The 72,089-nt window shown below is 35.0% G+C and overlaps 2 protein-coding genes across 2 annotated transcripts; both read left to right on the top strand.

Annotated features, from left to right (window-relative positions):
• The first annotated feature begins 24,415 nt into the window (after positions 1-24,415).
• On the top strand, positions 24,416-27,583 carry LOC146912516 (inositol-3-phosphate synthase-like). Its single transcript, XM_085721690.1, has 10 exons — positions 24,416-24,769; positions 24,850-24,918; positions 25,020-25,155; positions 25,623-25,870; positions 25,977-26,203; positions 26,291-26,406; positions 26,576-26,752; positions 26,841-27,029; positions 27,122-27,184; positions 27,289-27,583. Exons 1-10 carry the CDS (start codon positions 24,582-24,584, stop codon positions 27,406-27,408), a joined length of 1,533 nt encoding a protein of 510 aa, XP_085577816.1. The 5' UTR covers positions 24,416-24,581; the 3' UTR covers positions 27,409-27,583.
• A 36,604-nt stretch (positions 27,584-64,187) lies between these two features.
• Positions 64,188-67,234, top strand: LOC146912517 (inositol-3-phosphate synthase-like). The gene is made up of 10 exons (XM_085722088.1): positions 64,188-64,541; positions 64,622-64,690; positions 64,789-64,924; positions 65,336-65,583; positions 65,690-65,916; positions 66,004-66,119; positions 66,289-66,465; positions 66,554-66,742; positions 66,835-66,897; positions 67,002-67,234. The coding sequence occupies exons 1-10, from the start codon at positions 64,354-64,356 to the stop codon at positions 67,119-67,121; spliced, it is 1,533 nt and encodes a 510-aa protein (XP_085578214.1). The 5' UTR covers positions 64,188-64,353; the 3' UTR covers positions 67,122-67,234.
• Positions 67,235-72,089: the final 4,855 nt, after the last annotated feature.

The following is a 72,089-nucleotide window of genomic DNA, read 5'->3' on the forward strand; positions in this document are numbered from 1 at the left end:
TCATGCAAGACATCAGTACCTTGCATGATTTTCTTGATAGAACAATTTTTCGAAAACTTTCCTGCCTCGTATTAAAAAGAAAAGAAAAATATTTTTGTGTTTTTGTTTTTGAAAGCAATAAAATCATACCTGAAAATAAATAGTGGGTTGCCTCCCACCCAGCGCTTTCTTTTACGTCATTGAGCTTGACGCTTCAACCACTGTTAGGGTGGCAAATATGTCAGAAAGAATATATCATCCTTCTTCTTCCTCTTGTTTGGTAGGAATTCCATGAATTTGTAGCAAAGAAGTAGATGCTCCCATGCTCTCACTGTTAAACCTTTAGAGTTTAAGCTCTCCCACCGTAGAGAAGGATGTGCATCCATCTGCACACGAGTGATTTCCTCAACCTCCGTTGGTTCAGACTTCGGGAAAATGTCAACACTCCTTACTTTGGGATTTTCTTCCACAACAACCTTGTGACATTCAGTCTCCATCTGAACTAGCTTCCTCTGAGACTCATGTGCTTTCTCAACAAGATCACCACACTGAACATCAAACTTTTCAAATAAAACTTGATTTGACACCAAGAAATCATCTAAAATATTCTGAAGTTGAGTATTGTAATCGATGTTGATCACCTCTTTCTTCCCTTCACCATCACTACCTGGTTGATTCGCCTCATAATGACCACAACTCGAGATTTTGTTGTCCAAAATTTTGATCTTAAAAGATAGCATATATTTTTCATACTGCAACTTAGCAATCTCTTATGTGTCATAGAGGAGTACCCTGTCTATCATAGCTGCAAAACTTGGATAAACTTTTCAGTAGCACAGTACAATGAGAAGAAAACAAAGAGCATAATATTTTTTTTTTAAATATATATATACAAAAATATAAAAGACAGAAATCCTAAATAATAACGTAATTTCCTTGTTGAAATAATTCAACAGTCCCCGGCAACGGCGCCAAAAACTTGATAGACGTTTGGCAAGTGCACCAAATACTATCGAAGTAGTAAAATTATCGATCCCACGAGGACTGTTTTTAACTTCAATAATTCAATTTCGTTATATAATTAGGATGTGTAAAGTTTATTTTTAGTTTGCCACTAGGCAGTAGATTTGGTTTGATTTTACGAAATCAAATAAAAGAAATAAAGTTGATTAAGAAAATATGGAGAGAGAGATGAGATCAGGTCTGTCGAATCCTCTATGTTTCCCCTAATTGGTTACTGCACCTATTATTACTAATGATTCTCTAGTTTCACGATAGTTAACAAATTAGCCCTAATCAATCCCTTGAGTTAGGACCCTCTTTTTAAACTACAGCCCCTAATTCCTTAGGTGGTCTAATAATCATCAAAGGTTTAAGCACGTTAACCTAATATCACTAACAAACGATTATCCATTCCTAGACTAACCATGTTTATTAGAACAATTCAATTAGGTCTAAGTCAAAAGCTATGGTCAGTAGTCATTCGTTCTCACAAAATCATGTTTATATTTGATCAGGATATAAAAAGCATTAAGAACAATTGAATTGAATGAAAACTAGAATATCATTAATAAGTAATAGAGTTTCACAGCAACATGTATCAATTAGGGTTACATAGATTCATCTCTGACCTAATCTCTGAGAGATTTAGCTACTCATAATCGAGTTTACAAATAGCATAATCAATGAAATAATTAAAACATACATGAATTGGTAAAAGGTTGAAGAAATCGCCCTTCTAGCCGTCTCTGATGTCTCAAAATCGCACTTTGCTCTCCAAAATCGTAACCCTTGTTCTTCAGATTGAGTGCAGTATTTATAGAAGTCATGGGCCTGACCCATCAAAATCGCGCCGCGCCTTGTATAATGGCGTGCCGCGATTTCCCTCAAACAGGGAGGATGTAATTTTGCTTCAAAAATCGCAGCACGACTTGAAATTGGCGTGGCGCGATTTCCTTCGAACAGACTTCAATATTTAAGCTTTTTGCACTCCAGAACAGTATAAATTGCATGAGAACTCTATCAAAATGTCACAATAAGTCCCTAATATTACGTAATGACAGGATGTCATCACAGAGTTATTATTATTATTATTAGTGAAATTTAGCCACATTGTACTAACGACAAATAATTAGTTTACTTTTTTGTGTGACGAGTACAATAATTAGTTAGGAGACCATACAACGGGTCTTTCATTGTATCACATCATTAGTTATTTCCCAGGTTGAAATATTTTGAAAGTTGTTCAATATGCTTCTCAATTTCGCTTCTGAATAAACCATTACCTCTATTTGTTGTTTTTGTGTGTCAACTATCATCGGGTCGTAATTTGTTATTGGTTTTTTTTCTCGGTTAAATGAACAATTTTGATGTGTTTATTGAACAACCATCAAATATTTTTGAACCATAATTTATCGGTGGCCTTTGTTGGGAAATTTTGCCTTACACCCTTACATTTATACCTTCACCCTCACAAATTTTATAAAATTCTATTATTATCCTTTTGTCGGCACATAATAATGAAGTCATTATAAAAATATACGTATTAAAAGTCGTGCATTCAACTTAAAAGTTAAAATATTATGTTTTTCAATGCAAAATTGCTTTTTTTAAGTTCTTTAACTTGTGCCCTCCTTAGGGCACAAGTTAACATGACCTTAATTAATTCACCGAAAATAAACAGCTCAAAATTTCTTCAACTGATTATCAATTGATGAATTAGTTTTCCCAATATTAGGGGAGAGAATAAACAGCTCAAAATGTGAACTTGAAGTTCAAATGAAATATTTGAAAGGAAATATTAGTCTTTTCTTGATCCTCAAGATATAGCTCATTTGCAAAATTAAGAAATTAAAATAGCAGCTGCTAATGCTCCAAATAAAATAGATGTCCCTATCAGACAATATAATATTGCAAATGAGCCTCAACCATGCATGAAGCGTGTTAGACGAATCGGTTCCAAATATAAAAATCCTTGAACAAGAAAAGGAGCTAAAACGAAAGATAACCCAAATGAGGATTTGGAAACTCTAAAAGGGTCGTTTAATAAAATTGAATTTTAAGTTCCAGAAGAACTAACCAGATACCTGAAATTTATGAAATATTGATAAATTACTAGTTTGGACACCCGTGCCAAGCACGGGCTCGAATTTCGTCATATTTAATGGAAAAAATATTGTGATGTATCAAGTATTAGTTAAAGTTCCTGTAAACTTAGCTCAGCTAGTATGGACAATGCATAATATATGCAAGGTCTGGGGTTCAAACTTCGGACACCACAAAAAAAAAGTGTCATTTAAAATCTCATCATTGGATAAAATATTGGAGGTCGAAGAACAAATAAGTGAAAAAAAAAACTCATATACTAAAGACTTAAAATTTTGGATGAAGATGCGACATCATTCTCACTTGTGTGGTTGTTTTTTCTGCAATGTGTCGAATCACACAAGTGTTGTCTCCCCCGTAAGTCCCAATGGTGATATCATATACGCTTCAACATTTTTGGGGAGCGGAAGTGCTTCGTGGTGGTGGATCACAGACACGAAGAGTCTCATATTTAATTGAGAGATGTTAATGTGTCAAGTGTGGATTAAAATAACACATTGAATGCCATATAATAGATATTGAACAATATATAAGTGAGATGACTTATAATGTCATAAGATTTTGGATGTAACTGTGATGTCAATCTCACTTGTGTAATATCCCGCCTGACAGTGTCGGTATATTACCCGTTGACCGTGCCAGAGGAATTAAATTATGGAAAAGTAAATTAATGGAAACATTTTATGACATGTCAGCTATTTACGGGAAAAGTATAGTGCCAGATTTAACACGTTTAAAGGCAAGGGCATAATGGTAATTTCACGTGGAAAGGATATTTAATTGGTTTTAACCCAAAAATATCTCATTTCCTATTCTCTTTCTCTCTCTTCAAATGTTGGCAAACTTTTTCTCTTCCTTCTCTCTACTCCATCGATCTCTCCTTCTTCTCTCCCTACCTCACCAATTGATCAAGTCTTCTTCATCAAGAATCATGTTCAAGTTTGGTCCTTCTATCATCCTACAAGAGATTGGTACTTTGGGGCAAGCTTCTTTCCACTTCTTCTCCTCTTTATAAGAAATTTAAGGTTAGGGTTTTGTTGTTTGGGAAAGAGGAAGCTAGAGCTTGCTTATGTTATGGTTCTCCCTTGTTCAAGGAAGTGATATGAAGTTGTAGTGAGATGATTTCACTATTTTTCCTTCTCAAGGGAATTTTAAGAAAACTTAGGGTTTGGTTTGATCAAGAAGCTAAGGCTTTTGTTTTGTTGATTTAGGGCTTATAAGGATCCTATTTCATGGAGTTGGAGAGTGAAGCACGAAAACAACCTTGAAGTTGATTTTGTCTTGAAGTCAAGAGTTATGGTTTGGCTCATGGTATGATGAAAGAGGTTTCAAGCTAGGTTTTCTTCAAGATCAAGAAATCATGGTGCTTTGAATTGCAAGAAAAAATATCAAGATTCAATGGTTTGATCAAAGGAAATGGGTTGACCTAAAACTAGGGTTTTGGCTTACTTGAGCTTGAGGCTTGGAGCTATCACAAGAAACTTGTTTAGGTGAGTTCCATAGCTAGTTTTCCTACCCTTTTGGGATCATGTTTATGCCATATTAGTTTATTATGAAAACTATGAAAAGTCTAGGATTATGTATTGTGATAGTTGCCCCTTTTCTTGCCATGCATGCAAAACATGTTTATACTTGCCAAATGAATGTTTTATAAGTTTCCAATGATCAAATATGTTCCAACATACATAGAGACACTTGGTTTGAGGTTTTTGGGTCAAAAATACCATTTTTAAGTGTTCTGGACTATCCTAACTCGCCACGGCGAGCTATTACTCGCCACGACAAGCTAGAACTCCGAAGGGGGGGTCTTACTCGCCCCCAACTCGCCACGGCGAGTTACCACTCGCCTCCCCAGCAAATCTACTCGCCTAGGCGAGTAAGACAGTGAGTAATCTCATTGTTTTGCTCGCTTCAGGCAAGCATGGGGATTCGCGATGCGGTTTTCTCCGTGGTGTCTTTTTACGAATGTAAACCCCTCAAATCAAGGTCCTAAATAATGATCATTGTATGCGAGAATTCTTATGATAAATGAGCAAGTAATAAGCATGTTAGTAAGGCATGGCATACTAGAGAAATCAAGTCATGAATCGGGTAGCAAGTTATCCATAAGCAAGGGAAAATTAGAGCCTCGACATAGCTGTCGAGAACTAGCTAGTTAGCAAGATTCCTAGAATGATAAGACGCGAAGTTTATTATCTTTGCACATGAACAAGAATAAGATAGCATATATGTTAAGTCAAGGATTGATTAGATAATCTCTCCACCATGATCAAGTACTAGTATGAACAAGTATGTATTTACCGATAATCGGATCGACTCAAGGGTCCGAGGTAATAAGCAAGCAAGTATGAATATGTTTATGTATACGTACGACAAGACTATGACTAATAAGTAGGTGGCATGTCTCTTGCTATCCACATCAGGGGGATACAAGAGGTTCTCGATCTAAGGGGAACGATTCAAGCCGTAAGGGACCCGCATGTCACTGAAATAAGCAAGACGTAGGTGCTCGTGTCTCTTGTTATCCACGCTAGGGGGATACGGGAGGTTCTCGACCTAAGGGGAACGGTTTAAGCCGCAAGGGACCCGCACGACACCGAGGGAGTCCGATGTACGTACATCGGTCATGTATGGGATTGTTCTTGGGGTTACTCCACCCGGGACTATCCGTAAAATGAATCAAGATAATAACTGTTTGTTCAACGCTAACCTAATGAATGAACTTAGATACGTTTATGCACGATATGAATATGTTATGTTTATGCAAGAATGATTACATGTATGATCAAGTTAAGAGCATTAGATGCTATGACAAGTGCAAGTTATGCATAGAACAAGTAAAGAACATGATACCGATGACGATCTTAGGTTTCCCCTAATCTTCCGGTTTAGCATCGTGCCATGATTATGATATGTTTAGGCCTCGATACATAGAGTGTATTCTTGGCAATGCGGTTTTAGTTTCCCCCTGACCGCCATGACACGTATAGGAAGTGAAGCCTATAACAAGTTAAGATAAGATTATGACGGCTCTAGTATGCACTACCGTCTAAGTATGCAAGTCCCCACACACGTATAATCAACCGTTAGGTTGTATGGTAGACACGTGGTGACCGTAGGTTTTCCCCTTGAGGTTGCCTATAGCCTAGGAATTAGGGGAACTCACTGAGACATTATGTCTCATCCCAATCCTTATTTGTTTCAGATATCAAGGTGGACGTCAAGGTAATAGCCGGATGGATTTTCAGCAAGAGCTCGTTCGTACCCGGAGCATGGTGAACATGGATTTCAAGGATGTACTTAAGTTATATAGATAAGATATGTTGTATTTGTCATTGTACGAACGCGTTTTGTTGTATATAAATTCATTCGAAATTTTCATGTTGTATATTTTAATGTATCCAGTACTAAATTAAACGCACGTGCTAGACTTTCTAGATACGTCTAGTATGGGTGTTACATTTGGTATCAGAGCAGGTCGATTTAGACCGTGCCTTGGGTCATTAAATTACAACTAAGGTAGTGGGACCATTGGGTTCTGGGTAAATGTTCTATTTGTTGATGTTAGTTGAACCTGATCAACTCAATTTAGCATTCAACGATTAGAATGGATGCCTGAGAGCTGAATAGGACCCAGGAGGAGCGAAGTATGTGATGAAGAGGTTGATCGTGCCAAAAGGTGGCCGGTGAACAAAGCAAGTAGGAGTTTGAATCCTCCGGGAATATCAGGTCATGTTAAGAATGAACGTTCCGACAATGTCGGGTAAGAGTTGTTGTTGGAACGGGTTTATGGTATTCTGGAATGTCAGTATAAGGTTACAAGATAGTGAGAAGTCGACATATGTTGACGGAGTCAGCGGGTTCTCAGGAATAGCAATAAGTGAATTTAGTTAAGGACATGTATGCTCGGAAGGTTGCGTAAGTGGCAACGTGACGAGGTAAGTTATTCGTAGTAGAGAAGGATTTATGTTATCAGGATTAAGGCATAGATTTCCGACGTGCCAAGAATTGTGTCGAAAAAAAAGGGTTGATGTTGTCATGCATATGTTATAGAATATTTCATGATGCTAGGAATGAATGATGAGCATTGGTTACTTGAAAAAAAAAAATATTTTCATGTAAAGAATGTTCTGAAAGATAGAGTTGGAGAATCTCACCAGTAGCAAGCCTGGGACGAAACTTTCCGTTTTTATGAAATTTACCAATTCGTTCCTATGGTTTGCAATGACTATTGGTGAGATGTTCTTACAATAATCTTATGTGTGAAGAAAATCTTTTATGACATCAAGTAACGAATGCATATCATATCCTAAGATTTTCAAGGAAAAAGACATGGGCAACCATCAACGAAATCGATACGGTTTAAGGTAGCCTTGGAAGATAATGTGTTAAGAGTCAAGAACAAGCCAAGATCAAGAATATAGAAGTTCCGACATTTAGAAGGAAAGTTACATATGTTTATGCATAAGGTATGAAGTAGGAAGTTAAAGCGGTGCAAAGTTATGAGGAATCACAAGGTTCGCGGATTATGTGGAACTATGACGTATCTCTCGAATCTATGTTTTGCTTAATAGACTTGCTAAGGCTCGATATGATGTTGAATCATAAAGTTTAAATAGTTTTAGAAAGATTTGTGCGTATGGGTGATTGAAGTTGACATTTTGAAAATTCATAGGAGATTTTCTAGGAACCAGGTTGCTACGACACTCGTAGAGCGGGCTAGACTCATTAGAGTTTAGGTTTGGTGACACGTATGTGTTATCAACTCGTTCTATGATTCCCGAAGCAATGGCCGGGGCCTAAACTCAATATATTTATAAAGTAGAAAATCATCAACGTCAATGACCCGTGCGTTAGTTTACGAAGTTTTCCTTAAAGAAAAATCAACAAGCAAGGATTGGTATGATTAAGCAAAATATGGTATGCGAGAATGCGAAGGTACAAGGCTATATCTTCAAGAAAGATATGTTCAAATGTTAGATGAGTTTGTCAAAGGAGTTCGAGTTGCTTGGAAACAAGTTCAAGTATGATGTGAATGGTAAATGCAACCAGTAAAAACGTAAGGTTTACCCCCAAGTCAAGTATTATGAGTATAAGATAAGTTATCATGAGATTTGAATTTACAAGACAAGTGTAAGGTTGTGACGTTGGTCGCAACATGGAAGATCTCAAGAAGTTAGTAATCAAGTGGTAAGCAGAAATGTGAAGTCTCAATCGCTTTAACGGATTAGAGTATTAGTTTAAGACAACCGGTGGAGATCAGAGTAGCGCCATGGAAGCAAATCTTTAATCATGAAACATGGATTTTTAGTATGAAAGAATACACGGTTGGTAACACAAGTTGAACAAGAATGCATCATAAGACAAGCGAGGAGTTCTCGAAGAGATAAGTAAGTAGGGATGTTTATATAGTCGACATTGGCTAAGGTGAAAGTTTAAAGTATGTATCTTTACCTAGGTAAGATGAGGAAGACAAGTATTTCCATATATGAATGGGACAAGGATCTTTTTGGTTTATGTCATGTATTGACATGTGTATGAGGTATGTATATCAGTTAAGAAGGTAAGAATCCACCTTCGAAGTATACGCATGTTATCATGTAGGGAGATGTGACTCTCGAGTTTTGTGCAATGAGAATCATACTTTCGTAGCTGATACTTGTTGAGTGAAAACGATGCTTGTTAAGACATGACAAGTCATGATTTTAATAACTTTTAAAGCTAAGATTGGTATTAAGGAACTTGGGAACGATGTTTATTTTAAACTCACGGAATTATACATTTTCGAAACTAATGAGATACGTTTTAAGTAACCTCACTTAAGACGTACAGGCTTCAAGACCAAATTGTCGTGTGCAAGTTTGGGGCGAGTTGTTAAAACTTTTCAAAATATAAAGACTCGTCATGTGGTCCTGTAGTAACATTATGGACTCAATTTTGAAATGATAATTCTTTTTAGCCATATGTTTATTCGTTCCAAGAACCCGTATACCAAAGTTTAGAAAATTTCTTAAAGCAAGAATATGGAACACGTATCGTTATCATTTAACAAGAAACGACACTTAAAAGTATGCACATGTTATGGAAACGAGAATGTTCGTATGAAGCCCATATCCTACAGGATACACGGAAATGTGTTAATAATGTTTGATGTATGTGAAAGTAGATTGCTAGAAAGTTTTAAGAGCATGTGAACCACGATGTTGGTGATTAATTGTCAGATGAGTGATATTGTTGATTTCACATCTTCATGTCAAGTTATATGAGTTACCCCATAGTTCGGGTGTAATAAGATGCAATTAGATTGCAATGAAATCGAAAGATTTCCTAAGGCACTGAAAAGAGATAATAGATTTATGGAATGATTTATATGAGTAATGCAAGTAAGAGGCGTGTGTCCCAAGACTCAGTGAGAAAACCGAGGTATGAATTATATGTTTACCCGATAAAATTATGTATGCATGAAAAGATGTTTTAAGTTACAAGTAAGCACTGCAAGGCAAACCTGGTATCCGATAGGATTCCAGTTAAAAGATGAATCCTGAGTGTTCATGTTTATGACAAGATACCTTTAGGGATGGTTTATGTTAAGCGGGTAAGATCCGATTCTGAGATAATAAGTTTTTGTCATGAGAATTGGTAGTTGATCTCTAAATTTCGAGGACGAAATTTTTTTTAAGGGGGGTAGAATGTAATATCCCGCCTGACAGTGTCGGTATATTACCCGTTGACCGTGTCAGAGGAATTAAATTATGGAAAAGTAAATTAATGGAAACATTTTATGACATGTCAGCTATTTACGGGAAAAGTATAGTGTCAGATTTAACACGTTTAAAGGCAAGGGCATAATGGTAATTTCACGTGGAAAGGATATTTAATTGGTTTTAACCCAAAAATATCTCATTTCCTATTCTCTTTCTCTCTCTTCAAATGTTGGCAAACTTTTTCTCTTCCTTCTCTCTACTCCATCGATCTCTCCTTCTTCTTTCCCTACCTCACCAATTCATCAAGTCTTCTTCATCAAGAATCATGTTCTAGTTTGGTCCTTCTATCATCCTACAAGAGATTGGTACTTTGGGGTAAGCTTCTTTCCACTTCTTCTCCTCTTTATAAGAAATTTAAGGTTAGGGTTTTGTTGTTTGGGAAAGAGGAAGCTAGAGCTTGCTTATGTTATGGTTCTCCCTTGTTCAAGGAAGTGATATGAAGTTGTAGTGAGATGATTTCACTATTTTTCCTTCTCAAGGGAAGTTTAAGAAAACTTAGGGTTTGGTTTGATCAAGAAGCTAAGGCTTTTGTTTTGTTGATTTAGGGCTTATAAGGATCCTATTTCATGGAGTTGGAGAGTGAAGCACGAAAACAACCTTGAAGTTAATTTTGTCTTGAAGTCAAGAGTTATGGTTTGGCTCATGGGATGAAAGAGGTTTCAAGCTAGGTTTTCTTCAAGATCAAGAAATCATGGTGCTTTGAATTGCAAGAAAAAATATCAAGATTCAATGGTTTGATCAAAGGAAGTGGGTTGACCTAAAACTAGGGTTTTGGCTTACTTGAGCTTGAGGCTTGGAGCTATCACAAGAAACTTGTTTAGGTGAGTTCAATAGCTAGTTTTCCTACCCTTTTGGGATCATGTTTATGCCATATTAGTTTATTATGAAAACTATGAAAAGTCTAGGATTATGTATTGTGATAGTTGCCCCTTTTCTTGCCATGCATGCAAAACATGTTTATACTTGCCAAATGAATGTTTTATAAGTTTCCAATGATCAAATATGTTCCAACATACATAGAGACACTTGGTTTGTGGTTTTTGGGTCAAAAATACCATTTTTAAGTGTTCTGGACTATCCTAACTCGCCACGGCGAGCTATTACTCGCCACGGCAAGCTAGAACTCCGAAGGGGGGGTCTTACTCGCCCCCAACTCGCCACGGCGAGTTACCACTCGCCTCCCCAGCAAATATACTCGCCTAGGCGAGTAAGACAGTGAGTAATCTCATTGTTTTGCTCGCTTCAGGCAGGCATGGGGATTCGCGATGCGGTTTTCTCCGTGGTGTCTTTTTACGAATGTAAACCCCTCAAATCAAGGTCCTAAATAATGATCATTGTATGCGAGAATTCTTATGATAAATGAGCAAGTAATAAGCATGTTAGTAAGGCATGGCATACTAGAGAAATCAAGTCATGAATCGGGTAGCAAGTTATCCATAAGCAAGGGAAAACTAGAGCCTCGACATAGCTGTCGAGAACTAGCTAGTTAGCAAGATTCCTAGAATGATAAGACGCGAAGTTTATTATCTTTGCACATGAACAAGAATAAGATAGCATATATGTTAAGTTAAGGATTGATTAGATAATCTCTCCACCATGATCAAGTACTAGTATGAACAAGTATGTATTTACCGATAATCGGATCGACTCAAGGGTCCGAGGTAATAAGCAAGCAAGTATGAATATGTTTATGTATACGTACGACAAGACTATGACTAATAAGTAGGTGGCATGTCTCTTGCTATCCACATCAGGGGGATACCAGAGGTTCTCGATCTAAGGGGAACGATTCAAGCCGTAAGGGACCTGCATGTCACTGAAATAAGCAAGACGTAGGTGCTCGTGTCTCTTGTTATCCACGCTAGGGGGATACGGGAGGTTCTCGACCTAAGGGGAACGGTTTAAGCCGCAAGGGACCCGCACGACACCGAGGGAGTCCGATGTACGTACATCGGTCATGTATGGGATTGTTCTTGGGGTTACTCCACCCGGGACTATCCGTGAAATGAATCAAGATAATAACTGTTTGTTCAATGCTAACCTAATGAATGAACTTAGATACGTTTATGCACGATATGAATATGTTATGTTTATGCAATAATGATTACATGTATGATCAAGTTAAGAGCATTAGATGCTATGACAAGTGCAAGTTATGCATAGAACAAGTAAAGAACATGATACCGATGACGATCTTAGGTTTCCCCTAATCGTCCGGTTTAGAATCGTGCCATGATTATGATATGTTTAGGCCTCGATACATAGAGTGTATTCTTGGCAATGCGGTTTTAGTTTCCCCCTGACCGCCATGACACGTATAGGAAGTGAAGCCTATAACAAGTTAAGATAAGATTATGACGGCTCTAGTATGCACTACCGTCTAAGTATGCAAGTCCCCACACACGTATAATCAACCGTTAGGTTGTATGGTAGACACGTGGTGACCGTAGGTTTTCCCCTTGAGGTTGCCTATAGCCTAGGAATTAGGGGAACGCACTGAGACATTATGTCTCATCCCAATCCTTATTTGTTTCAGATATCAAGATGGACGTCAAGGTAATAGCTGGATGGATTTTCAGCAAGAGCTCGTTCGTACCCGGAGCATGGAGAACATGGATTTCAAGGATGTACTTAAGTTATATAGATAAGATATGTTGTATTTGTCATTGTACGAACGCGTTTTGTTGTATATAAGTTCATTCGAAATTTTCATGTTGTATATTTTAATGTATCCAGTACTAAATTAAACGCACGTGCTAGACTTTCTAGATACGTCTAGTATGGGTGTTACAACTTGTGTGCTTGCTCTTAGTCTAATGTTATGATACAATCCAATACAGGTTCCCACGAAAGGTTCAACATTATTATGATTTGTTTTCTTAGTTTTTGGGTGTCATTTGTTAAATTTTGTATCTTAAATTTTAGTTTTGGGATGTCATTCGCTTCCATGCAATTTTTTCATTCAATCTATATTATTTTAAATTTCTTCAGTTTTAGTCTTTTGTATGATTTAAACTTCTACATTATATGTAAGAGTAGATAATAAGCAAACATATAAGTGATATGACTAATATATCCAATGTCTTAAGGATTAAGGTTTAAATGTGATGTGAATTTCACGTGTGGGGTTTCTCTTAGTCAAATGTGATGATCAAACTCATTGTAGGCACTGTAAGAACTCCAAACATCATGATGAACTGTTTTGATAGTTTTTGAATTTCATTTGCATAAGTTTTTTGATATTAAATATACATTTTTGGATGTCATTCACTTTCATTCAAATGTTTTTATCCAACCTCTATTATTTAAAATACTTCACTTTTTCTCTTTGGGGGATCTAACAATGAAAAAAATGCATGTGTTTTGCTGAGTTGACAAAACGATATTTTAAAATTATATGATATTTTACAACTGAGGCTATTTTTTGTTTGTTTTTGAAATAACTACTCATAAATTTTAACTCCTTCAACTAAACTATGAAATTACAAATAACTCACTTTATTTTCAATACTTTCACGGACGAAACACACAGTACTTTTTTTCCAATCATTTATCTCATTTTCAAATTACTTTTTCGTATTCTTTGCTTTTACAATTTCCTTTCTCTCTTTTCATGAAATTTAGAATCATAAGCCTCTCTCCATGAAATCACCATCAATCCACCTTTTTAATCATGTTATACTCCCTCCGTCCCGGATTAACTGAGCCATTTGCTCATTTCACACATATCAAGAAAAACGTATAAATGAAGGAGAAAGAAAAATGGTTTTAAGTGATCTTGTTAAGTATTGGTGCATTCTCCACTATTAGAAATACAAAGTGGAATCATAATAACTGAGTCATTTGTAAAAACAAAGTGTCCAAAAATATCTGAGCCATTTCACTTTTCAATGCAATATTAATTACTTTTTTTCTCTTCATAACGCTAATTAATACTATTGAATAGATGAAATATTTGGGAATGCAAATAAAGGTCAAGGTTTCAAATTTAAAAGGCAAGAAAGTCCGCATTTTATTTTATGTTTTTTTACAAAAGAAAGTCTGCATCCTTATTTACTTTGAAATACACGTTGTCGTATACATTTGCGTTGAAACCATTTGACTGTCATTGCTATTGCTATAAATACAATAATGAGCTGTTAATTGATATTATATATTTCTTAAAAAAATGTTTCATTAGAAATATGATATCGCATATTTACATGTTAGCATAGTGAATGATGACACAATTGAATTTTGAGGGAAGAGAAAATTTAGTTTTGTATAAAAATTGAGACCCAAGTTGCTAAGAAAAATTAAAAGCACTTTTTAGTTTCAAAAAATAAAGTAGAAAATTTAGCCTCTATCTCACTGTATGCTTAAAAATATTTTTTCAGATTCCGTGATTAGATCTATGCGATAAGTTGTTAGAATTTGAGTATATTAAACTTATATAATTATATGATATTCTCATGTTCTTCAATAATATTTTTTCTTTTAGAATTTTCCAAAATTTAGTCTTCTCGGTTTGAAAAAACTAATTGAGGCTTTTTAATGACTACTATAGAAATTTAAAATTGACAATTTAAATAAAACAATTTTTTCTGATAATTTTTTTATGTGAGTTGGACTCCGAAGACTCGTCTGGATCAGATGACATCTCTCATGATTCAAAAAGTATTTAAAAAAGTATTTGCACATCACTCATTGAATAGATTATCATGATGGCAACAAAAGTTGAATCAACAACTTCCTTAAAAAAAAAAAAATTGAATCAACAAATTTGTGGTTGAGTGAAAAGACTGGTGAGTTGTGAACTTTTTTTAAGCTTTTCTTTATGTACTGAACCTTTGTCACTTATTTGAATTTATTTTTGAAGGAAACATTTATTTGAATTAAAACACATATAATTAATTTCCACGTAAATGATAGTGTGTTATAATATTCACATCAATGTATTTATTTAGATCCATTAATTTAGTATGATCAATATTCATTGCATTGTAACATTCTATATTTTTTTGTACGACTTTAAAAAAAAACTGTACAAAAAAGGTACATTTTAGCTTTAAATAAGACATTAAAAACATATTTAAATTGAATTAATTTGAAATGTTGCTGGACTTTTTTTTTTTTGTGAGATGTTGGTTGGGATTATCAATTCCTATCCAACCATTCTTATTTTATTAAATACTATTAAACATGATTATCAATTCCTATCCAACCATTCTTATTTTATTAAATACTATTAATATGATTCAAAATAATTAAACGAATCAATTCTTCTTATTCTTACTTCTAATATATGACCAAAAAATAATTGGGAATTTCCTTTTACATATTTGATAATTGACTAATATATAGCCAAAAAATAATTGAGAATTCCCTTTTACATATTTGACAATTGGTTCAACTTAAAATTCGAAAAAAAATAAAAATAACATTGGCACGGATCTCTGAATTAATCCTTCACATGTGTATATAAGAATTATTATAGTACACGTTACTCTATCTTCTTTTTTATTAGGCTACTTTTTATTGGTGGCTTCGCCCGGATTCAAACCGGAGATTGTCTTAGTATATACATTTATTTGTCATTAAAAAAAAATCTTGGAGATTGTCTTATATTATGTGACTTCAAATTGAAAAATAATAGTGGGGAAAATGTTTATAATAGAGATAATTAACTTTTAGATAGGTTATGACTGAGAAGTAATGTTATTATTTTTTTTAAAGAATATTATTATATGTTATCAATCACACTTATTGTGTTACAAAATGTATTAGAGTTATTGTTATTTATGTTAACAACTTATTGCCCATAAATGGAATTTTAGATACCTTAATTATTCATAATCGATTTTAATATTATTTTTTGAAATTATTTTCGAAATACAATCAGTTTTCTAAAAATTGACTTTGAAACACACCTAATATAAACGTTTTTTTATCAATAAGAATCATTTTATGATAATTAAGTAAAAGAAACATAATTTGTCAAAAAACAAAAGTTAATGTTATGATGTTGAATCCTGCAAACATAAAAAGATCATTCACACATTAAAATTAACCGAAAAAACGATGATCCAAAGAATATTTGATAACAAAATAAACCGTATTTCGATATCGGGACTAACGAATACATGAATAATACAATAAAATCTATAAAAACCCACAATTCAATAAAGAAATAAAAAAACATATTATTCTTCAATATATATATATATATATATATATATATATATATAACAATATCATTCGTTGATTGAGTGCAAATGGGAATCAACATCACAAACATTGAAGAAAAAAAGTACTCCAATAAAATATAGAATCGGTCATTACAATCATTTTAAATAAAAAGAACACCAACAATATACCTATCAAATAAACATTCTCAATTTTTCCCACGATACATAAACATTCATAAAATTATGTGATTAGATCTATGTGATAAGTTGTTAGAACTTGAGTATCATAGGATGAACTTACATATTTGGACAACATACATGATGATCTAAGATTTTGTCAAAAAAATAAAATAAAAATACATGATGATATAAGCTATACAATGGATTGAAATGAAAAATTGATTTAATTTTTGAAATCTAGAGCAACATGCTCTCCTATAGAACCCTCAAAAATAGCATTAGCAATTAGATACAAATATAAAAAAAAATCAACCCCATAATCCATCATCATCTAAATTAAAGACACACAACACAATACATATTTTAGGGGAGAAAGATGAAAATGATGAAAAATGAATTGTTTATATATATAGGGAAAAAAAATCATGTATTAATTTACAAGTAAGTCATGATCCATTTTGATTGGCTCATGAAAAATAATGAGTCATGCTCCTTTTTTGATTGGTTGATATAACACAAATGTGTCATAATCTATTTTGATTGGATGATAAGAAAACATTAAATGAGATAGGGAAGGTGAAGATGCCAAGTGTACTATCAAAATAAAATAAGGGAAATGTTTATAATAAAGATGTCATTAATGAAATATCTCAGTTGAATGAGATGGAACAAAAATGAAGTCAACGTTGACGTGTCTTTCTATATAATATAGCGTTATATGTAAAAAGTAATGATGAGGATCATGGATTAAAGTTTATTAAAGATTATAGATTAAAAAAATATCTACAAATGGAAAGAGACAATTATAGTGCAATCAATCTCTCTTCATAAAGCTGAATTTGTTTGAATTTGTTGTCCGCGCACTTGAAGGTGTGAGATTAAATGGATATATATGATTTTCGCGTGAAAAGGGAATTAGAATAGTAAAATACATATATATAGAGTTTGATATGCTCACTGGAAGTGAATTGGTAAATGTTTATCATCTATTTTTAAGAGACATTTTCACCTGAAGTGAGTTCAAATCTTGCTTGATAAAGTTGAATGAAAGACTCAATTTATATGAAAGATATAATATATTTGTATGGCTCACTTGAAATTGATGATTATATGAAACTCCATGAAAGAGCTAATTTTCATAAGACATATAGAAGAAATGACATCATATGTCCAATCTAAATATTTGAAAACGAATTTGTTATAATCATTTTAATGACAATGTAATAATTATTGAACTCCTGAAGAGATTCTAACATCTATTGATTATAGAAATATTTGAAATTAAATATGTTGCATGTACAAAGTTTGTTTGGATTTGCAGATTTATTATTTAAATGAGATTTTGTGCATCGAAAAACTTATATAACAAATGTATTTGATATGGATAAATCTAGTTGATTGTGTACTAGAATGATTGTGATGTCACTTGATGTTAATATAGATTATGTCCTCAAGAAAATGATAAACAACTTGAATTGGTCCTAAAGTACCATATCTTAGTTCAACCAAGGTGTACTTGCAAAAAAGTACGGTAAGGGATACTAGGGTAAGTACCATATTCTAGGGTTTAGACTGATTATTGGATGCCCTGAGAATGCTCTCAAGAGTAGTATTTATAGCCTGCTATGGGCTTGGGTTTCGGTTGCTTGGTTCCCAAGCAACAGGGGTATTTGTGTATTTTAGGCGGTTTCTAGAGGTTTCTAGAAGCTTAGAAGGGCGGTGCCTCAAGGCGAGAGCGCCAAAGTCTCAAGAGCCCTTATTGAGGGCGCCTGAGCCCTTCTGGAGGTCTTAGAGCCTTTCTGGAGGGCTTCTAAGCCTTTAGGAATATTATGACGGTTCACAGCCCCCCAAGCACGAGTCTTGGGACAAGGCGAAGTGATGACAACATGGGACTGGATCTCCTAGAGATCATTAAGTCTTTAGAAAGGTTTCGGTGGTTCACAGCCCCCCAAGCACGAGTCTTGGGACAAGGCGAAGTGTTTGAATTTCTTAATGCTTTTTCCTTTGGGCGTTGTCGTCCGAACTTGGAGAAACCCCCTAGGGTGATTTTACGTTTTCTTTAAAGACCTCCATGGAGTATCTATTCGAATTGTTTTTATAGGTTGATCACTCACAGCCCCCCAAGCACGAGTCTTGGAACAAGGCGAAGTGGTTTGTATCGTTTTGACGAGTTTACTTTTTTATGGCGTTTCCTCATTAAATTTGCGTCGGTTTTGTTTGCTGAATTCGTTTTTGGAGATTTACATAAACGATTTTATTACTTTTGATGCTTCGGCGATTTGCAACAATTTGAATTTTGTCGTGCTTATTTTCTCGTATGCTCCGGTGACTGTGCGGGCTCAGATTCTCAACATTTGGCGTGATGTCCTGGCGACTTTTGTCGGTTGATCTTCATTTGTGTGGTGTTTGTGACTTTGAATATTTATTCAAGCTATGTTTGATGCGGTATCCCTTTCTTCTGTGGCTTGATTTTTCCACGAATGTTAAGTAATTTAATGATTTTATATGTTGCTTTGATTTCATTCTGCATGTTGGTGCTTCTGGTTGATTGTTGATGGGATGCGGGAGTCGTTTCTTTAAAAGTGAGCATTTCAGCGACTACGTCTCTTTTGTAGATCCGATTAAATCTTTATCAATCAACTGGTACCTTTCGGCGTCTTAAAATGTTGACATAAGCACTTCGGCGATCATGTCGAGACGCCTGGCGTTTATTCTTTCGGCGTTTATTTTTTGTTTTCAAGAGAAACCCTGATGGCGGGCTGTCCGATTTATTAGTTTACTCTTCCAACTCTGATGGAAGGCGCTTCCCACTCTGAGGGAAGACTTTTTTATTTTACACTTCCAACTCTGATGGAAGGCGCTTCCTACTCTGAAGGAAGACTTTGTATTTTACACTTCCAACTCTGATGGAAGGCGCCTCCTACTCTGAAGGAGGACTTTTGCTTCCCACTCTGAGGGAAGACTTTTTATTTTACACTTCCAACTCTGATGGAAGGAGCCTCCTACTCTGAAGGAGGACTTTTGCTTCCCACTCTGAGGGAAGACTTTTTATTTTACACTTCCAACTCTGATGGAAGGCGCCTCCTACTCTGAAGGAGGACTTTTGCTTCCCACTCTGAGGGAAGACTTTTCTCTAAGAAGGCTTTAATCATGCTTCCCACTCTGAGGGAAGGCTTCACTCTGAGAAGGCTTTTATCCTCGTTAAAAACCTGCAAAACAAATCTCAAAGTTTGATAAAGGTTAGGATAACTTAGAGTTTCATATTCCTGTTCTTAATGGCGGGACAATTGCATCTATATGCATTATGTCGTGTTGTTTGGCGAGTACTCTCCTTTCGTTAATCTTGCCTTTGGCGGGCTTGTTTTGCCTCCCAAGCCTTATTTATCTGAAATATAACAATTCTTCCATACTTCCAAGAAATCAATATCGTAAATAAAGGAGCCTTTAATCATATGCCATCATACTTAATGAGAACTAACAATTTAACTCGCCCATACTCATATGCAATCATACTTAATGAGAACTAACTATTCTTCTCTTATTAACTCGCCCACATTTCTTACTCCTCTTCCTATTCTTTTTCGCTTTTCTCACTCCACAACTTTCTTAATTATCTTGTGATATTTTTCTTTCTTCTTATTAGATTGGAATTAGTTCTTCAATTCAACTTTTGTCGCTTCTCTTAAATCGAAACTCACTTATTCCCTTCTTAGATTTGAACTAACTCGCCCAATTCATTTTCTTGTTTTTATGTTCATCTTGAAACTGATTAGTTTTGTTTACACTATCTTCAATTTCTCCTACAAAGCTGGAAACTAGTTCTTCTACCCATTTTTATTCTTGTAACGTGGGTCAATTTTGTCTACTCTAGCTCTATTTCTCCATTACCTATGTATCTACTAAACAGTTAGTTCAGTTTGCAAAGTAAATGGTGCAAAAACGGGGTTCCCAGGAAAGAGAGGTGGGTCCTTGGACCTCTTGAATACCAAGGCTTTCCTTGCCAGAATCCTTCTCATGTGACCTTCTAACAATGCTATTCTTTACTTTCTGCCACGGGGTACCTAGAGTAGTTTAAACGATTTTCCTAATGAGAACTTATTTTATAATATAATACAAAGTTATTATTCTATTTCTTTTCCTCTCGAATTAGGACTAGCTCGCCTACTTCTTATTAGATAACTAACTCGCCTACTACCTTATTAGATTACTTACTCGCCTACTTTTTATTAGATTACTAACTCGCCTACTTCCTTATTAGATTACTTACTCGCCTACTTTTTATTAGATCACTAACTCGCCTACTTTCTTATTAGATTACTTACTCGCCTACTTTTTATTAGATTACTAACTCGCCTACTTCCTTATTAGATTACTTACTCGCCTACTTTGTACTTTTATTTTATACTCCTTCTCTTCTTCCTACTAACTTGAATTCTAATTTGCTTGGTACTATATTTTGCATGTCTTTGTTTCCTCCCACAAAGCTGGAACTAAATCTTCTGCTCATCTTCATTCTTCTAATTAAATATCCCGCCCATTAACTTATCATTCTCCTATTAAATCCGAAGTAACTCGCTCAGTCCATTACTCTCTATGTATATATTTCCTTCTGTGAAGTTGGAACTAAGTTTTCTACCCAACTTTATTCTTCTATGTGTGTCGATTTTGTCCAATCTGACTTATTACTCCATTATTTATGTTTTTACTAAACAGTTAGTCCAGTTCGCAAAGTAAACGGTACATGAGAGGGGTTCCCAGGAAAGAGAGGTGGGTCACTTGGACCACTTAAATACCAAGACTTTCCTCGCCAGAATCCCTCATATGTGACCTTGTGACAATACTTCACTTTACTTCTGCCATGGGGTACCTAGGGTAGTTTAATCTTCCATTGTCTACTGAATTGAAACTAGCTTGCCTTTCTTAATGTTTTACTCCTCCTATTTTTTCTTTTTATTTAACTTGGAACTAAGTTGCCTACTATCTTATTTTTACTCCTCTTATACCATCTCGCCCATTAGAATACAAAATATTATTTCTAAAACAATAGGTTATCGAAGAATCATAGCAAGTCAGATGATTGTATCATGACAAATGAATTCTGGTAGCAAGGGGTTTTTATAAAATCCACATGCTCGCCTCCATAAATTGATGTTGTTTCGCCAAGGCAATGATCTATATCAAGTTATACTATAGCAAAGTTTATTCAAAAGGGAGATTAATACCTGCAAGAATGCATGCTTCAGATGTTATAGAAGTTATTTGCTCTTTGTAGCAAGATTGGCGTGTGTTCTGCTCCCTTCAGGTACTCTTGCCTATATATTTCTTCTCCTATTTAATTGGTTCCAGCTGTTCCATTTGATTATCCAGCATCTTCCCAACTTTCTTCAATTGATCCACATGTTTGGAGGACTATACACAGCCGGATCGTTTAAGCAGGTTATGAACATCTCGGTTGTAGAATGTCTGCGTCCGGATCATGGTGAAATACTATGTTGACTGATTTTATTCTCGTCACAGGGTTCGCCTTTTGCCTCATATCTCTTGGTTTTCATTTTGCTGATTATAAAACGACTCCGGGGGTGCGTTGACGGCATAGTGATGTAACATCCTGAATGACTTCCCTCTGTGATTGCCACGGTGATCGCCATTATATATCATAGTATTCTGATCGAAAGAGAATGTCGTTGTGTAGATTTTGAGACCAAGTCAACTGCTTATCAATCCTTATGCGGTTGTTGTTGAAATTCTCGTCCCATCATGTTTGTAGAATTCTCCTTGCAAAGATATTACATACATACTCGAACAAGTCATGTTAGTTACTTTTAAATCAATTGTCAAAAATCCATAATATCATAAATGCAGTTTATTTACGAAAATTTAAAGAAATAGAGCCTTTGAATTAAAGCAAATTCAAGCTAAAATTTAAGAAACAAATTGGCTTATACTGACTACATACAGTGAAAAATAAATTCAGGTATTAGATCCATTGGAGAATGGAGTCAATCTATGGTTAAATAGCCATTAGCGTTTAATATTTTTGCTGATACTTGTTACTTCAATTCAACTTTTATATACGTTTTTAGGTTGATGAATATTAAAGATCATAGCAGAACCAATTAGAAAGTTTTTATCTATCTGTACAAACAGTTGATTACACTACTTGTGATAATCCAAAATTATTCTACTCTTCCTACGTAATTATCATATGTAACAGAGAGATAATTAAACTCTTCAACAAGACAAAAAGGAAAAAGGAAAAACATATGGGTATTATAAGTGCACAAACGAATTCAATTTTTATATTAACATATAAAAGTTATTGACACAGAGGAGTCTCATTGATATTATGACATTGGGAATTGCATAGTAACTAAAACTTGTAACAATCCTATTCGTGTTATCCATATGTCGTGTATATGTTTGCATGTTTACTTGATAAATAAATTTAAGTGCCAATTATAATCTAATGATGTGTTAACAAAACACAGATACATGAAATTCATAAGTAAAAGGAAAGATGATAGCCCATGTCCGAAATCAAAACAATCGATGGGAATTAGAATGACAACACCTGTTTTTCTCCGTCGGGGACGTTGCTGATTAGGATTTGAAATCACTTGGCTTGTTAACCGCACTTCTCACATGAGCGTTTCTAAAAGCCTGTAGCTTCCAATACGTACTTCGAAGACAGCAGCGTTGCTAGGGTCCATTGTGATTTTTAGTGGCGTCGATGATGAGGCAGATGTCCGGAGTTAGTGACGACGGCGTCAAACAAAGCGGTTACCTCGCCGACATGGATTGAGTGATGCTTCTAAATCATGGTTGGTGGCTACGATTCAGAGTTTTGGTTAGGGTTTCCAAATTGTGATTTTCGATTCAGAAACGTGGTCAAGGTTAGTTTTACCTTTTCCCACAGACGGCGCCAACTGTACTTGCAAAAAAGTACGGTAAGGGATACTAGGGTAACTACCGTATTCTAGGGTTTAGACTGATTATTGGATGCCCTGAGAATGCTCTCAAGAGTAGTATTTATAGCCTGCTATGGGCTTGGGTTTCGGTTGCTTGGTTCCCAAGCAACAGGGGTATTTGTGTATTTTAGGCGGTTTCTAGAGGTTTCTAGAAGCTTAGAAGGGCGGTGCCTCAAGGCGAGAGCGCCAAGGTCTCAAGAGCCCTTATTGAGGGCGCTTGAGCCCTTCTGGAGGTCTTAGAGCCTTTCTGGAGGGCTTCTAAGCCTTTAGGAATATTATGACGGTTCACAAGGACATTAATGTTTTTTTGTTAATTAATGTATTATCTTGGTATTTTGTTTTTGTCAATATTAGTAAATACAGATATCGGAGCAAAGTCAAGCATACACTTGTATCTTAGAGAAACTAGATAATCAAGGAAGCGGAGAATGCTATTTTATAAAGTATGATGATTTTACAAATACAATAAACTTGTGGTTCTTAAAGGGGCTCTTGCAACAACTGAATACGAAGAAACTTTTCAAGTACTGCTAACTTGAAGACGACTATGAAGATAAACCAGATCTTTCAACAAAGTCGTTGCAAGTAAAACTTTTGAGTAACTAGAACAAATAGTATTTGACTTTCTTCTTTTCATATATGATAACTTTTATGAGGGGGGAGACATAAATGTGTTCTGCACTCATTTTCCCTTAACTATGATTTTATCCCATTGGGTTTTCCTGGTAAGTTTTTTAACGAGGTAGATTATGACACAAAAAAATGTTGTACTCTTTTTCCTTTACTAGATTTTTTTCCCACCGAGTTTTTTTCTAGTAAAGATTTTAATGAGGCATATCCTTGACGGACATCCAAGGGAGAGTGTTATGAATATTATAAGTGGATGTCCATATAGGAAATGAGTTAACGGACCATAATACTAGATTATTGAGCTTAGTGTATAAGCTACTCTATTTCCCTATAAATAGAGCTCATTTTTAACATTATGTGACACACCAAAGAATAATAATAATACTTCTCCCTATTCTCTCTTTTTCTCCTTCTTTCTATTATTATTTCTATTTACTTGTTTTCATAACACTTACAAAATTATAACAAGTTTATACAAAACCTCTTAATAATTATTTTGAGGTGTTGGGTTTGAGAGATTGGGTGTTTAGTAAGTATTAATTATAAAACGAACGATATGTACATTTGGGCTGCATTGTGAATGGTCTAAATACCCAGTCAATATAAGCCACGTGACCAGCACAGTCGCAACTTCACTTCTGTTTTTCTATATATAGGAGCATCTTCATCTCCATTCAGGATCACCGATCACAATTCTTTTACAGATAAAGAACGAAACAGAATCTGTTTTTGTTCTTTTCTTTCTTCTTCTCTAAAATCCGTCAATCTTTTCTTTCCTCTTCACAAAAATGTTTATCGAGAATTTCAAAGTCGAGAGTCCCAATGTTAAGTACACAGAAACTGAGATTCACTCCGTTTACAATTACGAAACCACCGAACTTGTTCATGAAAATCGTAATGGCACTTATCAGTGGATTGTTAAACCTAAAACTGTTAAATATGAATTTAAAACCGATATTCATGTCCCTAAATTAGGGTTAGTATCCTAATTTCATTTATAATCTTTGTTAATTTTTTGATCTTCTGATTTATTTATTTATTGGTTTGATTTGTTAGGGTAATGCTTGTGGGATGGGGTGGAAACAACGGTTCAACCCTTACCGGTGGTGTTATTGCTAACAGAGAGTCAGTTTTCTTAATTCTTGATTTGTTTGTTTTTTTTTTTTTTTTTTAATTGTGATTAATTGGAAATTTTATGGTTAATTAATTTTGATTGTGATTATCAGGGGAATTTCATGGGCAACGAAAGATAAGATTCAACAAGCTAATTACTTTGGATCCACGACTCAAGCTTCGGCTATTCGAGTTGGATCTTACCAAGGAGAGGAAATTCATGCTCCTTTCAAGAGCCTTCTTCCAATGGTAAATATTTTCTTAAACCCCTTTTGTTTTAATTGATTTGTTTAATTGAAAGTTATAATTTTGTTATGATGAAATATAATAAGAATTGAAATAACCATTGCATGTCACATATTAAATTGAATATGACTAATGGGATTTAAACAGGTATAATTTGAGGTGTAAAAAATGATAAATTTTAGTGTTGTTTTTCATATTATTTTTTTAATTGCGTTATTATCAGCTAAATAAATTGGAGTCCAAGATGGTTTGAGTTAAGGATTGATGAAATTGACTGAAAAATCATTGAAAACTATATGCATGCTATAAGGAGTGAAGATATATATATATATATATATATATATATATATATATATATATAAGCTTTTGCTATGTGACATTTTTATTTTTTTTAAATAAATTGGAGTCCAAGATGGTTTTAGTTAAAGATTGATAAAATTGACCTAAAATTCGTTGAAAAATATATGCAGGTCAACCCTGATGACATTGTTTTTGGTGGATGGGATATCAGTGATATGAACCTTGCTGATGCCATGGCTAGGGCTAGGGTTTTTGACATTGATTTGCAAAAGCAATTGAGGCCTTATATGGAATCCATGGTTCCACTTCCTGGTATCTATGACCCGGATTTCATTGCTCCTAATCAAGGAGAACGTGCGAATAATGTTATCAAGGGTACAAAGAGAGAACAGATTAACCAAATCATCAAAGACATTAAGTATGTTTCATGTTAATCTACATGCTTCATGGTTTATGTTGCTATACTTTTACTTATAACCAGCTTAAAATTTGCTGAATATGTTCCTCTGTTGACATGAATTCAGGGAATTTAAGGAAGCAAACAAAGTGGACAGGGTTGTTGTACTCTGGACTGCCAACACAGAGAGGTACAGTAACTTAGTTGTAGGACTCAATGACACCATGGAGAACCTTTTTGCTGCTGTGGACAGAAATGAATGTGAGATTTCACCTTCCACCTTGTTTGCCATTGCTTGTGTTATGGAGAATGTTCCTTTCATCAATGGAAGTCCTCAGAACACTTTTGTTCCAGGTTTGTTTCTTCTATTTATTTTCCCTCTAATTCTGTCACTTGATTAATCTTGTTCATAGCCGTTAACTTTTCTTTTATTATCATCAGGGCTTATTGATCTTGCTATCAAGAACAACTCTTTGATTGGTGGTGATGATTTCAAGAGTGGACAGACCAAAATGAAATCTGTTTTGGTGGATTTCCTTGTAGGAGCTGGTATCAAGGTACATTATATTCTTCACATTATTAATGTTATATCATGTGTTTTCAGTTTTACTTTAATGTATGTAAGACAATATATTATATGTTGTTCTGTATTTTTAATCTATGAATTATGCTAATTAAATTTTGCAATAAGAAAAGGATTTTAAGAGTTTTGTGAATAACTGACAGCCAACATCAATAGTGAGTTACAATCATCTTGGAAACAATGATGGCATGAACCTTTCTGCCCCACAAACCTTCCGCTCCAAGGAAATTTCCAAGAGCAACGTTGTTAACGATATAGTCAACAACAATGGCATCCTATATGCACCTGGCGAACATCCAGACCACGTTGTAGTTATTAAGGTAAATTTTATTTCACAATTTTATGTATGATTCTATATATTGTAACCTTTTCAGGTCTTTTATTCTCTTCACTTTGGTGCCTTTGCAGTATGTGCCTTATGTTGGTGATAGCAAGAGAGCCATGGACGAATACACTTCAGAAATTTTCATGGGTGGGAAGAACACTATTGTGTTGCACAACACATGCGAGGATTCCCTCTTGGCTGCTCCTATTATCTTGGATTTGGTTCTTCTTGCTGAGCTTAGCACTAGAATTCAGTTCAAATCTGAAGCTGAGGTCTGTATGCTATGCTATGCTATTTAATTTCATTCTTTGATTATTACTAGTCCTTGTATTATTTGAGGTTAACTATGCTGTGATTCTTGCAGAACAAGTTTCACACCTTCCACCCTGTTGCTACCATCCTCAGTTATCTGACAAAGGCTCCTCTGGTGAGTTGATTCTACTTGATTCAATGATTGTGTACATATACACGCAGAATTTAGTTTCAAAAGACAAATTCAGTTGTTATAATGTTATATTATTATTCGTGCAGGTTCCACCAGGCACACCAGTGGTGAATGCATTGTCAAAACAGCGAGCAATGCTTGAAAACATCACGAGAGCTTGTGTTGGATTGGCTCCAGAGAACAACATGATCCTCGAGTACAAGTGAAGCAGGGGATATGATGTTAAAAAAAAAACATTTTCGGTTTCTTTTGGACTATTGACATACGTTGAATAAAAATGAGATTAATCAAATTTTTCTAAGTAGCTTGTTACAATGTTAAACCAGAAAAACAATCAGTTTGTTTTTGAACTTTTGAAATATGCATGTGAGAGATTATTAAGTTTTTTAGTGTTTTTATATTTTAAAAGTTAAGAAGTCCCATATATAATAGTTTAGAGGGGTTTTGAGTGTTTATATACTAATGCGTAGTATGTATTTGTTAACAAGTTTGATGGGGGTGACTTCATACATTGACTTGTCTTGTATGAAGTAAACCCTCATCGTTGGTTTTTTTTTCTTTTTCGTAAAGAACAATTGTCTTCCATAAGTTAAAATTAGTTTATAGGTTTATACATATCAACTTAGTGCATGTTAAGCTAGTGTATGCACGCAGTAGCATATAGCAACTTAGGGTTTATTACTTGTACATCAAGGAAAGGGTAAAACTAGCTATTATCATTAACATTCTCATCACTATGCAATATGTAGGTTGAACTTCAAATGATAGCCATGGTGGGACGTTTGGAGTAATCACATTTCTTACCTTTCACCATCAATGACGAGCACAAATATATAATTAGTTATAATTTTGTGTGTTTACAATTGATTATGGATTGTTTTGGGTAAGAAGTGAATTCTCAAACTGATAATAAGTGTGAAGATTGTTTTTTGTTTTTTGGGGAAAAGTGTGAAGATTGTTTTGTTGGCATGATGTTTAGTTCAGAACATTAACCTTTCAGTGTCTTTTGAACTTTGAAACATGTGAGAGATTGTTAGGTTTTCTAGTATTTTTTTAGGGTTACTAAATCACCGACCTGTGCGATGCACGGGTCCTATCATCTAAAACATGCACGATTAAGTTCAATTGTAATTAAAAATTATAGTTAAATAACAAAATACTTCTTCATAGGCGACATTTGAAGTCTCATTAATATTTCAGACATGTACTCTCTCCGTTTTAAAATGAATATCGTTTAAGATTTTTATACACGTATTAAGAAAAACATTAATTAAAAGAAAGAGAGATGTTATTTTATCAAATCATCATAATCAACTATTGGTTTGTTTTCCATTAAAGAAAAAAGTAATATTTTAGAAGCTAGTATTAAATTTTTAATTGAAGGCTACAATTGATAAGAAAAAATTATTATTACATTGAAACTAAAAGTGACATACATTTATTTTGAAACAATATTTTTGTTAAAGTGACAAAAAACAATAGTAATTAATTGTGGAATCAGACTCTCTTAACACAATTAGAGCAATTACAGAACAACAACAAAATCACTCCTATTTAGGTGTCATAGTTGAGGATTGTGTTAGTTTATTCTCTGGCTTGCATAGTTTGCAATTTTCTCATATTAAGCGTGTTTCTAGTCAAGTTCCAAACTATTTAGCAAAGGATATGCGATTGTCCAAAGGTATTTTGATCTGAATGTAGCCATGCGTTTTCCAAAGTCAGTTTCAATTCCAATAGAAAAGTTAATGCCTACATGAGAAAATGTGTTATTTTAAAACAGGTTTATTCAGCTTCCAATGCATACTCTAATGAAACGCTTTGTCACTCAGTTTGCATGGGACCTCCTAGGTGAATCTTGTTTGTTATTAGGTTGCAGTGACTAATTGATGATTGCTTGGACAATCTGCTATCTTAACAAATTTAGAGTTGACCACCTGAAACATTATATTAACACACACTATATTATTCCTAACCAGAGTTGTAAACCATTATAAATGTAGTTATCTAATTGTAACCAAAGTTGCGACATATCTAACTTGCGACACATCTAACAGTTCTATAATTGCGACACCTCTAACCTGCGGCACCTCCAAAAGTGTTATAATTGCGACATCTCTAAACTGAGGCACCCTAAAAGTGGTATAATTGCGACACCTCTAAACTGCGGCACCAATCAAAATTGCTCTAATTGCGACACCTCTAAGATGCGGCGCCACTCAACATTGGTATAATTGCGACACCTCTAAACTCCGGCACCACCAAAATTGGTATAATTACTACACCTCTAAATTGCGGCACCACGAAAATTGGTATAATTGCGACACCTCTAAATTGCGGCACTATCAAAAGTGAAAATCTTTTGCTTAGGTACGCCTCTAACTGCAGATTTATTTGAATAACTTTGCTCAGCCTACATCGATCATGTTATATGCAATATTATAAATTGAGATCTAACTAACACGGTTGTTAAGTGTTAGTTTTACACATGCTAAATTTATAAGTGCCTTTAAAAGTTATAGTATCATGAATATCAGCTTGTAAATCATCTTATAAATAATGGCTTCACTTCCATGATATTTAAAGGCACGTATTCTCCTGATATCAAAACTGAATTATGCTTATGATTTGAAAAGATCATACTACCAAAGTCATTATCTACTGTCAATGATCATGCTTGAGAAAGCAAATTCCTAGTAAAAGTTGAACCAGTGCGACATCTCTAACTTGTGGCACATCTAAAAGTGGTATCATTGCGACACCTCTAACTGCATATTGAATTGTCTAATGTGTTAGAGTATAAATTGCGACACCTCTAAATTGCGGTACCTCTAAAAGTTCTATAACTGAGACACCTCTAAAATGCAGCAACTCTAAAAGTGTTATAATTGCGACACCTCTAAACTGCGGCACCTCTAACATGAGATAACCAACAAAAAACCTCAAATTCAACAAACAGTCTTAGCTCAAACGGCTTGACAGTGAAAAACAGGCAACAATAAACAATAATAAGCATAGTTTAACATGAGATAACCAACAAAAAACCTCAAATTCAACAAATAGTCTTAGCTCAAACGGCTTAATAATGCAACAGATAAGTCTACGCTTCCATTATATAACGAAACTAACAACTAACATAAGTGGTACTTTCACACATGTTAATATCAATACTTGTGTGAAACTATTGAGGCTCGAAAACAGTATCTAACATGATAAGAGAAACTGAGTAACATTTTCTCAGGAACACTCATAGAGAAGTCATAGACCGTATATGCACAAATGTTGAGCAAATGGGTTCCAATGAGGTAGTTATATATAGAAAAATTAAATCAAAAGAATTTGAATAGTGAAAGCAAGATGTCCGAAATCAATGGGATGGGAGTTAATTTCGATTTGTCTAAGAAACAGAAAATAGACTGATTATGACTCTTGGTTCACTAGTATGGATACCCGTGTCAAGCACGGGCTAGAATTTTTTCATATTTGAGGGAGATAATGTTGTGATGTATCAAATGTAAGTTATAGTCTAACATTGAGTAGAGGATTGAAGGTTGAACAACATATAAGTGAAAAAATTCATACACTTAGTGCCTTAAAATATTGGGTGAAAATGTGGTATCATTCTTATTTGTGTGGTTCCTCTCTATTTGATTCAACTTCGTGTGGTTTCTAGTATACTGTGGGAATCATACCCAGTGTAGGATTCCCTGGTAGTTCCAAAATTATGATGAATTTTTTTGTTAGTTTTTGGATCCCCGGTAGTCCCCCAACAACTCAATATAATCCGTATACTTTCACAGACAAAGCACACACTCCTTAATTTTTTCCCTTATCATTTCTCTTATGTTAAAATTCATTTTCATACTATATTTTTATTCAACCTCTATTATTTTAAATTCCTTTAATTTTGATATTTGGTGGGATGTAACAATCGAAAAATGCAGATGTGTTATGTTGAGTTTAGAAAATACATGCTTATTAAACATTTTAAAATTAAATTGAGTTTTTTTAATTAAGTCTAATTTGTTGGTAAAATAATTACTCAAGATTCCTCAATTCCTTCAACAAATCTATAAAATTAACGACAACTCGTATTATTCACTACTCTCTTATGGACAAAACACACTGCATATTTTTTTCTCTTATTATTTCTCTCATATCCAATGTCCTTTTTCGTATTCATTGTGTTTCTTCTAATTTTCTTTATCTCTTCTCGTGAAAGAAAGGAACATAAACATACATCCACGAAATCATCATAAACCCAAATTTTTGAACATGTTCTGTCTCTATTTTACTTTCCATGACTGTGTCACATAATTAAGAACACATGTAATCACACAGTTGGTTAAAATATGGTAACATTTTCAAGTGTGAGTTAACATTCTACATATTGGATGAAAGAGTAGATTTTGATCAAGATAGAAATGAGATGACCCATTTACCTAGTGCCTTAAGTTTTTTTGTGAAGACGTAGTGTCAATCTAACTTGTTTGGTTGCTATTAACATAACTTGATTATCCAACCTAATGTAGGATCTATTGGAAGGCCTAACATTATGATAAACTGATTTGTTAGTTTTTGAATGTCATTTGTTTGATTTTTTTTATCTTAAATTTTAGTTATTAGATGTCATTCGCTTTAATGCTATATTTTTTATTCAAACTTAATATTTTTTTCAAATTCATTTACTTTTGGCATTTTATGGGATTTTACATTAGACAAATGCAGATGTATTATGCTAAGTTGACAAAATACATGCTTATTAAAAAATTTAAAATGATATAACACTTTTTTTGGTTTAGTCTAATTCTTCTTCTAGAAAATATTAAATTTAAGTTTTTACATGTTGTTCTCTTTCATACCATTTATTTCATTCAACTTGTACTATTTCAAATTCTTTTATTTTGGTCTTTGGTAGGATTTAACCTTAGAAAAGCACTTTTATGTTACGTTAAGTTGACAACATACATGTTTATTATACATTTTTAAATGATGTGGTGTGTTTTTAATTGAGTCTAATGTTTTGGTAAATTAATTATCGAGAAATTCTCAACCCTTTCAAGAAACTCATAAAATTACCAACAACTTTTGAAAAATGTGTTTCATAGTGTAATTCCAATAACCAAGAACAATTAAACCAATAAACTTTTTTCAGTAAAAAACCAAGATGAGAGATGGTTCATGTATAATAAATATGCTATTTATCATGATTAATTTGAATTAAAAATGCATTTACTACTTCATTGTGATTTTCCGACTCTAAGGGTTTAATCTAGTGGTAAAAAGAAAAACTTTGGATTTAGAGGTTCCAACTCATGACAGAAAACACATTACATATCTTTTTCTCTTATCATTTCTCTCATATTCAATGTCCTTTTCGTAGTCACTTTGCTTTTAATTTCATTTATCTCTTCTCATGAAAGAAAGGAGTGTAAACCTACATCCATGAAATCACCACTAACCCACATTTTTGAACATGTTTGTGTCTCTATTTTACTTTTTATGACTACGTCACATAATTATGAATGCATAAATTCGCATACTACGTTCTACATATCGGAAGAAATAGTAGAATTTGATCAACATATAAATGAGATTACCCATATGTCTAGGGATTTATGGTTCTGCGTGAAGACGTAGTGTCAAATTAACTTGCGTGATTGCTATTGACCTAACATGATTACCCAACCCAATGTAGGCTCCACTGGAAATCCCGACATTATGATAAACTCTCAGGATTTAGTCTAGTTAATTGTGATTTTTCAACTCTCAGGGTTTAATCTAGTAGTAAAGACAAACTTTAGGATTTAGGCTAGTATCATTGGAGATAGATGAAATCATATTTCATACCTTTCACAAAATCAACATTCGTCGACATATTTTTTTTATTAAAAATAAAGTCAATATGATTTTTGTTTCTTATTTTATTAACTTTGTTAAATATTATACCTAAAAAATCGTTAGTGCAATGATCATTAAAGAGTTATCCCATGTACATTTTTATTTATAAAATTAGACATAAAGGCATTAAAAAAAGTGTTATCAAAAGACTTTTACATGCATTATGCTATTAAAAGGACACGACATATATACTTTAAAAAAATTTGAAATACAAACTTTCTAGTAAATTAGTAAAATTGGAATTTAAAAAATCACTGTTATTGCTCAAATTTAATTTTGGGTAACATTCGATTCTTTCTTCAAAACTTTATTATTATTATTTCTATAATTATATGATTTTTCCATTTTATTGAATAATCTTTCCTAAAAAATGTTTTCGATTGATCTTTTTTATTTTAGAATATGCTAAAATTTAGGCTTTCATTTTGAATCAAAAAGTTGAGATTTTTTATTTTTAATTTTTTTTTTAAATTTACAATTTAAAAAAAAATGATAAAATGTTTAGATGAGTTAGGCTTCGGAAGCTCATCAGGGTCAAAACAAATCTCATGGCTCGAAGAGCATTTAGAGAGATACTTGTAAATCATTCACTAAAGAAGTCCTCGCGCAAGCACACCATAAGTTAAATCAATTACCTTGCAGTTAAGTCAATTCTTTACCAATTGAGTCTACCTTCCCTTGTAGTAATTTAGTATTAACTTATAAAAAAATAAAAATTAAAGACATGTTACCATATTTAAAAAAAACATGATAGCAAATATTAATACTAATAATATCATTCAATTCTCCTTTTAAATATTGTTGTTATTACTATTTCTATAATTATATGATTTTTCCATATTGTTAATTTTTTTTCTTTGGCTTAAATGTCACTTTGGCCCTGTAACTATCTTTAAAGTTCAATTTAGTCCCATAACTTTAAAATTGGTCAATTTAACCCATAAACTTATTTTAAAATCTCAGTTTGGTCCCTTAATTTTAATATAAGTCAAATTGATCTCTTAACTTGTGTAAGTTAGTGCAACTTGATCCTTTATCGTATAACCAGATCAAACTTTGTTAGTATCTTGAACAAAAAAAACACCATTAAATAGAAGCAAATTTGTATGTAGTACAAACCTATGGAATATCATCTTTTAAAAAAGGAATAGGTGTACAAATATGATGACATATTCAATTTCATTATTTTTAGAAAAGTAATAAAGACCGTTTAGTGGAAATTATATTGTTGTATATTGTATGATTATTTTTAGGGAAAATGATAATGAGCATTTATACCCTAAAATAATAATAATGAGTATTTAGGTGTCTTTATAAATTTTTTTTGTTAACCTTATGGTTCCTAAGAGAAGAGTTCAACCGCGAAGTAACTAAAATTTGAGTTTTCCCAAAAAAATCATTTGATGGAGTTCATAAACAACTTGAGCCAAAATAAGTGATTTTCATATTGATTTTTTTAAACTACTATGATTACGATTTCAAAATTAATCAATTTTAATTTTTCAAGTTTGGAGAAGTGTTTTAAAAGAATTGTTTTTCCGTAGAAGTCAAGGATGGAACGAATATTGTGGAAAGAATTAAATATGGAGTCGTTTTTAAACCATTTGTGATTATAAGTTTTAATAATATAATGGATGCTCCTTTAAAAAAAAAAAGAATGAATACAAAGATATAGCGTTGAATAAAACATTAACATTTTTTTCTAAAAAAATTTAATAATTTAATAATCATTAATTAGAATATTATTTTTAATAATAGTATGAATTCATTTAAATATTTCATAAGGATGAAGGAAATAAAACTAAAAAAAATCAAATACATTATACACTAACGCAAGGTCTTGTTTTTGTTTTTTATTTATACACCCATTAATTAATTAACTTTGTCCACTCAAATATCTATTTTGTTGTTGTCTGTTTTAAATAAATCAAAGGAGCCAAAAAAACAATTTTTTTTGGTATCTACAAAAGAAAATAGAAACATGAATAGAGATTCGGTCAAACACAAAGAATATAGAAAAAAGCACCAAAAGAAAAATTTAAAAGAAAATATGAATAGAAAATAGCAACATAAGAAATCACAATAAAAAGTAACATGTCATTAAGAAATAAACAAATAAAAGAAAAGAGAATGGAGTTGAAAACAATTATTTTTTATGGGAGGAAGATGTAGATGAAAATAATGAAAAACAAATTGTCTCTATATATAGGAAAAAAAATCATGTCATTATCAATTTTGATTGGCTCATGAAAAATAAATGAGTCATTGATCCATTTTGATTGGCTAACAAAAAGTAAATGATTCAATATCCATTTTGATTGGTTGATAGAAAAACATTAAATGAGATGAAGAGCAAGAAGATGCCACATGTACTATCGCTTATAGAGGTATGCTTTTGTATTATATAAAGATTAGATGGTTAAGTAAGTAAAGGAAACAAATGATTATAGTTAATTGCATTAATCTTGATGGCTATTAATTTCATTTAACTTGACAGATTGTAAAACACGATTATAGTAATACTTTGTAAACAATGGACAAATGACTAAATAATTTTTTGTTTTTTCTTTCAATGCTTCCTTAGTAGTTAAGACAATGTTTATTAAAAAAAATAAGAAAAATTAAGAAGCTCATTACCCTTTGGTTGCCAAAATTTTCGGTTCATATAGTAATTTCATATGTAAATTTTCGGTTGACATTCTAGTACATTACATATTCCTTCGAATTTTAGCAAATAACATTTTGATGTGTATATTTATTAAAAAAACATTTTGATGTCTATATGAAATAAAAAATTAAATGCACATTTCAATATAAGGTTGCCACGTGTACTATCAAAATAAAGTAGGGAAAATGTTTATAATAGAGATAATTAACTTTTAGATAGGTTATGACTGAGAAGTAATGTTATTATTTTTTTTTAAAGAATATTATTATATGTTATCAATCACACTTATTGTGTTACCAAATGTATTAGAGTTATTGTTATTTTTGTTAACAACTTATTGCCCATAAATGGAATTTTACATACCTTAATTATTCATAATCGATTTTAATATTATTTTTTGAAATTATTTTCGAAATACAATCAGTTTTCTAAAAATTGACTTTGAAACACACCTAATATAAACATTTTTTTTATCGATAAGAATCATTTTATGATAATTAAGTAAAAGAAACATAATTTGTCTTGTTTTTTGTTGACAAAAAACAAAAGTTATGTTTATGATGTTGAATCCTGCAAACATAAAAAGATCATTCACACATTAAAATTAACCGAAAAAATGATGATCCAAAGAATATTTGATAACAAAATAAACCATATTTCGATATCGGGACTAACGAATACATGAATAATACAATAAAATCTATAAAAACCCACAATTCAATAAAGAAATAAAAAAACATATTATTCTTCATATATATATATATATATATATATATATATATATATATATATTACAATATCATTCGTAGATTGAGTGCAAATGGGAATCAACATCACAAACATCGAAGAAAAAAAGTACTCGAATAAAATATAGAATCGGTCATTACAATCATTTTAAATAAAAAGAACACCAAAAATATACCTATCAAATAAACATTCTCAATTTTTCCCATGATACATAAACATTCATAAAATTATGTGATTAGATCTATGTGATAAGTTGTTAGAACTTGAGTATCATAGGATGAACTTACATATTTGGACAACATACATAATGATCTAAGCTTTTGTCAAAAAAAAAACAAAAAGAAATACATGATGATATAAGCTATACAATGGATTGAAATGAAAAATTGATTCAATTTTTGAAATCTAGAGCAACATGCTCTCCTATAGAACCCTAAAAAATAGCATTAGCAATTAGATACAAATATAAAAAAATCAACCCCATAATCCATCATTGTTTTATCTTGGTTTTTCGGGTGTCAAACATTGATTAATTTGATCCTTTTTAACCTTTGATATCTCATTTTTTCTTGGGAAGGGAAAAATAAGAAAAACCCTTGAGAATCGAGGTCCGGGAGTTGTTTTCGTTACGGGAAGGTGTTAGGCACCCATAACGACTATAGTATCCTATAGGAACCGTCTTTACTTTCTACGCGCGCGCTTTATTTTTAAATGCTATTTGAAAGTGTTATTTACACCTAAGGGTTTGCTAGGTTAAGAATTGGAGGGAGAAGAATGTGTTTGAATTTTTGTTTTATTGGACTTGGAGAAGTTTTTGACATCTTGACTACATACCCTTTTAAGGGATCAAACTCCATGTAGTTCTCTTCCAAAAATGTTTTTGTTTTTGTTGATTGATTTTAATTTTGAAAATGGAATTTTGAAGAATGAGAGAGAGAGAGGTCTCAAGGACATAAGATTTGGAAAATGTGAGGTGGAATTAGTTATTTTGCAAAAAAGGTCTAAGTATGATTAAAATTCATTAAGGTTTTTGTTTAAGAAAATAAAGGGAAAATTCAATGGGATTTTGATCCCAAGGTTTCTTTGGAAAATTATTTGAGTGAAGTTGTTCATGTTTTTTTGGAAAAGAGGATTTTTCTAAGTATCGTGATTCCTAAGCATACATCTAAATCATACATTCCCTAGACATACATCTAAAGTATCCATGTGATGTGTGTGCATGTGTCGGTGCTTGTGTCGGTGTACATCATTAGAGTCCATTGTCCTTTACATATGCCCTAGTTTACATTCTAAGGTCTTGCAAGAATTTAAAAGCATAAAGAAAATTACAAAATCCCTAAGTTTTTACATGCTAAGTCTTAGCAAAATTTAAAGTGCAAGAAATAAAAGCTAAGAATATAAGATGGAGGATGGGATGCTTATGGAATGTATGAAACATGAAAGAAAATGATTAGTAGCACAAGGTGTAGTGTGGTGAAAAATATAAGCAAGTGAACATCTCAAAAAAGACTTCAAAATACACCAAAAAACAAAGGTAAAATATACCTAAAATTTAACCACAAAAGTAAAGGCAATACATGACTCCTAATCCTCCCATTTCGATAAATTTCCATAGGTTTTAATTCAGTTTTGACAATGAGGATTAGGGGAAAGTATCAATCTATACCATTATGATGCATTTTTAGACCTATTTTACACTTTAATTCCACATAGAACTATTTACATAACTTGTAAAACAAGTAAGTCACAAATCAGCACACCAAACAGTAAAATAACCACAAATTCAGAGGCATATATATATATATATATCATAGAATCACACACCAAGTAGCACCATCATATATCAAAGTATTAGAATCAAGAACGTAGCACAAGTTCACAAAATTTAACAAAACAAGTGAAAATATTAATGAGAAACATCACATATAATTTTTTAAAAGCTTTTAACATGCAAAAATATCACAAGAAACAAGTCTCAAGTATCAATAACAATCACGAGAACTTTCACACAATTTTTGGAAGTTTTAACAAGATTTTAACAAAATCAAAAGTACTAAACTAATCAAGAAATCAATATTTTCACCTATATTTTTTTCTAACCAATATTAACAGGTAAAAATCACCAAGTATCAACAAAAAATATCAAGAAAAGCATTAGGAAATTTTTTAGGAATTTTTATCAAAGTTTTTGGTATCACAGGGGTGCAATTATCAAAAGGCAATGTTAGAAATAGCAAAAAGACAAGTAAACCACGAGATCTGCAACAAACAGGCCCAAGCCCAGAGTTCTGAGTGGATTCGGATCATCCAAACGCCTCAGAGGCGTTGGATTGATCCGCTTCCTCCAAAACCCTAGATCTGATGGCTAGGAACGCAAGACACACAATACACAGGTTCAGGTGCACAGAAACAATGAATCTGAAGCGTACACGTAAGCAAGAGATAGATCTAACGGTCAAGAGGAAGGGGAGAGGATGAACCGAAGTTAAACCGGACTGGTTCGCAAGAACCGGTCCGGTTTACGTTCTATAAAAGCACATAAACCGGTCCAAGCCTCATTTCATACCTCTCCCTCTCTCTCTAAGCTTCTCTAGAGAGAGAAGCTCTGCAACTTCCCTCGTCTTCTCCGATCTTCTTCCGGCGAGTTCAAAAGCGCTGGTACGGTGGTTCGCCGGTGGCGCCACCGTACCGGAGTGGTTTTTCAAAGCTTTTTACATGTTTGAACTCGCCTTCTCCTCCTCTTTACGATTTTGAAACTATTTCTTGAAGGAGAGGCTTAGATCGGAGCAGATCTACAGTTTTCGGTTCGAACAAAAACCTAAAACGAAAGAGAGAAGAGAAAGAGAGAAGAAATGCTTACTTAGGTTTTAATCGGAGGATAACGAACTCGACGGGAAAACCTTGAATTCACCTGAATCTTCGAGGTAAAATCCGAAAATAAACCGGTTTTGTTTTCTTCTTCTCCTTCGTATTCTGCTTCTCTGTGAATTTGTGGAACCGATACCGTTTCAATTCGATCCTTCTTCTTCTCTTAAGCTTCTCTTCGTGATCGTGTTGGATTCATCACTGTCAGTGAAGAATCTGCACTTGAATTGCGAAATGAGTGATTCGATGATGAAGATTCCGCGAAGAATCTCTGAGAATTGCTTCGAATTTGTTGTGATGGATCGTGAATTGAGTTTGTTTACTGTGGAATTGGTAAAAACTGGTGCGAATTTGTGAAGTTTTGGCTTGGAATTGAAGCTTCCAAGACGGTTAGGGTTTGCGTTCTTGATGATTGTTCTTGAGGTTCTGGAATTTTTCTTGAGCTTTGATCCTTGAGATCAGAGAGAGAAATTCCAGAGGTGTTTGTTGTGATGTGGCGTGTATTGATTGGGATTCTTGTCACATGTGATGATGACTGGCCTTTATATAGGTGACATGTAATAATTCTGAGCCAATGAGAAAGTGCCATGTGGACTGCAAGTGTAACAAACTTTGACTGATCTCTAACTGCTTTGATTTTTGGGACTTTTCTGCAATTATTGAAACTAAAGGACTGGACTGCAAAATAAGCTAAAGGACTAAAATGCAATTAACAGAAATTGAAGGACTAAAAGAAAAATAACACGAAGGACTAAAATGAAAATAAAAGAAAATAGGGACTAAAATGCAAACAATAATAAAATTTGTTAAAATTGGTAACTTGAAAATAACGTAAAGTAAAACCAATAAAAAACACAAAAAGGACTAAAATGAACCAACTACACAAATGAGGTACTTCAAAGTAACCTCTCTCTGTCAAAATTTCAGGTGAAATGACCAAAATGCCCCTAGGGACTAAATTGACCCTAAATGACTTAAATGCAATTTTTGAAATGGATCTTAACATGGAATTGAAACAAGGATTTATACAAACAAATTGAAAAGACTCAGAGACAACTTTCAAGGACTAAAATGAGTTTGAATGCAGGAAATGACTAAAATGCCCTTTTTCATGAACTTTTGCAAATAACATTGAAATAAGATGCAGAGAAATATGCAATTGATCAGAGACAATTTCAAATGACTTGATATGCAAGAAAAACATTTTGGATGGCTTGAAATGCAAGAAAACATAGACAAAGTCACAATTGAAAATTTTTTTCAAAACAAAGACAGTAAAATATGCAGCTAAACATAGTAAAATATCAGGGTAAACAATATCAAATTGGCAATCACTCAATAGTAATAGACACATATCAGAGATGGAAAAAAATTTTGAGCAAGTATTTTTAGGTCCAAAATTAGGGTATAACAGCTGCCCCTATTTAAGTTTCTTTGTCCGGAGAGTCAAGAGACTAAGTCTTTGATTTGACGGGACGAAGATACTTAAATATTAACATTTGCACTGTTTTTGGACATAAAAATACGCTCTCACATTCGCAAAAACATGAATGCCATGCAACATTTTGATTACGAATGCAAGACAAACAACTGGAGTCTACAGAGCATGTCATATCACTGGGGATCTAAGTAGACATTAACAGGGTAGACAAACCAGGGGACAAAAGGTAGGTACAAGCTGTTCTTTGGATCGAACTAGCCACTTGACCAAGTAATACAAACAAAAGGTGGGTACAAGCTGTTCTTCGGATCGAACTTGCTACTTGACCGGGGATAGAAGTACAAGACAGGTACAAGCTGTTCTTTGGATCGAACTTGTCACTTGACCGGAAACATAGACATATAGGCAGATACAAGCTGTTCTTTGGATCGAACTTGCTACTTGACCCATAACACAAACAGATAGACAGGTACAAGCTGTTCTTTGGATCGAACTTGTCACTTGACCGGAAACATAGACATATAGGCAGATACAAGCTGTTCTTTGGATCGAACTTGCTGCTTGATCAATATCACAACATATAGGCAGGTGCAAACTGTTCTTTAGATCGAACTTGTTGTTTGACCGATGACAAAACATAAGCCGGGTACAAACTGTTCTTTGGATCGAACTTGTCGTTTGACCGGAAACACAGGCATATAAGCTGGTACAAGCTATTCTTTGGATCAAACTAGCCACTTGACCAATAACAAAACATATAGCAAGATACAAATTGAGAGTAGATCGACATTGACTTGACTTGAAGACAGACATGACCATTATCATTGGCCCAAAAGCACATTGAGAGTGGATTAACATTGACAGAGACGTTGAATCGAATTGAAAGTTGACATTGAAATAGACATTGAAAGTTGAAAATAATCAGAGACACAAATATAGACATAGACGTAGAATCGAATTGAGAATTTAACAGAGACATAGACATAGGCATAGACATCGACATAGACATAGACATTGAATTGAGAGTTGAAACTGAGATTAAGTTGAATCGGAAGTTGAGATTAGGAATGCAACATGTATGTATGGTATAACCACATAGAATGCATGATTATGCATGTATGAATGTTTGGAACTGCATGATTGGTTTACAATTTGGCAGAGAAGTTTCACAGAGACAGACAAAACATTGGAGGATTGGGCACGTAGTGGCTCGTGCTATAACATATACACATAGAAATCCTCTTTGGAGAGACCGTCGTTGAGAGACGTATCGAAACCATGGCAGAGGGCAATACATCACATCACATATACAAAACTTGCGGAAGAGAGAACCTTGGAAGATTCTTTGATACAGGTCGCCATTGCTAGGCGTGTAAGTGCTGGGTAAACATTGGATGTTCGCATCTGTGGTCAATGCTTTTCATATCATTTTCATTTTTCATTTTTCAATCCCACTTTTGCCTGAACCGCCCTTTCGGGTTTTCGATCCACAGGGAATACATTCTTTTCATTGCCCCATTTTTGCCTGAATTGCCTTCATAGGTTGTCAATCAGCGGGGTGCTCTTTTTTGCCTAAGCCGCCCTTTCGGGTTTTCGACTTAGCGAGCTTTTCATTTGCATTTTTCCATTTTATCATTTTTCATTTTCCATTCTGTTTTTTCATTCTTGCCAATGACCACAGATCATCCAAGGGAATAACCTGCTTGTAACATGTATTGAAATAGACATTGATATACATTTATTCATGCATGTTTCACTGGAATGCACCCTATTGCTCAGGTTTGCTTTCAAAATAGACATAAAAAGGTTTCTCAATTTTCAAAGATGTTTGTTTCCGACATTGACATTGTCAAATAAAAAGAAAATATTTTGTATATAGCATTGAAATAGAAAGAAAATAGAATTTCAAACAAAAGTACAGGCTCAAATTGATGTAGAAGAGTGAAAGTCAGCCAAAGGCATAACTCCACGGATTTACAAAGCTTGGAAAATGGTAATTTTATTGGTTGGTGATACATTGAGCACGATGACCACTACATTTCATAAAAATTTTGAATTCACAAGTACAGAAGCTTCTGATGAAGACGATCATTGACAGCTGCAGATACCCCAAGGGGTGATGGTGATTTGCCAGATACAGATACTTGTCTTTCATTATCAATCTCATTTTTGTATGAACCGCCCTCTCGAGTTTTTGGCTCATCGAGACGCTCATTTTTGCCTGAGTTGCGTACAACCTCAACGAGCTTTTTCATATTCATTTTTTGTCCCTAACTTTTGCCTGGATCGCCCTTTCGGGTTTTCGATCCACCGGGAAGCGCATTTTTGCCTAGGCCGCCCTTTCGGGTTTTCGACCTACCACGCTGTTGTTTTCAAATTTTTAGACAAAGTATTTCTTGACTATATCGGCATTGACAGGATTTGGAAGTTCAGCACCATCCATGTGTGTAAGAATCAAAGCGCCACCAGAGAAAACCTTCCTGACAACATAAGGACCTTCATAGTTAGGTGTCCATTTGCCCCTTGGGTCGGGTTGCTGGCTTATCCTCCTTTTCAATACAAGTTCGCCTTCCTTGAATTCACGAGGTCGGACTCTCTTGTCAAAAGTATTCTTCATTCGCACTTGATACAACTGTCCATGGGCCATGGCATCCATGTGTTTCTCTTCAATCAAATTCAGCTGATCATACCGACTTTGACACCATTCAGCCTCAGTCAACTTTGCTTCCATGATCACTCAAAGAGACGGAATCTTCACTTCCAGAGGGAGAACTGCTTCCATACCATAGACAAGAGAAAAGGGAGTTGCCCAGGTTGAACTGCGCACTGTAGTACGGTAACCATGCAGGGCAAAAGGCAGCATCTCATGTCAGTCTTTGTAAGTAGTGACCATCTTCTGAACAATCTTCTTGATGTTTTTGTTAGCGGCCTCAACTGCACCATTCATCTGAGGTCTGTAAGGAGAAGAGTTGTGATGTTCAATCTTGAATTCTTCACATAAAGCTTGCATCATGTTATTGTTCAGATTGGAGCCATTGTCAGTGATGATCTTGCTGGGAACACCATATCGGCAGATGATGTTGTTCTTGATAAACTTGACAACCACTTGCTTGGTCACATTTGCATAGGAAGCAGCCTCAACCCACTTGGTGAAATAGTCAATTGCCACCAGAATGAAACGATGTCCATTGGAAAGGCCATGGGGAAGAGATAACATTGAGAGAGTGTGGAGGCACATGAATTTTATCAGCATAAATTTGACATTTGTGGCATCCCTTGGCATGTTTGTAGCAGTCATGCTCCATAGTCATCCAGTAATAGCCGGCTCTTAACAGTTTTCTTGACATAGTATGACCCGTAGCATGGGTCCCAAAAGTACCATCATGTACATCATGCATCAATTTCTCAGCTTCTTGTTCATCAACACATCTCAACAAGGCCATGTCATGGTTCCTCTTGTATAGGATTTCTCCATCCAGAAGGAATTTACCAGCCAGTCTTCTTAACGTTTTCTTGTCTTTGTTAGAAGCACCGAGCGGATATTCACTGTTCTGCAAGAACTGTTTGATGTCATAGTACCAAGGCTTTCCATCATTCACATCTTCATCAGCCTGACTAGGTACCTTTTCAATAGTAAACACATGAGCAGGTCTATCAAGACGCTGCACTTTGATTATGGGCACATCGTTCCAGTGGTTCACCTGAAACATGGAAGACAGGGTAGCAAGGGCATCAGCCATCTAATTTTCATCTCGAGGGATGTGGTGTAGCTCAACTTTCGTAAAATACGTCAACAATCGTCTTGCATAGTCACGGTAAGGAATCAGCTTCTCATGATGAGTTTCCCATTCGCCTTTTATCTGATTAATGACAAGCGCGGAATCACCGTAGATGTCAAGACGCTTGATCCTCAGGTCAATTGCTTCTTCAATTCCCAAGATGCACGCTTCATATTCAGCCATGTTGTTCGTACATTCAAAAGTTATTCGGGCAGTAAAAGGAATGTGGTGCCCCTGCGGAGTTACAACAACGGCCCCAATCCCTTTACCATAAGCATTGACAGCACCATCAAAGACTAATCCCCACTTGCTATTGGGATCTGGCCCTTCGTTGATCAGTGGTTCCTCGCAGTCTTTTGCTTTTAAATACAAGATCTCTTCATCAGGGAATTCAAACTTGATTGACTGGTAGTCATTAAGAGGTTGACAAGCAAGGTGTTCGGCGAGGATGCTTCCTTTGATCGTCTTTTGAGCTTTATACACAATATCATATTCAGACAACAACATCTGCCAACGTGCAATCTTTCCAGTAACAACAGGCTTTTCAAAGATGTACTTGATCGGATCCATTCGGGATATCAACCAAGTTGTATGATTCACCATATAATGACGCAGGCGTTTGGCAGCCCAAGCTAAAGCACAGCATGTCTTTTCAAGCATTGTATATCGAGTCTCACAGTCAGTGAATTTCTTGCTCAGATAGTAGATGGCATGCTCTTTCTTTCCAGTCTCGTCTTGTTGACCGAGAACACATCCCATGGATTCATCTAACACTGACAGATACATAATCAAAGGCCTTCCTTCCACTGGCGGGACAAGGATAGGTGGTTCCAACAAGTATTCTTTGATGCTATCAAAGGCTTCCTGGCATTCATCATTCCATACAACTTGCTGATTCTTTCTGAGAAATTTGAAAATTGGTCCGCAGGTAGCAGTCATGTGAGATATAAATCTTGAAATGTAATTCAGGCGTCCGAGGAAACCTCTGACTTGCTTTTCAGTTTGAGGAGCCGGCATCTCTCTGATGGCTCGGACTTTGTCGGGATCAACTTCAATGCCTCTTTGGCTGACAATGAAGCCTAGCAGCTTTCCAGGTCTTACAAACTGCGGTTGTTGGGATTCAACCGCAGTTTGTACTTTCTTAACCTTTCAAACATCTTTTTTAGGTATACAACATGCTGCTCTTCATTACTTGATTTCACAATCATATCATCTGCATATACTTCAATCTCTTTGTGAATCATATCATGAAACAGAGTAGTCATACCCCTTTGATAGGTAGCACCAGCAAATATCAAGCCGAAAGGCATCACCTTATAACAGAATGTCGCCCACGGAGTGATGAAGGACGTCTTCTCCCTATCTTCAGGCGACATCCATATCTGGTTATAGCTGTAGAAACCATCCATAAAGGAGAATACCTTAGACTGAGCAGTACTGTCAACAAGCACATCAATATGAGGCAATGGGAAGTTATCTTTCGGACTGGCTTTGTTCAAATCTCTGTAATCAACACACATCCGAACCTTCCCATCTTTCTTTGGCACTGGTACAATGTTTGCAATCCACTCGGGATATTCAGCTGTCATAAGGAAACCCGCATCAATTTGCTTTTGCACCTCAGCCTTGATCTTGAGAGCCATGTCTGGACGAGACCTTCTCAATTTCTGCTTAACAGGAGGGCATTCAGGTTTTGTCGGTATCTGGTGCTCCACAATCTTGGGATCTAGACCCGGCATGTCTTCATAGGACCATGCAAAGACATCTGGATAATCACGGAGAAGCTGAGTAATCTTCTTTTTCACTTCTGGCTTAAGTGCAGCACCGATTTTGATCTCTCGCTTGTTCTCTTCAGTGCCCAAGTTAACGAGCTCAATTTCTTCCTGGTGAGGCAGGAATGGCTCTTCTTTCTTGCTCAAGTAGTCGAGTGATCTCATACGATATCTCTTCATCACCATCCTCATCTTCAGCTTCACATACAGGGAATTCAAAATTTGGAGGAAACGTAGGGTCACTGTGCTCAACGGGTTTATTATGGTTCAATCTGCATAATATGATTGGGATGATTTTAGAAAAAAGTTTTTCATGCAGATTTTTGAAATTAATAATAAAGACGTTTTGGTTTTTTCTGGCATTACCATTATTTCCAAGAAAAAGGCACTAAAAAGTAAAAACAAAGAGTCGCGAAAAAACGACAATTTTTTATTGATAACGGCAATGCCAAAACAAACATGCCCTTACAAAGACATCACCTTCGCCTTGGGCAGAGCGAAAGGATTGTTATTTTGAAAACAAAAAAACATGAGCAACAAGACACATTACATGGAAGCATGCATGACTAAAGGAATATCAACGGCCTCCCAATTTCTCACGGTGCCTCCTGGTACAACAAATACAGGCGCATAACTACTCTCAGCAGCATCTTCTGCAATAACATTGATAAACCCAGCACTGTAAAAAGTTCCTATTGAAACGCCTGAGGTTGGGGAGAAGCCAAGGCCCTCTTTGCGCTTATTCTCCAAAATCTGTATCACTTTGCCCCAGCCGGCAGCCTGCCATTCTTGAACAGCCTTCTGGGCGTCTTTCAATGAGGCTATAGTAGCACTAGCTCTTCGAGGCTCCGCACCTTCAATAGTCAGGCCTTGAAACGACGTCCCTTCAGCGGACCCTGCTTCAACACAAGAGAAAGATGACACTTGGCTAACCAGATACGCTTCTTCACCATGTACAGTGACAAGCTTACCATTCCTCTCAAACTTGAGCTTTTGATGCAGAGTGGAAGTCACTGCCCCAGCATCGTGAATCCACAGTCTTTCGAGGAGGCAACTGTAAGATGCATTGATGTCCATGACTTGGAAAGTGACTTGGAAAGTCTCCAGACCAATGGTAATTGGCAGATCTACCTCTCCAAGAACATCCTTACGAGAATCGTCAAAAACCTTAACCAAATAGCTGCTTCCCCTTATAGAGATTTCATGATGGCTCAACTGTCTCAGTGTAGACTCAGTCATTACATTTAAGGACGATCTAGTGTCCAGCAACACATTGGATATCATGTCAGACTTGCAGTGCACTGAGATATGCAAAGCTAAGTTGTGGTGTTTCCCTGCTTCGGGGAGTTCATCGTCACCAAACCCCAAGTTATTACAAGCAGTAATGTTACCCACTATTCCATCCAACTGATCCACGGAGACTTTATGATCAACATAGGCTTGTTCCAACACTTTCATCAACACTTTCTTGTGAGCTTCTGAGCTCAGGAGCAAAGACAAGATGGATATTTTTGACGGAGTTTGCAGCAGCTGGTCTACAGTCTTGTAATCGCTCTTTTTAATAAGCCTCAAAATTTTGTCCAGATTAGACTCTTCAATAGACTGGCCTGATGGGCTGGCGTTCTTGTCAACAGGAGGAGCAACCGGTGGAGCTACTGTGGCAGCATGTGTAACAACCTTCTTCTGAAACAAGGGTGGACGGACCCTTCCACTTCTCAGAGTTGTAGTTTCCTCAGCAATGTTACTAACTGCAGCTGGGGATACCAGAGGCACTTCTACCTCGTTCTCAATCATAGTGGCATCATACTTGTAAGGGATCGCCTTAGTAGAGGCATAGGATACCGGGCCAGGTAGCCTGATCACCAAAGGTTCAACATTCCTTGCCTGAGTCACACTCCCAGCAGGAGAATCATGAAACACTGGCACAATCACACAAACATCGCTGGCAATCAAGTGTTTGTTATCCATTAGGCTTTGTATATCACCTTGCACCACACAACAACCCATAGGATTTTGAAGACATCCTGAACAGGAAGCATGATTATGATTAAATAAGGAAGCTTGGCAAAGCTTGACATGTAGCGGGACCAGAGGAGTGGCAACATTACGGACATCTAAAGCGGGGGCTCCTTGGGGAACCCGTGATATTTCAACCTCATCAAAAGCACCGATTCTTTCAAAAGCCTCAATCATGTTAACAGCCGCATGGTTTGGAAGTGGACTGTCAAGAACGTGCGGGACACTATTTTCAAAAGTCAATTGTCCCCTGTCTATTAGGTCCTTTACAACATACTTCAGAGCATAACAACCTTCCACATCATGGCCTTGAGTGCCCTGATGGAATTCACATCTGAGATCCTGTCGAAACCTGGGAGGCAATGGCGTAGGCGAAGGCTTGCCTGGCCTGGTGACGCAATGTCCTTTAGCTAGTAGGGTTGGGAGCAGATCAGCATACCGTATTGGTATTGGTGGAAAATAAGGCCTGAGCCGAGGGCCTTGTTGTTGCGGCTGTTGCTGTTGAGCAGGAGGTTGTTGTTGTACCTGCTGGGCAATGTCATTAACGGGTGCTGGTGGTTGACCCGGTGGCAAAGGATATTACTGATAGAACGGTGGGAAGAAAGGATGTTGAGAGTACTGCATATATTGGTAGGGTAGAGGTAACTGAGCAGCATTAATAGGAGCGACAGCAGCTGTAGACTGGTTACCGGATACCGAATGACATGGCTATGTGGACAAGAAGATCCATTGTATTTGTCAAAATCTGGTACTTTGAACTTCTTAGGAACCTCAAACTGGGATACCAGGCATATATCACGAGCCTTAGCAGAAACACCATTCCCACGGCTAGCTTTGACTTCACAGAGCTCTCCAACTAGCTCTTTCAACTGTTCTCTCATATCCTCCACTACAGGGTCCTGTCCGCGTGGAGTGTCGACATTAATTACCTGAGGCACAGTGTGTACAACAGGATTGGTAACAACAGTGGTTACTTGAGGCATAGAGGTGTTTGCAGAAGCAAGGGTTGTTGTAGGAATCTGTCCTTGATTAGCAATACCAGAAACACCAGCTGCAGTATTAGGAGCATAGAAAGCTGAGAGTCCATAAGGGCGTCCATTGGGCATAACAAACAGAGCATCAGAAGCCACTGTGGACAATGGGATGGACGGAATCATTTCAGTAGTAACCGGAACAGACGTGGCTGGTTGTTCTTGTGCGGCCAGCAAGGTAGACATAGTGTCATGAGCCTTGGCCAAGTCTTCTTTCATAGCAGCTAATTCGGCGCGGAGCTGGGCATTTTCTTCTTCAAAATTAGCCATGTGTCTCCTTTTATATAATCTTGTTTGATGAACTCTGCTTGGTTGGTAAACCTTGCGAGCACGAGCCACCTTTCAGACTGCGGCAGAAGAACCAGGAGGTAATGACCACGAGGGAATTTTTGTGTTTTGGTGACCAATGTATGATGCATATGATGCATGATATGTACAGATGCATATGCAGAAAGACTCTTTTTGTGTTATCGAAGGGTTTCTTAGACAAATTAGGACTTTTGTAAACATTACCACACAACAATTAACATAAATGGAAAACCAACAACCAACATATAGTTTTACAGGACGATTCCCTTTGAAATGCCAAGCCAAGGGATAGACTTTAAAATGTAAACACATAAAAAACAACTGGAAATGCCAACAAGAAAATAGGGATCCTCAAGCATAGGAAGTAGAAGGATCATCCTCAAGCTCAGACTCAGACTCATAGCTGCAATATCGGGCATAGAAGTCACGGGCACCCCTAGCCCTCTTGGAATCCCTCATAAGCAACTTATCCTTTTCTTCAATTTCTCTTCTAGCCTTAGTCAACTCCCTCTTCAACGTCAAAACCTCATGAGTCTTTTGCTCATCTTTCCCATCCAAAGTCATGATCAGATTCTCAGCCTCATAGTATCTAGTCTTCCACTGATGCTTCTCTCGGCTCTCCATGGCTAGATGCTCCTGATACATCTCCTGAGTAGGCAGAGGTAGAGGCAAAGGCATGGTTGGAATAGATGCAGACACATATCTCATGGCGGGGTAAGGCATGCCAATCTTCTCAGTCTGGTTTATTACCCATTGAGTATAGGCCTCATGAGCAATACCGGATCTCACACTCATGTGCTTCACATCTTTCTTCCGAATCTTGGACCAAGCCTCTATGAAATCTTCTCTTATTCCTGTAGGAGCATTGGAGTAATGGAAGAAATAAGGAGATGTAGCAAGATGGATGGGCTTCTCTTTCATCGGGAAACCAAATTGTCGTAAGACGAGCTCCGGGTTATAGTTGATTCCACCCCGGGTACCAAGAAGAGGTACATTAAGAAACTTTCCACCACCAAAGATAATTTCCTTGACCATAGCGGCGGGGGTAAGCCAAACCACTTCATTAGGGGAGAGAGCCATAATCCGCTGTGAAATAGTCCAATTCTCCGGATTATCATGGAAAGACTTCGGATGGTGCGAAATAAACCACCTATAGAGGAGAGGTACACAGCAAAGAATGTATCCACGACCCTTGCCAGATCGATCGTGAATAACATGGTATGTGTCAGCCAACAAAGTAGGGACTGGATTCTTGGAGCGGAAGATCATGATAGCATTCACATCCATGAAGTCATCAAGATTTGGAAAGAGGATGAGCCCATAGATGAGTAGTGCAAGAATAGCCTCGAGAGTGTCCTGAAAAGTAGTCTTGAGATTGGCTTTCTCAAGTAAATACTTCGAAGTGAACCCTCAGATGTGAGCCTTAGTGACAAGATTCTTGGAGACATCAGAGGTCTTGAGGTGGAGATCACGGGCAATAACCAAAGGAATAGGAGGATGTTCAAGACCCGTGAAAGGTGTTCCCTTGGCTATAGGTAAACCTGTCAAGAAAGAATAAGCCTCTAGAGTAGGTACCAACTGAAAGTCAGGAAAAGTGAAGCACCGATATTCCCGATCATAGAATTGCACTAGAGTGTGCACAAGCTTCTCATCCACATTAGTCCGGAGAAGAGTAAGTAAGTCCCCATAACGGTGTCGGAAACCGGTCAGCTCCTCGATCTTGAGTGCCAAGTCTCTCAAACTAGCCAAATCCACTTCCTTGAACTTGTAGGACTTAGTATTCCCCATTCCTACAATGTTTACAAATTCAATTTGTCTAAGCCCTTCGATAAATGCATGGAAAAAGTTTATGCATGTATGCATGTATGCATGTATGCATGATCACATTCAAGTACGGAGAAAACATGGAGGGTTGAGATTTAAAGCCAAGGAGTCAAGGGAGGACACGGTGTCCGGTGAAACTAGGGCTTTGGGAAATAGTAACCGGGTTCTAAAAGGTTCCTAAGTCGCAACCTCTCTCACGTATATCATGGTACCACGAGACAAACACTCGCTCCATGATTATTCGTGAGAAGGTCTAACTTAAGTGTAGTATCGCGTGACGACTAAAACTCGATACAACACTCGGTTTAGCCTCCGCACTACATCCTAGAAAAATGACCATGGATGGGTTTGGTTATCTACAGTCCATAGCGTCATAGAACAATTGGAAGCAAAGTGCCTAAACGCGACAAACACGCGCCGACAACATCACCCCCAAAATGCCTCAGCTATGTGGGATTGATCGTATAATCCAATACACGAGGCCCTCGGAATGAATTGTCGATTATATCCCCCCTAATCCTAAGTTCACTCCGCCCGGGTGCAGGGCTTTAATATTCTCACCCCCACACGTTTTGCAAGAATTTAAACATTTATTCAAATAAGAAAGCAAGTAAAAGAAGCAAGTATAAAACAAAAGCGCAAGCATGAAAATAAAGACTAGGCGTAACTCTCAAATCTCCCCAGTGAAGTCGCCAGCTGTTTTATCTTGGTTTTTCGGGTGTCAAACATTGATTAAGTTTGAACCTTTTTAACCTTTCATATCTCATTTTTTCTTGGGAAGGGAAAAATAAGAAAAACCCTTGATAATCGAGGTGCGGGAGTTGTTTTCGTTACGGGAAGGTGTTAGGCACCCATAACGACTATAGTATCCTATAGGAACCGTCTTTACTTTCTACGCGCGCGCTTTATTTTTAAATGCTATTTGAAAGTGTTATTTACACCTAAGGGTTTGCTAGGTTAAGAATTGGAGGGAGAAGAATGTGTTTGAATTTTTGTTTTATTGGACTTGGAGAAGTTTTTGACTTCTTGCCTACATACCCTTTTAAGGGATCAAACTCCATGTAGTTCTCTTCCAAAAATGTTTTTGTTTTTGTTGATTGATTTTAATTTTGAAAATGGAATTTTGAAGAATGAGAGAGAGAGAGGTCTCAAGGACATAAGATTTGGAAAATGTGAGGTGGAATTAGTTGATGACAGTACGTCATTACTAGTTTCTTAGTCATATTTGAGTCCTTTTTGTAATGTTTTGAGAGTCAATTACTTGTAATTCATGGTGAAATCAGATCAAAACAGGAATAAGAGCTCGACAGGAGAAATTGATGAAAAGAGTGAAAAATGCCTAAGAATGAAGCATCGTGCCACGATGGGAGTATCTCGTGGCACGTTTGCTGAACGTGGGACAAAGGATTTGTCACTGGAAATTTCGTGCCACGATGAAGTCTGGAATGTGCCACGATAGGAAAGTTTGTCTGCTGCCACGTAGGATTAATGAAGTAATCGTGCCACGATTGGATCGTAACGTGGCACGATGGTGGGCTTTCTGAAACCCTAATTTTGTGTCTATAAAAGCCAGAAGAGACCAGAAGCTTGTGCGCAATTTTGGAGACCTAAACAGAACATAGACGGCACCAGGAAATCGCAGAACACGCAGTGGATCTCACCCAACTCATAGCTGGTTCTGGTTTATGTATGTCCACTATTTTCTATGTATTTGATTGTTTAGTAATGAGTAGCTAAACTCTTAGATTGATTAAGCCATGAGATGAATCTTTGTGATCTGTGAACCATGTAATTTGTTACGAATTCTCTTTGACATCAATGAAAACTTAGTCTTTATTCAGAATTATTTGTGTTCATTGCTTTTTGTATGATTGTTTGCATGACTACTAACCCTAGCTATTTTCAATCACATAAATTGATCTTAGGAATTGAATGACTACTAGCCCTAGCTTTTAATCCTGAAATAGTAATTCTGTTTAACTCAACACTAGGAACCTAGAGATAGGAAATTGAGAGTTATGACTTAAGGAATAACGTTCTGACTTTGCTTCCACGGTTATTCAATCTGGTTAAGAGATTAATAGGGTTATAACTTAGGAAAGGGTTTTGAGTCAAGAGATTGATCAAAATCACTTAGTTAATCCGTCGTAAAGCTAGGTTAATTTCTTTGAGCGGGAAGAGAGGCAAATTACTCACGGTGAGCAATAGATGATTCGAAAGGCTTGATCATCTGTTTTTAATCCAATTATCAACCCATTTTATTTACTTTGTTTAAGTTTTATAAAACTAAATCCAACTGCCTAGGGCAACCTTATAAATTTAATACATCCTTGATTTTAACGCTTTTGTCGAATAGAAATTGAAACAGTCCCTGTGGATACGAACTTATAAATTTTATTACTTCGATATATTTTTGGTACACTTGCCAGATATCTATCAAGTTTTTGGCACCGTTGCCGGGGACTGTTGAATCATTTCAACTTGGTAATTACGTTATTATTTAGGATTTATGTCATTTATATTTTTTGTTTATATAAAAAAAGTATTATTATTATTTATGCTTTTCACCTCTGTTTCTTTGTGCTTTGCTACTGACGAGTTTATCCAAGTTTTGCAGCTATGATAGACAGGTTACTCCTCTATGACACAGAAGAGATTGCTAAGTTGCAGTATGAAAAATATATGCTATCTTTTAAGATCAGAATTTTGGACAACAAAATTTCGAGTTATGGTCATTATGAGGCGAATCAACCAGGTAATGATTGTGAAGGGAAGAAAGAGGTGATCGACATCGATCACAATACTCAACTACAAAATATTTTAGATGATTTCTTGGTGTCAAATCAAGTTTCATTTGAGAAGTTTGATGTTCAGTGTGGTGATCTTGTTGAGAAAGCACATGAGTCTCAAAGGAAGTTGGTTAAGATGGAGACTGAGTGTCACGAGGTTGTGTTGGAAGAAAATCCAAAAGTGAGGAGTGTAGATATTTTCTCAAAGTCTGAACCAACAAGGGTTAAGGAAATCACTCGTGTACAAATGGATGCATGTCCTTCTCTAAGGTGGGAGAGCTTAAATTCCAAAGGTTTAAATGTGAGTGCATGGGAACATCTACTTCTTTGTTACAAATTCATGGAATTCCTACCAAACAAGAGGAAGAAGAAGGATGATGTGTTCTTTTTGACATATTTGCCACCCTAACAGTGGTTGAAGCGTCAAGCTCAATGACGTAAAAGAAAGCTCTAGGTGGGAGGCAACCCACTGAATTTATTTTCAGGTAGTATTTCTTTTATTTTTCTTTTACTTTTCAAACAACAAAACATAAAGCTGGCAGGATTGTTTTTCTTTCAAAATTACATATGTGAACCTGCCAAGAAAATTGTGATATGATACTGATGTTGTGTCACAATCTTCTCCTCATTAACTCTTTTTCAAAAATTCATGTCCAGAAAAAGTTTTTCATTCTACCATTCAGATCGCGCCACGCTACTTCACAACGCGTCGCGATTATAAATGGTCAATTAAAGAAACTGGACTTTGACTACTGCAATCGCGTCGCGCCAGTATCCATCGTGAAACATTTTTCTCCAAAACTTTTGAGTTCCTCTCTGTTGCTCAAATCGCGTCACGCTGATACTCAACGCGTTACGATTGCAGTAGTTATTTAAACTTTTTGACCGTTACTATTTCAATCTCGTCATGCCACATCCCTAACGCGACGCGATTGCACCGATGCCTATAAATACCAGAATTTTTTCTCATACCTTTCCCACGCCATTTTCCTAGTGTTACTCTGCCAAAATTTTTCTCCAACCCTCAACCACGAAAACTCAACCCTTTTCATCACTTTTTCATATTCACAAACCATCCAAACACCAACTTTCTCCAACATTCTTCACATAAACCACCTAGACCATCACATACCATCAATTCACATCACCATTTTCATCAAACCTTCACAAAAAGCCTACGTCTTCATCAAACCATCAACCATGGCCCCCAAAAATCCAATTAAACCCAAGAAAACCACCAAACAAACAGCCACCTCAAGCCAAAACCAACCCAAACGCAAAAGAACCGACCATATCCATCCATCCGACATTAACCCTTTCATCTCCGAAGAAGCAAAGGAAAGGTTTGACGAAATCAAGAGTTATGAGGTTGTGGGTGAGCGAAAGTTTGAAGTCACAAAGCTCACCAAGTATCCTATGTTTGACACAATGATTAGGCAAAGGGGATGGGAGGAATTGAACGAAATGGTGAAAGGTCTCAACAACAAATCTGTGATTATGGAGTTCTTTGTTAATGCTCGTTTCTCGCCCACTGTGTATCAACCTTATGTTAGGGGCAAGATGATCGACTATAGCCCTGATGCTATTAATTCTTTGTTGGGATTGAAACCACCGGAAGAGTGTGAAGTGCAGAGGTTGAGGAGAGAAGCGGCGAATATGCCTGATACCGAGTGGGATGAGTTGCTTGCTAAGATGCATAGGAGGCCCATTCATGGCTCTTATGAGAGGTTTGACAAATCCCGCGAGCGGATGGATGCTTATTTTGCTCATCAGGAGGTGTTTGCGGCGTTTATGAAGAAAGCAATCACTGATGATTTCAAGGCAGGGGAGAAGAGAGTTGCTGATGATTTCTTTGATGGATTACCTGCTGCAGGAGGTGATGAGGATTTGGATATGGGGCTGGATCACTGATGGTTCAGCTGGATTTTCTTTTATGTTTTCGTTGTGCTTTCCTCTTAGTACTTTGTTTTATTTTGTATTGTTTTTATGTATTGTCAAATGTCCGTGAACTTGTTATTCCCTGTTTTGTAATGAATCTGCACTTGTTTATTATTAACGAATTTATTTGTTTTATTGATTTTTTACAGTTTAGTAACAAATGCTTGTTCAAGTGATATTCCAAAAGTTCAAAAGGAGGAGTGACTTGTGTTTCAAAGGCGAAGTGTACGGCAGTTAAAGATAGGTAGTCACAACTCCCAGATATCATAACTGTAAGGTTCATGGCCAAATTTTCTTTTTCAATTTACCTATATAGAGTGTTCCATGCTTTTACATTTCTAGAACTTGCATTGTTTCTCTACTGTCGATTGATCTTTGTCATTAGCACACTGAGGCAAAAGTGCTTGGTCCTGTGAGCCTTTTTGAAGCCTACCCTATGTATATTTGAATAATTATCCTTTCTTTAGCCAAATTGAGCCGGTAGGTTTAGATCTTTTTGTTCGGTGACAAACTACAGCCTAGAGACTTTTAGAATTTAACCCAAAATGTTACATTTGAGTTAGGCAATGTAGAATGTTACTAAACAATAAGTTTGGGGTTGCTTCTGAAATTAGCAACCAACTAAGTTGGGGGTGGGGGTACTAGAGAACAAAGAAAGAACATATCATGAAAAATACACTCAAAAATGGTGTATCAAAAAAAAAAAAGAAAAAAAAAGAATGAAAAAAGGACAAAACATTGAAAATCTGAGTAACCTTAAACTCGATTGTCCCAACAAGTTACAAGTGTTCTCTAGTACCTTTACAAATTGTTGTTTCAAAGGGTGAATGAGGGATTGAATCCATGCTTTAATATTCTTAGGAGTGCCTAACTCAAATTTTGTGTAGCCTACTTATCCAAATATTATCCCATCTTCACCTAAGCCTCATTGTAACCCTGAAAGATCTCAAAGTGTGCATTGACATTGATTTTGATTGACGTTTAGAAATTTTTCAAGCGTATGGTAATATGTAGATTGCATGTCGACTGTGTGTGAACCCTTTTCATATTGTTGGTGGAGTTGTGAATTGGTGTTGCTAACAAGTCAAACTAGCTCATCTTTAGCTAGTAAGGTGTTGAACTTTTGGGTACTGTCGCTTGATCAAGTAATTGTTATTTTACTGTCGATTGTCAATATTGCAAGTAGATTCCTTGAGGACAAGGAATGGTTCAAGTTGGGGGTTGTGATGACAGTACGTCATTACTAGTTTCTTAGTCATATTTGAGTCCTTTTTGTAATGTTTTGAGAGTCAATTACTTGTAATTCATGGTGAAATCAGATCAAAACAGGAATAAGAGCTCGACAGGAGAAATTGATGAAAAGAGTGAAAAATGCCTAAGAATGAAGCATCGTGCCACGATGGGAGTATCTCGTGGCACGTTTGCTGAACGTGGGACAAAGGATTTGTCACTGGAAATTTCGTGCCACGATGAAGTCTGGAACGTGCCACGATAGGAAAGTTTGTCTGTTGCCACGTAGGATTAATGAAGTAATCGTGCCACGATTGGATCGTAACTGGCACGATGGTGCCCTTTCTGAAACCCTAATTTTGTGTCTATAAAAGCCAGAAGTGACCAGAAGCTTGTGCGCGATTTTGGAGACCTAAACAGAACATAAACGGCACCAGGAAACCGCAGAACACGCAGTGGATCTCACCCAACTCATAGTTGGTTCTGGTTTATGTATGTTCACTATTTTCTATGTATTTGATTGTTTAGTTATGAGTAGCTAAACTCTTAGATTGATTAAGCCATGAGATGAATCTTTGTGATCTGTGAACCATGTAATTTGTTACGAACTCTCTTTGACATCAATGAAAACTTAGTCTTTATTCAGAATTATTTGTGTTCATTGCTTTTTGTATGATTGTTTGCATGACTACTAACCCTAGCTACTTTCAATCACATAAATTGATCTTAGGAATTGAATGACTACTAGCCCTAGCTTTTAATCCTGAAATAGTAATTCTGTTTAACTCAACACTAGGAACCTAGAGATAGGAAATTGAGAGTTATGACTTAAGGAATAACGTTCTGACTTTACTTCCACGGTTATTCAATCTGGTTAAGAGATTAATAGGGTTATAACTTAGGAAAGGGTTTTGAGTCAAGAGATTGATCAAAATCACTTAGTTAATCCGTCATAAAGCTAGGTTAATTTCTTTGAGCGAGAAGAGAGGCAAATTACTCACAGTGAGCAATAGATGATTCGAAAGGCTTGATCATCTGTTTTTAATCCAATTATCAACCCATTTTATTTACTTTGTTTAAGTTTTATAAAACTAAATCCAATTGCCTAGGGCAACCTTATAAATTTAATATATCCTTTATTTTAACGCTTTTGTCGAGTAGAAATTGAAACAGTCCCTGTGGATACGAACTTATAAATTTTATTACTTCGATATATTTTTGGTACACTTGCCAGATATCTATCATTAGTTATTTGCAAAAAAGGTCTAAGTATGATTAAAATTCATTAAGGTTTTTGTTTAAGAAAATAAAGGGAAAATTCAATGGGATTTTGATCCCAAGGTTTCTTTGGAAAATTATTTGAGTGAAGTTGTTCATGTTTTTTTGGAAAAGAGGATTTTTCTAAGTATCGTGATTCCTAAGCATACATCTAAAACATACATTCCCTAGACATACATCTAAAGTATCCATGTGATGTGTGTGCATGTGTCGGTGCTTGTGTCGGTGTACATCATTAGAGTCCATTGTACTTTACATATGCCCTAGTTTACATTCTATGGTCTTGCAAGAATTTAAAAGCATAAAGAAAATTACAAAATCCCTAAGTTTTTACATGCTAAGTCTTAGCAAAATTTAAAATGCAAGAAATAAAAGCTAAGAATATAAGATGGAGGCTGGGATGCTTATGGAATGTATGAAACATGAAAGAAAATGATTAGTAGCACAAGGTGTAGTGTGGTGAAAAATATAAGCAAGTGAACATCTCAAAAAAGACTTCAAAATACACCAAAAAACAAAGGTAAAATATACCTAAAATTTAACCACAAAAGTAAAGCCAATACATGACTCCTAATCCTCCCATTTCAATAAATTTCCATAGGTTTTAATTCAGTTTTGACAATGAGGATTAGGGGAAAGTATCAATCTATACCATTATGATGCATTTTTAGACCTATTTTACACTTTAATTCCACATAGAACTATTTACATAACTTGTAAAACAAGTAAGTCACAAATCAGCACACCAAACAGTAAAATAACCACAAATTCAGAGGCATATATATATCATAGAATCACACACCAAGTAGCACCATCATATATCAAAGTATTAGAATCAAGAACGTAGCACAAGTTCACAAAATTTAACAAAACAAGTGAAAATATTAATGAGAAACATCGCATATATTTTTTTAACAGCTTTTAACATGCAAAAATATCACAAGAAACAAGTCTCAAGTATCAATAACAATCACGAGAACTTTCACACAATTTTTGGAAGTTTTAACAAGATTTTAAGAAAATTAAAAGTACTAAACTAATCAAGAAATCAATATTTTCACCTATATTTTTTTCTAACCAATATTAACAGGTAAAAATCACCAAGAATCAACAAAAAATATCAAGAAAAGCATTAGGAAATTTTTTAGGAATTTTTATCAAAGTTTTTGGTATCACAGGGGTGCAATTATCAAAAGGCAGTGTTAGAAATAGCAAAAAGACAAGTAAACCACGAGATCTGCAACAAACAGGCCCAAGCCCAGAGTTCTGAGTGGATTCGGATCATCCAAACGCCTCAGAGGCGTTGGATTGATCCGCTTCCTCCAAAACCCTAGATTTGATGGCTAGGAACGCAAGACACACAATACACAGGTTCAGGTGCACAGAAACAATGAATCTGAAGCGTACACGTAAGCAAGAGATAGATCTAACGGTCAAGAGGAAGGGGAGAGGATGAACCGAAGTTAAACCGGACTGGTTTGCAAGAACCGGTCCGGTTTACGTTCTATAAAAGCACATAAACCGGTCCAAGCCTCATTTCATACCTCTCCCTCTCTCTCTAAGCTTCTCTAGAGAGAGAAGCTCTGCAACTTCCATCGTCTTCTCCGATCTTCTTCCGGCGAGTTCAAAAGCGCTGGTACGGTGCTTTGCCGGTGGCGCCACCGTACCGAAGTGGTTTTTCAAAGCTTTTTACATGTTTGAACTCGCCTTCTCCTCCTCTTTACGATTTTGAAACTATTTCTTGAAGGAGAGGCTTAGATCGGAGCAGATCTACAGTTTTCGGTTCGAACAAAAACCTAAAACGAAAGAGAGAAGAGAAAGAGAGAAGAAATGCTTACCTAGGTTTTAATCGGAGGATAACGAACTCGATGGGAAAACCTTGAATTCACCTGAATCTTCGAGGTAAAATCCGGAAATAAACCGGTTTTGTTTTCTTCCTCTCCTTCGTATTCTACTTCTCTGTGAATTTGTGGAACCGATACCGTTTCAATTCGATCCTTCTTCTTCTCTCAAACTTCTCTTCGTGATCGTGTTGGATTCATCACTGTCAGTGAAGAATCTGCACTTGAATTGCGAAATGAGTGATTCGATGATGAAGATTCCGCGAAGAATCTCTGAGAATTGCTTCGAATTTGTTGTGATGGATCGTGAATTGAGTTTGTTTACTGTTGAATTGGTAAAAACTGGTGCGAATTTGTGAAGTTTTGGCTTCGAATTGAAACTTCGAAGACGGTTAGGGTTTGCGTTCTTGATGACTGTTCTTGAGGTTCTGGAATTTTTCTTGAGCTTTGATCCTTGAGATCAGAGAGAGAAATTTCAGAGGTGTTTGTTGTGATGTGGCATGTATTGATTGGGATTCTTGACACATGTGATGATGACTGGCCTTTATATAGGTGACATGTAATAATTCTGAGCCAATGAGAAAGTGCCATGTGGACTGCAAGTGTAACAAACTTTGACTGATCTCTAACTGCTTTGACTTTTGGGATTTTTCTGCAATTATTGAAACTAAAGGACTGGACTGCAAAATAAGCTAAAGGACTAAAATGCAATTAACAGAAATTGAAGGACTAAAAGAAAAATAACACGAAGGACTAAAATGAAAATAAAAGAAAATAGGGACTAAAATGCAAACAATAATAAAATTTGTTAAAATTGGTAACTTGAAAATAACGTAAAGTGAAACCAATAAAAAACACAAAAAGGACTAAAATGAACCAACTACACAAATGAGATACTTCAAAGTAACCTCTCTCTGTCAAAATTTCATGTGAAATGACCAAAATGCCCCTAGGGACTAAACTGACCCTAAATGACTCAAATGCAATTTTTGAAATGGATCTTAACATGCAATTGAAACAAGGATTTATACAAACAAATTGAAAAGACTCAGAGACAACTTTCAAGGACTAAAATGAGTTTGAATGCAGAAAATGACTAAAATGCCCTTTTTCATGAACTTTTGCAAATAACATTGAAATAAGATGCAGAGAAATATGCAATTGATCAGAGACAATTTCAAATGACTTGATATGCAAGAAAAACATTTTGGATGGCTTGAAATGCAAGAAAACATAGACAAAGTCACAATTGAAATTTTTTTTCAAAACAAAGACAGTAAAATATGCAGCTAAACATAGTAAAATATCAGGGTAAACAATATCAAATTGGCAATCACTCAATAGTAATAGACACATATCAGAGATGGAATAACATTTTGAGCAAGTATTTTTAGGTCCAAAATTAGGGTATAACAATCATCATCTAAATTAAAGACACACAACACAATACATATTTTAGGGGAGAAAGATGAAAATGATGAAAAATGAATTGTTTATATATATAGGGAAAAAAAATCATGTATTAATTTACAAATAAGTCATGATCCATTTTGATTGGCTTATGAAAAATAATGAGTCATGCTCCTTTTTTGATTGGTTGATATAAAACAAATGTGTCATAATCTATTTTGATTGGATGATAAGAAAACATTAAATGAGATAGGGAAGGTGAAGATGCCAAGTGTACTATCAAAATAAAATAAGGGAAATGTTTATAATAAAGATGTCATTAATGAAATATCTCAATTGAATGAGATGGAACAAAAATGAAGTCAACGTTGACGTGCCTTTCTATATAATATAGCGTTATATGTAAAAAGTAATGATGAGGATCATGGATTAAAGTTTATTAAAGATTATAGATTAAAAAAATATCTACAAATGGAAAGAGACAATTATAGTGCAATCAATCTCTCTTCATAAAGCTGAATTTGTTTGAATTTGTTGTCCGCGCACTTGAAGGTGTGAGATTAAATGGATATATATGATTTTCGCGTGAAAAGGAAATTAGAATAGTAAAATACATATATATAGAGTTTGATATGCTCACTGGAAGTGAATTGGTAAATGTTTATCATCTATTTTTAAGAGACATTTTCACCTGAAGTGATTTCAAATCTTGCTTGATAAAGTTGAATGAAAGACTCAATTTATATGAAAGATATAATATATTTGTATGGCTCACTTGAAATTGATGATTATATGAAACTCCATGAAGGAGCTAATTTTCATAAGACATAGAAGAAATGACATCATATGTCCAATCTAAATATTTGAAAACGAATTTGTTATAATCATTTTAATGACGATGTAATAATTATTGAACTCCTGAAGAGATTCTAACATCTATTGATTATAGAAATATTTGAAATTAAATATGTTGCATGTACAAAGTTTGTTTGGATTTGCAGATTTATTATTTAAATGAGATTTTGTGCATCGAAAAACTTATATAACAAATGTATTTGATATGGATAAATCTAGTTGATTGTGTACTAGAATGATTGTGATGTCACTTGATGTTAATATAGATTATGTCCTCAAGAAAATGATAAACAACTTGAATTGGTCCTAAAGTACCATATCTTAGTTCAACCAAGGACATTAATGTTTTTTTGTTAATTAATGTATTATCTTGGTATTTTGTTTTTGTCAATATTAGTAAATACAGATATCGGAGCAAAGTCAAGCATACACTTGTATCTTAGAGAAACTAGATAATCAAGGAAGCGGAGAATGCTATTTTATAAAGTATGATGATTTTACAAATACAATAAACTTGTGGTTCTTAAAGGGGCTCTTGCAACAACTGAATACGAAGAAACTTTTCAAGTACTGCTAACTTGAAGACGACTATGAAGATAAACCAGATCTTTCAACAAAGTCGTTGCAAGTAAAACTTTTGAGTAACTGGAACAAATAGTATTTGACTTTCTTCTTTTCATATATGATAGCTTTTATGAGGGGGAGACATAAATGTGTTCTGCACTCATTTTCCCTTAACTATGATTTTATCCCATTGGGTTTTCCTGGTAAGTTTTTTAACGAGGTAGATTATGACACAAAAAGATGTTGTACTCTTTTTCCTTTACTAGATTTTTTTCCCACCGAGTTTTTTTTTTAGTAAAGATTTTAATGAGGCATATCCTTGACGGACATCCAAGGGAGAGTGTTATGAATATTATAAGTGGATGTCCATATAGGAAATGAGTTAACGGACCATAATACTAGATTATTGAGCTTAATGTATAACCTACTCTATTTCCCTATAAATAGAGCTCATTTTTAACATTATGTGACACACCAGAGAATAATAATAATAATAATACTTCTCCCTATTCTCTCTTTTTCTCCTTCTTTCTATTATTATTTCTATTTACTTGTTTTCATAACACTTACAAAATTATAACAAGTTTATACAAAACCTCTTAATAATTATTTTGAGGTGTTGGGTTTGTGAGATTGGGTGTTTAGTAAGTATTAATTATAAAACGAACGATATGTACATTTGGGCTGCATTGTGAATGGTCTAAATACCCAGTCGCCACGTGACCAGCACAGTCGCAACTTCACTTATGTTTTTCTATATATAGGAGCATCTTCATCTCCATTCAGGATCACCGATCACAATTCTTTTACAGATAAAGAACGAAACAGAATCTGTTTTTGTTCTTTTCTTTCTTCTTCTCTAAAATCCGTCAATCTTTTCTTTCCTCTTCACAAAAATGTTTATCGAGAATTTCAAAGTCGAGAGTCCCAATGTCAAGTACACAGAAACTGAGATTCACTCCGTTTACAATTACGAAACCACCAAACTTGTTCATGAAAATCGTAATGGCACTTATCAGTGGATTGTTAAACCTAAAACTGTTAAATATGAATTTAAAACCGATATTCATGTCCCTAAATTAGGGTTAGTATCCTAATTTCATTTATAATCTTTGTTAATTTTTTGATCTTCTGATTTATTTATTTATTGGTTTGATTTGTTAGGGTAATGCTTGTGGGATGGGGTGGAAACAACGGTTCAACCCTTACCGGTGGTGTTATTGCTAACAGAGAGTCAGTTTTCTTAATTCTTGATTTGTTTGTTTTTTTTTTTTTTTAATTGTGATTAATTGGAAATTTTTTGGTTAATTAATTTTGATTGTGATTATCAGGGGAATTTCATGGGCAACGAAAGATAAGATTCAACAAGCTAATTACTTTGGATCCACGACTCAAGCTTCGGCTATTCGAGTTGGATCTTACCAAGGAGAGGAAATTCATGCTCCTTTCAAGAGCCTTCTTCCAATGGTAAATATTTTCTTAAACCCCTTTTGTTTTAATTGATTTGTTTAATTGAAAGTTATAATTTTGTTATGATGAAATATAATAAGAATTGAAATAACCATTGCATGTCACATATTAAATTGAATATGACTAATGGGATTTGTTTATTTGAAAGCATACTATAAGGAGTGATGATATATACATATAAGCTTCTGATATGTGACATTTATAGATATTTTTTTTAAAATAAATTGGAGTCCAAGATGGTTTGAGTTAAGGATTGATGAAATTGACCGAAAAATCATTGAAAACTATATGCATGCTATAAGGAGTGAATATATATATATATATATATATATATATAATTGGAGTCCAAGATGGTTTTAGTTAAAGATTTATGAAATTGACCTAAAATTCGTTGAAAAATATATGCAGGTCAACCCTGATGACATTGTTTTTGGTGGATGGGATATCAGTGATATGAACCTTGCTGATGCCATGGCTAGGGCTAGGGTTTTTGACATTGACTTGCAAAAGCAATTGAGGCCTTATATGGAATCCATGGTTCCACTTCCTGGTATCTATGACCCGGATTTCATTGCTCCTAATCAAGGAGAACGTGCGAATAATGTTATCAAGGGTACAAAGAGAGAACAGATTAACCAAATCATCAAAGACATTAAGTATGTTTCATGTTAATCTACATGCTTCATGGTTTATGTTGCTATACTTTTACTTTTAACCAGCTTAAAATTTGCTGAATATGTTCCTCTGTTGACATGAATTCAGGGAATTTAAGGAAGCAAACAAAGTGGACAGGGTTGTTGTACTCTGGACTGCCAACACAGAGAGGTACAGTAACTTAGTTGTAGGACTCAATGACACCATGGAGAACCTTTTTGCTGCTGTGGACAGAAATGAATGTGAGATTTCACCTTCCACCCTGTTTGCCATTGCTTGTGTTATGGAGAATGTTCCTTTCATCAATGGAAGTCCTCAGAACACTTTTGTTCCAGGTTTGTTTCTTCTATTTATTTTCCCTCTAAATCTGTCACTTGATTAATCTTGTTCATAGCCGTTAACTTTTCTTTTATTATCATCAGGGCTTATTGATCTTGCCATCAAGAACAACTCTTTGATTGGTGGTGATGATTTCAAGAGTGGACAGACCAAAATGAAATCTGTTTTGGTGGATTTCCTTGTAGGAGCTGGTATCAAGGTACATTATATTCTTCACATTGTTAATGTTATATCATGTGTTTTCAGTTTTACTTTAATGTATGTAAGACAATATATTATATGTTGTTCTGTATTTTTAATCTATGAATTATGCTAATTAAATTTTGCAATAAGAAAAGGATTTTAAGAGTTTTGTGAATAACTGACAGCCAACATCAATAGTGAGTTACAATCATCTTGGAAACAATGATGGCATGAACCTTTCTGCCCCACAAACCTTCCGCTCCAAGGAAATTTCCAAGAGCAACGTTGTTAACGATATGGTCAACAACAATGGCATCCTCTATGCACCAGGCGAACATCCAGACCACGTTGTAGTCATTAAGGTAAATTTTATTTCACAATTTTATGTATGATTCTATATATTGTAACCTTTTCAGGTCTTTTATTCTCTTCACTTTGGTGCCTTTGCAGTATGTGCCTTATGTTGGTGATAGCAAGAGAGCCATGGACGAATACACTTCAGAAATTTTCATGGGTGGGAAGAACACTATTGTGTTGCACAACACATGCGAGGATTCCCTCTTGGCTGCTCCTATTATCTTGGATTTGGTTCTTCTTGCTGAGCTTAGCACTAGAATTCAGTTCAAATCTGAAGCTGAGGTTTGTATGCTATGCTATGCTATTTAATTTCATTCTTTGATTATTAAAAGTCCTTGTATTATTTGAGGTTAGCTATGTTGTGGTTTTTGCAGAACAAGTTTCACAGCTTCCACCCTGTTGCTACCATCCTCAGTTATCTGACAAAGGCTCCTCTGGTGAGTTGATTCTACTTGATTCAATGATTGTGTACATATACACACATAATTTAGTTTCAAAAGACAAATTCAGTTGTTATAATGTTATATTATTATTCGTGCAGGTTCCACCAGGCACACCAGTGGTGAATGCATTGTCAAAACAGCGAGCAATGCTTGAAAACATCATGAGAGCTTGTGTTGGATTGGCTCCAGAGAACAACATGATCCTCGAGTACAAGTGAAGCAGGGGATATGATGTTAAATAAAAAAAAACATTTTCGGTTTCTTTTGGACTATTGACTATTGACATTTTCGGTTTTTGAACTTTTGAAATATGCATGTGAGAGATTATTAAGTTTTTTAGTGTTTTTATATTTTAAAAGTTAAGAAGTCCCATATATACTTAACTTACGAAATTGAAACATCTTATGTTGAGTTTGGATTAGTTTTAGGTTAATATGGATTAATTTTTACCTTATGAGAGCTTTTTAATCAAAAAAGTTTGTTACTTACCTTACGAAAATAATCCTCCAAAGCTTTTTGATATTCATGAAAAGGTTAAATTAGAGAATTGTTGAAAAAGTTGAGATGCTACACTTATACGCAAGGTCCGAGGCTCAAACCTCGGTCACCACAAAAAAAAAATTATGTTTTTGTCTTTGGATATAGAGTGACTACAACAGTTTTCTAAATACTATACTGTCTGTATCACAATTTTAGAAATCATTTGCATTAATACTAGTATTATCACACTTAAACAAATAATTCTGTAATTTAGTATTTTCATGGACCAAAAACGGATGAAATATTAATCAAAATCATTAAATTGGAGACTAAACATCAATAGAATTTTGTTGTAATTATTAAACATTTTTAACGATGTTAAAGTTAGATAAAGATCATAGATTACACAATTTAGTTTGTTCCTTATCACTTTCTCTTCCGTTATTTCTGCTTCTTCCATTTTCGTTTTATATTTGATTTCTTCTGCTCAATGCTTGTTGTTACCCGGTGATTTTCTCGGAGTATTTGATCATTATTATTACTCTGTTGAATCAGTTAAATTTTCTCATACCTTTTCGCTTATTAAATATATGAATGAATCATATTGATGAAACTTTTCCATTTCGATTTAAATCTTATTTCTGCATTTTACTGCCTAATGAATTATTAAAGTTAAAATACCAATATTAAAGCTATATGATATGATGTTCCTGTACTGAAGCTGCTCATAATTAGTTGATAACAATTCCTTTTTCTGTAAGTATTAACTATGATGCACGAACACATACACGAACACTACTGACATGTCGACAACACCAATAAAGTCTATTAAGCCTATTATTATTGTTTTCAAAGTTATTGTGTCATTTGTTTCTTGTGTAGTGAAAGGCCTTGCAATCTGAAGTTTTGCGCTTAGGAAAATAAACGTTCTTGGTGGATGCAGGACATGAGACCCCCCAGAAAATTGTATGCGAGATGAGCTTACAAGAGCGCCAATCAACCCAGCCACCAGGTTTGAGAATAAGGTGGGATTCATGGATCGAGCTGCAGGTGAATCACATATCAGAAAGAAGAATTTGGAGAGATTATTCATTAATCTAGTGGCCGGTGAACCACTGATCAAAGAGCGAACAGCTGCCAGGTTTAATGATTTGGCAGGATCCACAGATGTAGTGGCTGATGAAACTGAACAAGATTTGGCGAACAAATACAAAGGTGAAAGGCTTTATTATTGATAAAGTCAGAGGAGGTTATTCAGTAGCCATCGCGGGTTTCATTGCTTATCTTCCATTCCGTTCTCAAAACAAAAGGCACAGACGGAGGATATCAAATGATCAATTCTCCATTGAAAGCATTAACCCAAGAATGAAGTGTATTGTGGTGTTCTAAAAGCTGTATATCATAAGAAAACTTGGCGTTCTAATAATTTATAGGTTAAGAATTGGGAGACTTGCAGTTATGGTTTCTTTCAGTTTCTTGTTTTTTGTTGATAGTGTCGTCGTTTCTGGATTGTTCCTACGCTTTAAAGAGACGAAAACGAGCATAATATGTCTGAATTTCATGATAAGATGGAAAATGCATATAATGATCCAGTTTTAATATTCAGAAGGATTTCATAGTCACAGATCTCTACTGTTTCATAGTTCGCAAGTTTTAGTTCATATTTTTAATTTTGGTTGTAACTATGCAAGGTTATGCGCCTTCAGTTTGATTTCATGTCAATTTTTAAAATACTACAATCATGCTTCTTTAGAGTTTTTTGGTTTTTTTTTTTTTTAATTAAGGAGAACGCTTGATTCCTTAAAGTCAAACAAAAAAAAAAGAATCCAAATGGAAAAAAATTGCTCTGTTTTGATGAAAATATCAATATTTTAAACTTTAAATTAAAGGGTTAAATGGGCTCTAAACCGATGAGAATTAATAAAGGAAAGAATAAATGGAATATGTGATTTAGGGTTAATTTGTTATTCATAATACAAAATCCTCCTTATTTAGAGGAACTTAAAATTTGTATTGGAATGAGTTTTGGAGAGTTTGGGAGGATTTATATAAAAAAATTCAAATTCAATTTATGTTATTATAACATTCTTAAAATTGAAAATATATTAATCATAAACATTAGTTTATCATTATCTAAAAACTGATCTTTCAAAAATCCATTTGACTCAGGGACAAAGGAAAGGTAGAGAAAATAGAGAAACTCTCTAATATTCTCAAAGAAAAGTCTATATTATTTGAATGCTTCAATGCTTGAGTATCTTGAGTATGCTTCAGTATGCCAAAACACTAGGTGGTAAGCCTTATTTATACTACTCTAGGAAGGCTCTCCATTACAAACTAGAAATATCTAGAAATAAAGAAAAGTCTAGAGATATGGATACTCTAGTACATAAGACTAGAAGGATCTAGAAAAGTTAAGACTTCCCTAGTGCTTATTTAGTAGTGTCTAGTAGCTTCCTTATTATTCCCTAGTATTCTAAAGACTTCTATATTATTCTTTAGTGTTCTAGAGTCTTCCATATTATTCTTCATCATTCTCTATCATTCTCCCTGGGTTGGAAGAGACTCGTCCTCGAGTCAAGATTTCCTTGTTCATCCTCGAGTCAAGATTTTCGAATACTTTTGCTGTGGAATCCAAAGTATTCCAAGGACAAAATCAGTTCCAACATTTTCCCAAGATGGCTTAGGAACTGGACGAAGTAAATATAACTTTGTCTTATCCTTGAATGGTTCCTTTGCGAGTGAAAGCCCAAGTATATTGAACTCCTCTTTTCTATCACCAAATTCATTGAGTGGTAGAGGTGCAAAATTGATTTTAATCACATCCTTCACAAAAGTGTAGATGTTGTCATAATCATCAAATAATGCATGACAATCATATTGAGTCTTTATACACTAACGTATAATAAATGAAATTAAACAAGTGTGAAGAAAGGAAATTTCCTTGTGAAGAAGAAAGTTTCTTTCACATGCTCGTAATTATTTTGATTGAAAAGCTCTCATAAGGTAAAAGTTAATTCATTTTAACCTAAAACTAATCCAAACTCAACATAAGATGTTTCAATTTCGTAAGTTAAGTATTTAAGAGCTTCAATTACTTAAGCCAAGGTTGAGAATATTGCTTAGATCTTACTATATCTAATGTCAAAAAAGTAAATTGAACTCTAAAGAAAAGAAATAATAAACGCACATTAAACCATAGACAATTGGTCATAGAGTTTGTTCAGTTATGTCTATGTCTTCAGATACAGAGTGACTACTACAGTTTTCTATTATGAAATACTTACAATTACAAAATACAAACTGTGCTTAAATACTATAGTTTAATGAAAACAAATAATAATATTTTAATGAAAACAAATAATAAACGCACATTATAACACAAACAATTGTTTGTAGAGTAACTGCTATAGTTTTCTGTTATGCAATACTTATGATTACAATATACAATTTGTGCGTAAATACTACGGTCTATATCACAATTTTACTCCTCCGCTCTACTACGCCAATTGTGTTAACCGCTACACTTGACATTATTGTCAATTCTTCAATAAATATGAGCCATAGTAAAGAGAAACCATAGTAAGGGTGAATCTATAAAGTGCCAACAAGCTTAATATTTATGCAAGGTAAAATCCAAACATGAACTGCAGCTAGATTTGCAGTCTATTTCCTGCTAATAGCCCATAGGTTTATGCCACTTTTGTTGTTTTACTTGGTGTCTTTACTAATAATAGATATAAAGTATTGTGTCTTAACATCTCCTTTGATGCCTTGCACAAAATGAATGGCAAGAATAGAATAAGAGAAGATCATAAAAGATCGTATGCATTAGTACTAGTATAATCACACCTAAACTATAATTCTCTAATTTGGTATTTTCATGGACCAAAAATTGATTAAAATATTAATCAAAATTACTAAATTGGAGACTAAACATCAATAGAATTTCGTTGTAATTACTAATTGTAATATCCCGTCTGTCAGTATCGGTATAATACCCGTTAATCGTGCCATAGGAAATAATTCATGGAAAGTAAGTTAATGGAAAATATTTTATGAGATATCAGCTTTTTACGGGAAAAGTATCAGTGTCGTTTGAAACATGTTTAAGGCAAGGGCAATTTGGTTATTTCACGCAAAAGAGATATTTAAGCAAGTTGGGACCAAAAATATCTCACTTTCTTCTTTCCTTTCTCTCTCTAGGTTTTGGTTTTGATTTTTGCTCTTCCTTCCCTCTTCCTCTCACGCCATTCCTCTCTTCTCCATACCATCCAAAGATGTTTCCAAAGTTGAATCAAGTTAAGTAAAGTTCCCTCATGATTTCTTAAGCCAAAAGAAAGCTTGATTCTAGCATGATTCCACTTCTTTCATCATTAAGTCAAGATTGAAGAAGTTAGGGTTTCAATGAGGTTGGGTGAAGTTGAGGCTTGGAAGTTTGGTGAACCAAGCATGGAGGTTAGCAACTTATCAAGCAAGAGACAACCATGGGTTTGAAATGAAGATTGAAAGCTATTTTGGAATCAAGATCAAGAGCTAGAGTTTTGGTGGTTTGAGCTTGGGACTTGTTGATGCTTCAAGATTATAGATAGGTGAGTTCCATAGATAGATTACCTACCTTTGGGTTTGTTTAATCTTGTGAAGAAATCATGATTTATGTTAGTTTAGTTTTTATGAAACTTTAGTACCCCCAAATCAATTCTTGT

This window comes from Medicago sativa, chromosome 6 (genome assembly GCF_051527215.1).
Source record: "Medicago sativa cultivar Bolivia chromosome 6, Bolivia_mono, whole genome shotgun sequence".
NCBI lineage: Eukaryota > Viridiplantae > Streptophyta > Magnoliopsida > Fabales > Fabaceae > Medicago > Medicago sativa.

Bases quoted from the DNA above. Each gene is read 5' to 3' on its own strand.
- LOC146912517 (XM_085722088.1), top strand. From the start codon at position 64,354: ATGTTTATCGAGAATTTCAAAGTCGAGAGTCCCAATGTCAAGTACACA. The intron at 66,466-66,553 runs GTAAATTTTATT...GTGCCTTTGCAG, and splicing joins ACCACGTTGTAGTCATTAAG to TATGTGCCTTATGTTGGTGA. The intron at 66,898-67,001 runs GTGAGTTGATTC...TTATTCGTGCAG, and splicing joins ATCTGACAAAGGCTCCTCTG to GTTCCACCAGGCACACCAGT.
- LOC146912516 (XM_085721690.1), top strand. From the start codon at position 24,582: ATGTTTATCGAGAATTTCAAAGTCGAGAGTCCCAATGTTAAGTACACA. The intron at 24,770-24,849 runs GTTAGTATCCTA...TTGATTTGTTAG, and splicing joins ATTCATGTCCCTAAATTAGG to GGTAATGCTTGTGGGATGGG. The intron at 27,185-27,288 runs GTGAGTTGATTC...TTATTCGTGCAG, and splicing joins ATCTGACAAAGGCTCCTCTG to GTTCCACCAGGCACACCAGT.